Genomic DNA, 72089 nt, shown 5'->3' with positions numbered 1-72089 from the left:
CAAAATTAGTTGAAACTCGATTCGAACGATCCCGCGGGCGGCAAAATCTCCCGCCTCCTTCTAAAATTTCTGCCATCTTAGTCTTTAGCATGCGAAATTCCCCTTTTGTCCTTGGTGCACGGAGACCAACAATTACAATACCGCTGAGGGAGTCCTGGATTAGGGGGTGTTCGGGTAGCCGGACTATACCTTCGGCCGGACTCCTGGACTATGAAGATACAAGATTGAAGACTTCGTCCCGTGTCCGGATGGGACTTTCCTTGGCGTGGAAGGCAAGCTTGGCGACGCGATATTCAAGATCTCCTACCATTATAACCGACTCTGTGTAACCCTAACCCTATCCGGTGTCTATATAAACCGGAGGGTTGTAGTCCGTAGAGGATAAACTCCATACACAACAATCATACCATAGGCTAGGTTCTAGGGTTTAGCCTCCTTGATCTCGTGGTAGATCTACTCTTGTACTACCCATATCATCAATATTAATCAAGCAGGAGTAGGGTTTTACCTCCATTGAGAGGGCCCGAACCTGGGTAAAACAAAGTGTCCCCAGTCTCCTGTTACCATCCGGCCTGGACGCACAATTCGGGACCCCCTACTCGAGATCCGCCGGTTTTGACACCGACATTGGTGCTTTCATTGAGAGTTCCTCTGTGTCGCCGCCTTTAGGCCCGATGGCTCCCTCGATCATCAACAACGATGCAGTCCAGGGTGAGACTTTTCTCCCCGGACAGATCTTCGTCTTCGGCGGCTTCGCACTGCGGGCCAATTCGCTTGGCCACCTTGAGCAGATCGAAAGTTACGCCCCTGGCCGTCAGGTCAGGTTTGGAAGCTTAAACTATACGGCTGACATCCGCGGAGACTTGATCTTCGACAGATTCGAGCCACAGCCGAGCGCGCCACACTGTCTCGATGGGCATGGTATAGCTCTGCCACCGAACAGCGCCTTGGAGGCCGCACACGCATCGGTTCCGACCATTGATTCGGAGCCTACTGCACCTATCGAGGATCAGCGGTTGGACCGCTGCCTCAGGGGCTGTGATCTCAGAGGCGATTGAGCCGAACTCCGCGTGGCCCATGACTCCAAGGAGCCGGATTCTTCTTCGAGCTCCGAACCCCCCGCGCCCCTGCCGATCGAATCCGATTGGGCGCCGATCATGGAGTTCACCGCCGCGGACATCTTTCAGCACTCGCCCTTCGGCAACATCCTGAATTCTCTAAAGTCTCTCACTTTATCAGGAGAGCCCTGGCCGAACTACGGTCAGCAAGGTTGGGATACGGACGATGAAGAAATTCAAAGCCCACCCACCACCCACTTCGTAGCCACTGTCGACGACTTAACCGACACGCTGGACTTCCACTCCGAAGACATCGACGGCATGGACGACGATGCAGGAGACGAACAAGAACCAGCACCTGTAGGGCGCTGGAAGGCCACCTCGTCATATGACATATATATGGTGGATACTCCAAAGGATGGAGATGGCGATGGAACAGCGGGGGATGATGCCCCCAAGAAACAGCAAAAGCGCCGGCGTCAGCGGCGCCGCTCTAAATCCCGCCATAGCAAAAATGGTGATTCCGGTACGGGAGATAATACTACCCCGGGTAGCGCCGAAGAACACCCACCTCAGCAAAATTCGGCACAGGAAGATGGAGAAACCAGCCCTCATGAAAGAGTGGCAGGCCAAGAGGTCGAGGACGATAACTACACGCCTCCCTCCGAAGACGAGGCTAGCCTCGATGACGACGAATTCGTCATACCATCAGACCCTGCCGAACAAGAGCGTTTTAAACGCAGGCTTTTAGCCACGGCAAGCAGCCTCAAGAAAAAGCAGCAACAGCTTAGAGCTGCCCAAGAATTGCTAGCTGACAGATGGACTGAAGACCTTGCGGCCGAAGAGTATGAACTCGAACGCCCCTCCAAGAGTTACCCGAAGCGCAGGCCGCTACCCCAATTAGAGGAGGAAGCACCTACATCACCAGCGCATGACATGGCAAACCGGCCACCTCGCGGCCACGACAGAGAGGCCTCTCGGCCCTCCATCCAAGCCATGCCCCGACGCCGCTCAGCTAAGGCACGGGAAAATGCGCCCGACCTGCGAGACATACTGGAGGATAAGGCCAGACAAACAAGATCGATCTACAGATCACGCAGGCGCCCCACGGCATGTGACAATGATCTTCACTCCGGATACAACAAATCCGCCCGGGCCGAACACAACAGACATAGCTCTTCCGAGCTACGTCGTGATATAGCCCAGTACAGAGGCGCCGCACATCCGCTATGCTTCACGAATGAAGTAATGGATCATAAAATCCCAGTGGGTTTCAAACCCGTAAACATCGAATCATACGATGGCACAACAGACCCGGCGGTATGGATCGAGGATTATCTCCTTCACATCCACATGGCACGCGGCGATGATCTACACGCCATTAAGTACCTCCCGCTCAAACTTAAAGGACCAGCCCGGCATTGGCTTAACAGCTTGCTAGCACACTCAATTGGTTCTTGGGAGGACCTGGAAGCCGCATTCCTCGACAACTTCCAGGGCACTTACGTGCGACCGCCAGATGCCGGCGACTTAAGCCACATAATTCAGCAGCCAGAAGAATCGGCCAGACAATTCTGGACACGGTTCCTAACAAAGAAAAACCAGATAGTCGACTGTCCGGACGCAGAGGCCCTAGCAGCCTTCAAGCATAACATTTGCGACGAGTGGCTTGCCCAGCACCTGGGACAGGAAAAGCCGAAATCTATGGCAGCCCTCACGACACTCATGACCCGCTTTTGCGCGGGAGAAGACAGCTGGCTAGCTCGCAGTAACAACTTATCGAAGAACCCTGGTAATTCGGACACCAAGGACAAAAGTGGCAGGACACGTCGGAATAAGCAAAAACGCCGCGTCAACAGCGACAGCAATGAAGACACGGCAGTCAATGCCAGATTCAAAGGCTATAAATCCGGTCAGCGGAAAAATCCATACAAAAAGAATACCCAGGGCCCGTCCAGTTTGGACCGAATACTCGATCACTTATGCCAGATACATGGCACCCCCGAAAGGCCAGCCAATCACACTAACAGGGATTGTTGGGTGTTCAAGCAGGCAGGAAAGTTAAGGGCCGAAAACAGAGACAAGGGGCTGCATAGCAACGACGAGGAGCCCAAGCCGCCGAACAACAATGGACAGAAGGGTTTTCCCCCACAAGTGCGGACGGTGAACATGATATACGCAACCCACATTCCCAAGCGGGAGCGGAAGCGTGCACTACGGGACGTATACGCGATGGAGCCAGTCGCCCCAAAGTTCAACCCATGGTCCTCCTGCCCAATCACTTATGATCGAAGGGACCATCCCACTAGCATCCGTCATGGCGGCTTCGCCGCATTGGTTCTCGACCCAATCATCGACGGATTTCACCTCACAAGAGTCCTCATGGACGGCGGCAGTAGCCTGAACCTGCTTTATCAGGATACAGTGCGGAAAATGGGCATAGATCCCTCAAGGATTAAGCCTACAAGAACGACCTTTAAAGGCGTCATACCAGGTGTAGAAGCCAAGTGTACAGGCTCAGTAACACTTGACGTGGTCTTCGGATCCCCGGACAATTTCCGAAGCGAAGAGTTAATCTTCGATATAGTCCCGTTTCGCAGTGGCTATCACGCCCTGCTCGGACGAACCGCATTCGCAAAGTTCAATGTGGTGCCGCACTACGCATATCTTAAGCTCAATATGTCGGGCCCTCGAGGAGTAATTACGGTCAATGGAAACACCGAACGCTCCCTCCGTACGGAGGAGCATACGGCGGCTCTCGCAGCGGAGGTACAAAGTAGCCTTCTCAGGCAATTCTCCAGTCCGTCCATTAAAAAGCCAGACACTGCCAAGCGCGCCCGGAGTAACCTACAGCAGGACCACCTGGCACACTCTGAGCAAGCGTAGCAATGCGGCCCCAACCCCAGCCCTCGCGACATAGTGAAACCAGTACCGCGCGTACATAACTACGCCCTGGAAATACCATGGGCACAGGGGAAGGGGTACAATAACGACATGCCCAAAATACGGCTTAAAACGTACCAGGGGCTGCCGGATCCTTTTAATTTTTCTTACTTTCAGGACTCCATACTTCGGACGACCTGTTCGGCAATTCGACTGCCGCACAAACGATGCAAGATCCAGGGAGGCAGACAAGCCATGCCGCATTATGGAACTCCTAGGTGGTCTTTGTTACGAGCAGCATACCTGTTTTAAATACAATTCCGCGGCCTGCCCCTGGTCAAGACATACTGAATAGTCCAATATCTTTTGCTTACCGCACTATTTGTATTGTTCGGCTTTGATAAATAGCCTCTCTATAAACAATGCATAGCTTTTTTGTCTATTTTTTGCATTAATCTCTTTTACATATGTTCATTAATGACATGTTGCACCCGTACACTATGGTACGGCAAGTACGCCAGGGGCTTCAGTACCCTTTAATATGGCGTGAGAAGTCCGTACACTTTCACAAGTGCGGCACCCCGAACTTATAGCACTATATGCATCGGCTCCGAATCATGATTTGGGTCAATAGTTGGGTTTGCCCGGCTCCTATGTTTTGGTGCCGTACGTTCCGCTATATCGGCTAAGGTAGCACTAGGAGAACCACTGCGATTGTGCCCCGGTTGAGCTGGGTTAAGCACCTCAGTGGAGAAAGCTAAAACTGACTGTCATGATGAGGCGAGAGACCGGTCGCTGTTCGAGAGGTTTTTCGAGTCCCTAAAGACTTATGCCGCTTCGAGCGACGAGCTGGATGACCCCAGCCAAGGCGTGGATAGCACCCCGAATTCGGTCTTCCGAACTAGGAGCTTCGCCGAAATTTAAAATTATAAAGTTCTATGGCTAAGTGAGAGTGTTCAAGCATTATAGTCCGATTGCCTGGTTCGTCGTGCTGAGTGCCTCCCTCGAAGGACCCAACCATGGGAAAAAGAGCGCTCAGGTTTATCACCGAACACCCCAGCACTAGTGGCATGGGGGCAGAAGCCGACGACTGGCCATCTCTCAATTTTTGATAAACGGCCGCACAGAAAATAATATTTTAAATTCAATAAGCATTTGCTTAGCGCATATGAACAAGTTTTCAGCGCACAGGATAAAAACGAGCAAGTTCATTCAAAAATTACATCCTTGGTGCATTCATCCGCCACAAGGCGGGCACCTGCAAGAACATCCTTATAATAGTTCTCGAGCTTGCGATGCTCCTTCCTCGGCGGCGGCCCGTCCCTCACAAGCTTCTCACCGTCCAGCTTACCCCGGTGCACCTTCGCACGGGCAAGGGCCCTACCGGCACCTTCGATGCAGACGGAGCGCTTGATAACCTCGAGCCTTCGACAGGCCTCCACCAGCCGCCGCACCTGCCCGAAGTAGCTCCCAGGCAGGGCCTCTCCGAGCCACAGCCAAACTATGAAGCCCTTCATGGCTTGTTCGGCCGCCTTGTGGAGCTCGACCAGCTATTTCAGCTGGTCGCTCAAGGGCACAGGGTGTCCGACCTCAGCATACTGAGACCAGAACACCTTCTCCGTCGAGCTGCCCCCTTCAGCTCGGTAGAATGCGGAGGCATCGAATACGCTGCGGGGAAGATCTGCGAATGCCCCTGGAGAGCTCCGGATTCGGGTAAGTAACAAGTAGTTTACTTTTATATTTCTGCTTTGCATGAAGAATGCCTTACCCGCTGCTATCTTTTTCACCTCATCCAACTCTTGGAGGGCCTTTTGGGCTTCGGCCTTGGCAGACTTGGCAGTCTCAAGGGCCGCCGCGAGCTCGGACGCTTGGGTCTTTGACTCAAGCTCCAAACTCTCATGTTTTTTCATGAGAGCCTGAAGCTCTTGCTTGACCTCGCCGACCTGAGCCCCAAGTTTCTCTCGCTCGGTGCGCTCCGCGGCCGTTTTCTTTTCGGCCTCAGATAGCGCCTGCTGGAGGGTCGCCACCTCAGTCATGGCCCCTACAATAAGCAGTACAATCCTGTTATTTTTTGCAATCATGCCTCTCTATAGGCACCCTTTTCAGTAAGGTATTTTTTACCTTCTTTCTCCTCGAGCTGCCGCTTGGCAAGGCTGAGTTCTTGCTCGGTCCGCTCGAAGTCCTGCTTCAGGACACCCACCTCCGTAGTCAGTGAGGCGGTGGATAGCAGCGAAGCCTGCATACGCATATGGACTCTTTTTTTGTTAGACTCCTGCAAAATTTATTAGATCCTCTATTCGGCTTTTCTTTCCGAACGCCAAACAGAGCATCAGGGGCTACTGTCTATGCGGTAATATTTTTACATATTTTTTACTTACCTCGAAGCCTGTTAGGAGGCTAGCGCAAGCTTCACTCAGTCCGCTCTTGGCGGACTGAACCTTCTGGATCACCGTACTCATAATAGTACGGTGCTCCTCGTCGATGGAGGCGCCTTCAAGCACCTCCAACAGATTGTCCGGCACCTCCAGTTGGACGGAGGCTGCCGGCTCAAAGGGCTTGCTCCTCTTTGAAGGAGTTCGCCTGCCGCGGTCCGGAATCGTTGAAGATTCCGGCACGGTGTCCGGCTCAAAGCCGGACTTGGAGCCCTGGGGGGTCTTGTCCCCTTTACTCCTGGAGTCCGGGAGGTCGCCTTGCGGCTCCTCCAGGACCACTTCCTCCTGCCCCGGAGCTCGTTGTGACGCCACTTCAATGTCATCCGCAGTGCGGGGGGAGACAACGGGTGGAACTGAGTTCAGGTCCGATGAATCCAGGGAGCCGCTCGACGATTCGTTGAGTTCGGCCCGGGGCGGGCTGCATGATTATATTCGACATTAGGGAAAGTTGTGCAACAAAAGGAATATCATGAGTTACTCTGGTATCCGAACACTTACGATTTCGCCGGACGCCTGGCCCTGTCCGGCCACTCCTCTTCGTCCTCGTCGGCGTCGGGGGCGTAGTCCGGTGGAGGGGTCTTCCTCTTCTTGGACCCTTCGGCCTTCCCCTTTGGGGCGGCCTTCCTCTTCTTTCCTCCCTCCGCTGGGGGGGAGAGCTTTCTTCTTCCTCCTCCTCGTTTTCACGGGAGGAGGGCGTCTCGGACTCGTCGGATGACGAGTCCGACGGCACCATGTTACGGGTACTCTTTCGAGTCCCCGTGGTCTTATTCTTCTTGGCCTTCTTCTCCGGCACCACATAAGGCGCCGGAGCCAACAGCTTCACTAGTAGAGCTGGGGCTGGGTCTTCGGGCAGCGAGCCGGACAGTTAATCTGTTCGGCTATCGCCCGCCAAGCCTGTCAAAGGTAAGGGAGTTTAGATCCCGCATAGAGTCAAACTATGAAAAAAGCTAAACATCCTGTAAAAGGTGGAGATAGCTTACCTCGCTAGCGTGACGCTGCGAGCTGTATCCGCGGTCCTCGGAAGCGGATGTGGGAGCCTTGGCACCTTTAATTAGCACCTTCCAGACGTCTTCATACGTCGTGTCAAAGAGCCTGTTAAGGGTTCAGTGCTGTGCCGGGTCGAACTCCCACAGAGTAAAGTCCCGTTGTTGACACGGGAGGATTCGGCGAACGAGCATGACCTGGACTACATTTACAAGCCTGATTGGCTTGTTCACCAGGGATTGGATGCATGTCTTCAGTCCGGTCACCTCTTCCTCGTTGCCCCACGATAAGCTTGCCTCTTTCCAGGACGTGAGCCGCGTGGGGGGTCCGGATCGAAACTCAGGGGCTGCGATCCATTGTTGATTGCGTGGCTCGGTGATGTAAAACCACCCGGCTTGCCACCCCTTTAGGGTCTCTACAAAGGAGCCCTCGAACCACAGGACGTTGGCAATCTTGCCTGCCATGGCGCCTCCGCACTCCGCCTGGCTGCCGCGCACCACCTTGGGCTTGATGTTGAAGGTCTTGAGCCAGAGGCCGAAATGGCGGCGGACGCGGAGGAATGCCTCGCACACGACGATAAACGCCGAGATGTTGAGGATGAAGTTCGGGGCCAGATCATGAAAATCCAGGCCGTAGTAGAACATGAGCCCCCGGACAAATGGGTGAAGTGGAAAGCCCAGTCCGCGGAGGAAGTGGGGAAGGAATACTACCCTCTCATGGGGCCTTGGGGTGGGGACGAGCTGCCCCTCCTCGGGAAGCCGGTACGCGATGTCTTTGGACAAGTATCCGGCCTTCCTAAGCTTTTTGATGTCACCCTCCGTAACGGAGGAGACCTTCCACTTGCCTCCCGCTCCGGAAATCGCTGGAGAAGGTTGAGATGGGAAGTGCAGGCTTGGGCGCTGGAGCTCGAGTGCGCAGGAGATGGATAGGCAAAGGAGGAAGAAGGCGTAGGTAAAAAGGTGGACCCTTATCCCCTTATATGGGCGGATGCGGTTGTGCGTCCCCACCTGCCTAATAAAACTCGCCTGCCTCCCAAGCGCTGTGATAAATGGCGCGGTTAGGGTTACCCATGTCCGTATTGATGAGAATCCTGTAAAAAGGGTACACGATCTATGCTTCGACAAAGACGTACCAAGGGAACCGCCTCGCAAAACATGCTGAGGTGGGAAAGTAAAAACGATTCGAGTAAAGGACTTGGCCGTAGTGTGATAGCGCACTGCGGAATACGTCAGCGGATTTGATTTGTGTTAATATCATTCTCTCTATGGCAATATGTGGAAACTTATTTTACAGAGCCGGACACTAATCTTGGTGTTTACAAATCTTCTACGAAGGACTTGGAGGAGGAATCCGCCTTGCAATGCCGAAGACAATTTGCGCGTCGGACTGTCATTGAAGCCTGGTTCAGGGGCTACTGAGGGAGTCCTGGATTAGGGGGTGTCCGGGTAGCCGGATTATACCTTCGTCCGGACTCCTGGACTATGAAGATACAAGATTGAAGACTTCGTCCCGTGTCCGGATGGGACTTTCCTTGGCGTGGAAGACAAGCTTGGCGACGCGATATTCAAGATCTCCTACCATTGTAACCGACTCTGTGTAACCCTAACCCTATCCGGTGTCTATATAAACCGGAGGGTTGTAGTCCGTAGAGGATAAACTCCATACACAACAATCATACCATAGGCTAGGTTCTAGGGTTTAGCCTCCTTGATCTCGTGGTAGATCTACTCTTGTACTACCCATATTATCAATATTAATCAAGCAGGAGTAGGGTTTTACCTCCATTGAGAGGGCCCGAACCTAGGTAAAACAAAGTGTCCCCAGTCTCCTGTTACCATCCGGCCTAGACGCACAGTTCGGGACCCCCTACCCGAGATCCGCCGGTTTTGACACCGATAACCGCCCTCATCTACATAATAGGTCCGGGCTTCTTTGGTAACTTCCGGTTCCCCCCACTACACGGCACCCCCATTTCCTCTCCCCCTCCCAAAAAAACGACTAACTCCACAGCACCAGAGCATCTTACATCACATCGTCCGTACTTCATCGGCCTTTCTCCCCTCCCCTCTCGAAACCCTAGACTCCTCATCCACCGGCGTACCAGAGCCCATTCACTGCCAGCAGCGTCCACCTCGCCGGATCTACTTCTGCGGCCGCATCTACCCCTCCCACCTCCCCTAGAAACTAGTAGGCTGCTCATCCACCACTGTACCACAACCCATTCAGTACCGGCCTTGTCCATGGCGCCGGATCTGCTTCGCCGGTACTCTCGTCAACCGCACCGCATCTGCAACGGCTCATTCGTACTCCCCACCAGAGACGCTTCGTCCACACCCCCCGGAGCTACCCCACCGACGCCCCCATCGACGGCCTCTGATCCTCTTCGCCGACACCTTCATCAACCCTACCGGAGGCGCTTCGCCGACACCATCGTCAACCCCACCGGAGTAGCTTCGCCTATACCATTCTCAACCCTACCAGGGCCGCTTTGCCAACTCACAAGTCCACGGCTTCAGATCTGCTTCCTCCCACCCTCGCCCAACCTACCGAAGCCGCTTCTGACGCCCTGTCCACAGCCGCAGATCCGCATCGTCAACACCATCCTTAACCCAACCACCAGAGCAGCTTCATCTATGCCCTCGTCCACGGCCACAGATCTGCTCCGCCCACACCGTAGTCCACCTTACCGGAGCCGCTCCACAGACACCCTACTCGACGGTTCTAGATCTCCTTACCGGACCCCGATAGCCAGCGCAGCGTCATCACCCTTGACGTTTCTAACCTGATTCCCACCGTCTGACAAGATGCCAAGCACCCGCCACGGCCTAGGTACTTGTCACCTTTAAACCCGTCCAGCACCACCTGCCCGATGTACTTCAAATATACTAACAGGTAGTTGTTACCTGTTATGCAACTGGCAAAAACTACAAGGACAATGTTTCTTCTGGATCTAACAGCTTGGCCAACCGAGATCCTGGACTAAGGCATTGCTATGATCTTCTAAGTGCGTCTCTCTCTCTCTCTTGTATTGTTCTGTGTCTGCCAGCGTGCTTTGCTAGGATTTTCGACCAGTAATCCCTTTGTGCAGACAATGATTTCTACTACTGGCTGCTAATTAGATATGTAGATGTCATACATGATACTACCTCGTACCTCCGTTCCTAAATATAAGTCTTTCTAGATATTCCACTATAGGCTACATACGGAGCTAAATGAGTGAATCTACACTCGAAAATGCATCTATATACATCTGTATGTGGTCCATACTGGAATCTCTACAAAGACATATTTAGGAACAGAGGCAGTACATTACACAAAATCGTAGGTGGCATGTAGGAATTCTAGTGCGCTACATTAGGCTCCCTTAGAGTGCCTGCTAGTCCAGCACACAGAGTCATGGCTAGCTTATGCTATGCACATAATCATTAATTGGTGGTTTAAATATGCGCAAGGGATATGCAATGTATTATCATGTAGAGATGTCTGAAATTAGTTGTGTCAACTTGCAGATAGGGTTACACAATGAGAAAGTACAAGATGTATGTGGCAATTTCATGGAACATCACAAAAAAAGGAGAGGCAGCGGTGAGCCTATACAGTGTGCTATGGTACGTCACTCCTCCATTGAAATCGTCGTGACATGTTATTTGTATGTCAGTTCTATTGGCCAAGTTTCTTAGGAACAGTTATTATGAGTTATCCTAAGAAAATAAGCACCTGTGAATACAAGCTCCATGTAATAAGCCAACCAGTTCTTTTCATTGCATTTTCAGCTTATCTTTGGTATGATCAGTGAAAAGTCTAGATTGCATTATATTTTTTCATTTTGCTGCCCATATGGAAATTAATTTGACTTGCAAATATCACAAATTGAACCCAATGCAGTAATTAATATGATAGGAAAACAGACCATCACTATTTTCTCAAAATGCAAATACAAAGATACCATCTACTTGGCACAATCTACTTTGGTCAATGTTTTCCATAGAGATCTCATTGCCTAATTTAAACAAAGAATGCATGACTCACATTTAAATGAAGAACAATTATTTATTGAAATCCAATGGTCCAAGTGGCTGGTTATTATCATATAGCAGCACCACCTGAAACCATCATATAGTAGCAGCAGCAGCTCATAGCAACTCATCATACAGCAGCAGCAGCAGTGTGCAATTCATCATATACCAGCAGTAGCTCATAGCAATTCATCATATAGCAGCAGCAGGAGTAGCTCATAGCAATTCATCATATAGCAGGAGCAGCTCATAGCAATTCATCATATACCAGCAGTAGCTCGTAGCAATTCATCATATAGCAGCAATAGGAGCAGCTCATAGCAATTCATCATATAGCAGCAGCAGCAGCTCATAGTAATTCATCATATAGCAGCAGCAGGAGCAGCTCATAGCAATTCATCATATAGCATCAGCAGGAGCAGCTCATATCAATTCATCATACAGCAGCAGCAGGAGCAGCTTATAGCAACTCATCATATAGTAGCAGAAGCTCATAGCAATTCATCATATAGCAGCAGCAGGAGCAGCTCATAGCAATGCATCATATAGCAACAGCAGAAGCATCTCATAGCAATTCATCGTATAGTGGATCAGAATGAAAATTTGGCAAAAAATCATAGGAGATCCTCACCTTGTTGGATGAGCTCATCCTTCAACAGCACCTCAAGGCCACGGCCTGGGAGGTGGGGAGGGGGAATAAGGTGCCTTCTGTCGTAGTTTGGCATCAGCTGTAGTTGTGCAGCGCCTGCCGGAGTAGTGCGTTGGACGAACCACAATGGAGCAGCTACTGGAGACCATGAGAATGAGGGGCGGCGCCAGAGGGAGGAGCAGCCAGGGAGATTTGCCCCTACCCGCCGGCCATGTAGCCTAGCTGGACAGAGCATCGTCGAGGACCAGGCAAGATGGGGCCAGTGGCGACGGCTCGCTGAAGGAACCCTAGTGCAGCAGGCAGGGGATCGAGGTAGAGGGAAAGGAGATAAGAGATGAAAGTGGGCAGGGCAATGAACGCTTGCGTGTTTGTTTTTACTTGAGGGTGAGGTATGACGCGGGCGTCAGCAGTTCCATTTTGAGTGTAATATAGGCAAACAATAGAGTCATTTCACTATTCCCCTTCCCTTCAATTTTTAGTGAGGTTCTACCCGAAACACCCCCGTCCAAACCGAAATTAGTTAAGCCCAAGCCCATAACTCAAAAATGACTTCTTTACATCTTTTATGGCTTATTTTGGTAATAAGCCCTGAAAAGGCGGAATAGAACTGGCCCTTAACCTGCAATTCAATTGTGCGTGCAATGATGAATCACTCCTGCCTGCTATAGTGTACATTTAGGCATCATCATACATGGCATAACCTAATACATGTGCATTCCATTGTAGAATCTGGAATATGCAATGTTTATGTTAGTTCATACATTGCACATGATGTTTAAATGCCCCTTAAATCTGGTCAGTCAAGTGATGGTCTTTAAGCCTCCTTCTTTGCTTCTTTTCTTGATATGTAAGATTTGCTCACACATCTGTTCAATTGCTTGTTTGCATTAGTCAGCCATACTAGGACTATTTGCTTTGATTACTTGTTGTTCTTGACCTAACACTCTAACAGAGCTTGTCAACGATTTAAACACTAAGGGCTGCTGTAGTGGGGCCTTTTCTAACTCATAGGTGACATAAAGGTTTGGTTGTACACTAAAGTAGGCTCTCCAAGAGTACCTGGAGATCCTGTTCGAAGGTATGCCTAGTTTTTACATACTGCGGACATAGTAAATGCTCATTTCATTGTGTGCAAGTACAAGAGATGCGGCATGTTTCATTATGTGGTGTTGTTTTGTTATAATCTCATCCTTTTGTGTTCACAGACTGGAAAGTATGCATATTTATCTTCCAAGGAGACGAGTAACTAGTTTGTGTCACCTTGCAGAGGGGGTGCAATGAAGATAAGATTGAGGATTTCCAAGTACAAGATGTTAGGAATGAGCCTTGCAAGAGAAGTAGGAGTTGCGCTGAGCCTCTTCAACCTATTAAGGTAAGTCACTGTATCCAACTCAACAGTTCAATTCCTTGTTTGTTTCGGGCATAGTTAATTTGCTATTTTCAATTGCTTTATTTGTCCTCAGTCAATGAGATGCCCAAAGAATGATGCCTGATGTTGGGTACTTGTATAACTATTAGTTGACATAATTAAAGGCCTTACCATTTAATTACTCTGTCGAAGTGTGCCTCAAGCTTTGAAGTCTATTAACCAACTATTATTGCATGAGGCTCACAATCTAGTTTATACTAGGCTAATGATTGCATAGTTTTGCTTGCTGTAGTATGTTTGTATGAAACCCTCTACTGTTCATTATGCTCCCTAAGACTTTAATTGATCTACAGAATGGCCAACTTCTTGCTTACTTCTACACAACGTGCTTTCTAAATTTGTAACTTGTCTGTGTTTTGGATTGGGCCACAACATCATGCTCCTCTGGTGAGCTAAGAGAGATTTCTGTATGCAGGCTGCACAGACTACCTTTTTATAATTTTTAAAATATCACCTGCTTATGCTTCATGACGTGTAACATTATTGTTAGTCTTGTTTTGCCATGTACAAAATAGTCTGTCTTGCTCGCTTCACTGTTGTAACTATATTTTTGCCCTAGTCATGTGTACTTACAGAAACATTTCAGGATAAAGTGACATCAACACAAAGATCTGCGAGCAGTGTGGCATGGCTGTTACCGAATGATTATGGATTGGAATTGGAATGTGCTGATGTTCTCGAGCAGCAACTAGAGGTGGCAAGACAACGTGTACATGATTCTCAATGTACAATCAACAAGTTGAGACTGGACATGCAGGTATTAGATGCAGGAGTCAAAAAATGAAACAAGACACTGAGGTAACAGCGAAGGAATTGGAGATTTTGCAGACTGAAATTTGTGCTATCTAAATCCGGCCAATCCTATTTTCTGAAGAGATTATAGTTCAAATGGTAAGTTATGTTGATGCGTGTCCATGATGTAGGAGTTGTATTTGCCCAGTGTATGTAATTTGTTGTTTGTGTATGCTTTATTATCACTGGTGCCGAACCATAATGCCCAGTGGGTATAATCGGCTGTAATTTCTTTATTGTATAGTGTAGGATTATTCTACGTTCTATGCCTTAGTCTCTTTATTGTATAGTGTATGTTTTTTAGAGGTGATAGTATAGAGTAGGATGATTCTTTGAATATGCTATATCGTTCAAACGGGGGCCAACTCGCCCAAACATTGTAGTGACCATGGCCCTCCACAGGCCGTACGATCCATGGGCCATCTACGGGACGGACGATCCATGGCCTTCTATGGTCGTCAAATCCGTGGGCCTTCTATGGGCTGTCGGATCCATGGGCCTTCTATGGGTCGTCGGATCAATGGGCCTTCTATGGGTCGTCGGATCAATGGGCCTTCTACGGGTCGTCTCATCTATGGGCCTTGTACGGGCCGTATAAGGGGCCGTAAACAGGCTAGAGTGGAAATCGTACATTTTATGGGCTGATCATAATGGGCCATTAATAGGCCGTATTTGATGATGCTATGAAAATGGCCCAACAGATTAACGGGCCACAAATGGGCCGACTATATCCACGGGCTGAATTTGTCCCACAAGCACAAAAGGCCAGTAACAGGCCGTAAGTAACCGAATGCTGGAAATGAGCCCAAGAATAAATGGGCCCTGAGAAGGCCGAAAGGTAACACGGGCTGGAAATGACCCAATGGAATAATGGGCCGCTAATAGGTATAAAGCGATACACTGTTAATTACGGGCCGGTTTCACCACGGGTCGTTAATGGGCCAAGAGTTACAAAGGGACTCATATGGGACGAAATACATCATGGGCCGAAAGTTACAACGGGCTGGAATCATATTGGACGGCCCAGATGACACTACTGGGCCTAATTCCGGTAGGCCGTAACGGGCCGTGAGTTAGCGGGCTGTAAATGGGCTATATGCGAACATGCCGCTAACAATATTTCCGTGGGCTGGCCCGCCACCTTTTGACCAAGTCAAACGGGCCGGCCTTTTCACAGGAATGGGCCTCTGTTGGGCCATGCCACGTGTCGACGTATCATAGGCGCCTTGGGTCCAATGAGTGGATGACATCTGTCCCAACGGTGAGCCGACATGTGTTTCCTCCAGCCAATGATGATTTTACACGTGGAAAATCCCCATTGGTCGGGGCTGTTAACGGGTTATTGGATCCAAAACCGGACCCAATAGCTTAACGGTGTTCCCTTACGGTGGATGCCACGTGTCGGTCACCCTTGACGAAAGCACTTCTATGACACGTGATGTTAGGACCCCGATTCCAAGTCACATCGATCTAGCCGGTAAAACCTCATATCACATTGCAGCCTCACGCACGGTATCCCACGGGTATCGCCTTACCATGGCCCGGGACCGTTTGCGCCTTTTGGCTCACGTATATGATAGTGTCGCTAGCATCCATATGACAGAGAACCCGGGCCGACATGGCTAGTCGTGAACCCAAAGCGGCACAGACCTATGGAGACAGGCATACATGAATCCCATCGAACATGTCGGTCATCAGCGAGTGAATCCGGGCTGTAGCACTGGGCTAACAGGACTCCGGGGAACCCGGGCTGTAGCAGGCTAGGCAGGACTCCGGATGTCATCGCGTGACATTTCCCCGAAGGGACAGACATAGGAACGAAGTGAAACACATGCCGGCCAGTCAAGTGTCCAGAGCAGTAGTGCTGGGCTAGCAGGACTCCGGTGAACCGGGCTGTAGCAGACTACTATCGCTCAGGAAGCACTAGACTACATTTCCCCATATGAGAGGCTGCCAAGGATAAACAACTATATTGTCGGATCCCACTCATACCGAGCATTCCAATCATACACACAATATGCCCGATATGAGTACATACAACATGGCATCACAACAAAACTCTACAACTCAAGTACTTTATTTAAAGGCTCCAGAGAGCCATACATAACATGTTCATACTGGTATGGGTCACATGACCTGACACTCAAGTCATACAAGCATACAAGCACATGCGGAAGCAAATAGTCTGAGTACAGACACTAGAAAGAAAGAAGGCTTCTCGAAGCATGTCTATCTACATAGGGCCCTCCATGGCCAGGACCACCACCTGGGTGGCTAGTCACTCGTCGACATCAAGGTCTACGTAGAACCCATCGGAGGGGGCGATGTTGTCGTCTGAAAACAGTAATTAAGCAAACATGAGTACAAAGGTACTCAGCAAGTCTTACATCAGAACCTACTATACATGCTCATTCTCAAGAAGGTGGTGGAGTTATTGTAGCAAGCCATTTGTGACTCTTGGCTAAGCTATCCTACGAGACTCCACTAGTAAAATAGTTTTCGCACACGAGTCCACTACTCACCAACACAATACTCCACCGGGGATCCTCCCTCGTCATCCTACGAGAGGGCCATCCTCGGTACTCACACTTATCTTGAGTCTTTTAGTAGTATCCATTAACTTGTCTATGAATTGTATAGGGAACCAAGTAGTCCTTTACCGCAAACACGGCTATTCGAATAGTTTTATACCCTGCAGGGGTGTACTTCATCACACATGTTTCCACCACTTAGCGTCTGCACACGACATGTGCTCGGCAGACTTCAAGCGAAAACCGACGTGGGTGTAGACCATGACCTGACTAACCGCACAAGTCTCTAGTCCAGGTTTATCGCCTATTCAGGTTCCATCAACAAGGAAATCCGGCCGAGGTGTCCTCAACGGCCCCAAACGATGTGTACAGGGTCCCGGGACGCCAAACGGGCACCCGGCATACCCGGCCATAGTGTATCTACCGCATCATAGCCCACCCCTAGGGTCAGCGCTACGCACGGCCGCCAACACATAACCTACAAACATCAGAAACTAGTTGCAACTCCTGGACAGAGGGCGAGAGGGGTTAGTAAGTCGAGCGGGGTCATATTTCAGGGCCCAATGTGTGGTAGTAGCTGAATCTTAAATCACGCATACAGATCTCAGTTCTTACGGGCGGCCTCAATGAAACAACTCACCATGTACTCCTACATGGCCTCTCATTGATACCTTTACCAAAACATGTTCAACACATCCCTCACATTACCGACATAATCATTTCACTCTAGCCCATCACCCAGATGAACCAGACCTGACACAACTCTAAGCATAGCAGGCATAGCAAGGTAGGAATCACATACATGGCTCAATAAACTCCTACACATGCTAGTGGGTTTCATCTAGTTACTGTGGCAATGACAGGTCATGCAGAGGATAAGGGTTCAACTACCGTAGCACACAGCAGTTTGAATCGCGTTGTCTTAATGCAGTAAACAAGAGCAGAAGCGAGAACATGGGTTTGTATCGGAATGATCAATGGGTTGCTTGCCTGATGTAGTGGTAGTAGGGTACTGCCCTTCAGACGGATACTCGGGGTTATCCTCAGAGGCAGAACCTACCACAAAAGACACACCGTACATAATCAACACATGACAATATGCAACAATATGATGCATGCTATGACATGGCAAAATGAATGTGTCTTGGCCTAATGCAAGCTAAAACAGAAAGGAATGAACCCATTTGAATCAAAGATTCAAATGATAGTTCATTTAACATAGCCTTATTAGTGCATTATCTTATTTTGCTTAAACAACAAGGTTATCTTGTTTTGTCATGAGACCATTACAGATGGATAGATTGAATTTTTCTGATCATTTTTCATATATAAATTGTTCGATTTGGAGCTATGGTTGATTTTCTATGATTTTTAGAAGTTTTGGCTATTTTCTGGAATTTCCTATTAAAGAATAAATCCAGAAAATGAATAATTGCGTCAGCACTGCGTCACTGTGACGTCAGCAGTCAACTGGGACGGTCCAGGTCAAACCTGACCAGTGGGTCCCATATGTCATTGACTCAGCTAATTAATATAGTTAATTAACCTTAAATTAAGCCTAACTAAAATGTCAGTGGGGTCGGGGCCCACATGTCAGCGGCTAACCTAACTAAATTAGTGTTAGTTTAACTCCTAATCTAGGTTTGACCAGGGGGCGGGGCCCGCATGGTCAAATGGGTCAAACCCACCGGTGACATGACGCCGGCGAGGCCCGAGACGGCGGCGCGGCTCAGAAACGCAGCACAGGCGACAAAACGAGCGGCGGTTTGGCTTGGCGTGAAGCTGGTGCTTGTCCGCATCCAACGGAGCAAGCGAGAAAGGCTGCGGTGGAGTGAGCTCGCCGGAGTCGAGCTCGTGGCGGCGGCCGGGGCTCGGGCAACGACGGGTTCGGCGCTACGGTGCAAGGCAGGAGGAGCTGGTGGGCGCTACGGGCTCCTGGAGCCGTGCTGAGCGCAGAGATGTGCTTGGCTTTGAGCCACTGTGGCTCTAGCCACGACAGCGACGAGGCACGGCGGCGGCAAGCTTCGGCCGCGGTGGTTAGTAAGGCTAGAGGAGGAAATAGACGGCGGGGAGAAAGGGGTTTGGTAGAGGAGCTCACGGCGGTTGCGGAACGCGTCTCAGCGGGCTCGGGGGAGGTCGGACGACGTCGGGGTGTTGCCGGCGATCTCGGTTGCTCGAGGTAGAAGACGACCGCGGTGATGACGTTTGGGGGCGTCCGGTGCGGTGTGGCTCGGCGGAGAGGACGAGGGCGACGAGGCGGGGCTTTTGGACGGGTCAGTGAGGCGAGGGGAGCACGGTGGTCATGGTGGCGACGAACGGCGGCGACGGCTTTGCCCTGCTTCAGGAGAGAGAGCGAGAGAGGCGAGGCAGGGGGAGAGTGGAGCGGTCGAGGGGTCTAGGGGGTCTGCGTGGCACTCGTAGACGGCGTCCGGGCGTCGGCAGAAGCAGGAGGTGGCCGGCGTGTGGCTGCGGGCGCCGGCCACGCACCTCTCGTCCTCTTGGCGAGAGGAGGAGGATGACTAGCAGTGGCCAGTGGGCTGGGCCGAGCTGGGCCAGGCCAGGGCGACAGGTAAGTTCCTTTCTCTCTCCTTTTTCTGTTTTTTTATTTATTCTATTATTTCTGTAACTTTAGGGCTTTATTAAAAATGCCAGGGCATTTCCAAAAATCATAAAATTAATCATGGCTACTGCTTAGATTATATCCAACAGCAAACATTTTAGTTTATGATTATTTGAGCATTTAAAATATTTTATAGCATTTAAATGACCAAATGCAAATACTATAAGAATTAATCCAATGACCTTAAGATGTCCTAGAAAAATGTGCACCATTTTGGTCAAAGGTTTTAACCCAAAACAAAAAGGGTGGGCTTTTTAGAAGGGCATTTTAGGTTCATTAAAAACGTTTTTAGTAAACCCTAGTTGTTCCAGGGGGGCTGGGGGTTCTGTCATCCCCATTTCAGTTTTCCGGGAATTTAAACATGATGCAAAATTTCAACCAATCCTAATGCATGACTAACACAGGGATGTGACAACTCACCCCCACTCAAAAGAATCTCGTCCCGAGATTTAGGATCCTCCGGGAAGAAGGTGGGGTACTCGAGTCGAAGACGATCCTCCCTTTCCCAAGTGGCTTCTTTCTCGGAATGGTGTGACCATTGAACCTTGAGAAACTTGATATTATGGCGTCGAGTGGTACGCTCGGCTTGATCAAGGATACGAACGGGATATTCCCGATATGAGAGGTTATCTTGTAGATCAAGCGTTTCATGGTCCACTCCACGGATAGGATCCGCGAAGCAACGCCTAAGTTGAGAAACGTGGAAGACATCATGAACTCTAGAAAGATGCGGAGGTAGTTCCAATTGGTAGGCAACTTCTCCTCGTTTGGCAACAATGCGAAAGGGTCCAATGTAACGAGGAGCCAATTTGCCTTTGATACCGAAACGATGGGTTCCCTTTAACGGAGTAACCCGAAGGTAAGCTTTCTCGCCGACTTCATAAGTCATGAGCTTATGTTTACGATCATATTGGCTCTTTTGACGAGATTGGGCTGTTTTCAATTTCTCACGAATAACGCGAACCTGCTCCTCTGCTTCCTGAATCATATCCGGGCCAAAGAGTTGTCTTTCCCCGGTTTCTGACCAGTTAAGAGGCGTTCGACATTTTCGTCCATAGAGAACTTTGAAAGGAGCTTTGCCCAAGCTAGCTTGATAACTATTGTTATAAGCAAAATCCGCGAATGGAAGGCATTTCTCCCAACCCATTCCGAACGAGATGACAGAAGCTCGGAGCATATCTTCCAGAATTTGATTGACTCACTCTACTTGACCACTTGATTCAGGTTGGAAGGCGGTGCTAAAAGAGAGACGAGTTCCCATAGCATTTGGAAACTTCCCCAAAATCGAGAGGTGAAGAGACTCCCACGGTCTGAGTTAAGTTCCAATGGAACATCATGAAGAGACACTATTCGGGAGATGTATAAGTCAGCTAGCTGGCTAGCGGTGATACTCTCACGAATAGGTAGAAAGTGGGCTACTTTGGAAAGACGGTCGATCACGACGAAGATGGAATTATTCCCTCTCTTGGTCCTGCGAAACCCAGTAATGAAATCCATACTGATTTTATCCCATTTCCACTCAGGAATAGCCAAAGGTTGAAGGGTGCCAGCAGGCCGTTGGTGCTCTGCTTCAACACGACGACGGACGTCGCAACTAGCAATGTATTGAGCAATTTCTCTCTTCATCCTAGTCCACCAAAACCTCTGGCGTAGGTCTTGATACATTTTAGTACTACCGGGATGAATGGTGAGAGGGGATTCATGAGCTTCCTTAAGAATCAACTGGCGTAGATGTTATTTCTTGGGAACCACCAAGCGGTTCTCGAAGAAGACAACACCTCGCTCATCCATGGAAAAACATTTAGCAACTCCGCTAACAATGTTTTCCTTAATCCGGAATATGCCCTTATCACACTTCTGGGCAGCTATGATTTGATCCATAAGGTTAGGCTTCGCCACCAGGGTGGATAGAAATCCTCGAGGAACAATGTGAAGATTAAGCTTACGAAATTCCTCATAGAGAAGTGGTTGACTTTGTTGTAACATCAGGTTGTTACAATAGGACTTACAACTTAGTGCATCAGCCATGACATTGGCTTTGCCCGGGGTGTAAGTTATTCCTAAGTCGTAATCCGAGATCAACTCGACCCAACGTCTTTGCTTGAGATTCAAATCCGGTTGGGTGAATATATATTTCAAACTTTGGTGATCGGTGAAGATCTCACAACGATTACCGAGGAGGTAATGTCACCAAGTTTTGAGTGCATGGACTACAGCTGCAAGCTCTAGATCATGTGTGGGATAGTTTTCCTCATGTGGGTGTAATTGCCGTGAAGCATAGGCAATTACCTGACGATCTTGCATGAGTATGCAACCTAGTCCTTGTCATGAGGCGTCGCAATAGATAATAAAGTCCTTGGAGAAATCTGGTGGTACCAGTATGGGAGCAGATGTCAGGCGTCTTTTCAGTTCCTGAAAGCTGAACTCGCATTGTGGAGTCCACTCAAACTTTTTATCTTTCTTGAGGAGTTCAGTTAGAGGTTTAGCAACCTTGGAGAAATTCTCGACGAAGCGGCGGCAATAGCTCGCTAAGCCAAGGAAGCTCCGAACTTGCTTGACCGTCTCAGGTGGAGTCCAATCAAGGACGGCTTGAACTCGCTCGGGATTGACGGCAATACCCTTACCAGAGATTACATGGCCTAGATAGGTCACTTCTGGCAACCAAAATTCACACTTGGAGAATTTGGCATAAAGGCGATGCTCTCGAAGTTTCGTCAATACCAGCCTTAGATGTTCGGCATGTTCCTCTTCATTCTTGGAGTAGATGAGTATGTCATCGAGGTATACTACGACGAATTTATCCAAATACTCCATGAAGACCGAGTTCATTAACCGAGAGAAGGTGGCTGGGGCATTGGTTAGACCGAAGGACATAATGGTGTACTCGTATTGGCCATAACGAGTAACAAAGGCCGTTTTGGGAATGTCCCTGTTTCGGATTTTGATTTGATGGTAGCCCAACCTCAAATCCATCTTGGAAAAGACTGAGGATCCAGCGAGCTGATCGTACAGATCGTTGATCCTGGGAAGCGGATACTTGTTCTTGATGGTGACCAAGTTGACAGGTCGGTAGTCTACAACCATTTGATCCGTTCCATCCTTCTTCTTGACGAAGAGGACGTGGCAAGCCCAAGGAGAGGAACTAGGACGGATGAAACCCTTTTTCAAGGACTCATCGAGTTGGTTCTTAAGCTCGGCTAGTTCTAAGGGTGCCATCTTATAAGGTCTTCTAGAAATTGGAATGGTTCCTGGAACAAGGTCTATCACAAACTCGACGTCCCTGTCGGGTGGAACACCTGGCATTTCTTCTGGAAAGACATCCGGAAAGTCTCGGACTACCGAAACATCCTCAAGGTCTGGAAGGGGGTTGGCATTTAGGGAGTAAAGCTGGCGCTTGGCCACTCGAGTTAAGACATTGATTGTCTTGCCCGATTGGTGAGTAAGTTGAATGGTTCTAGTGGCACAATCAATCTTAGCATAATGAGCTGACATCCAGTCCATACCCAAGATGATGTTTATGTCCGAGGACTTGAGAGCTATTAAGGATGCAAGGAAGACAAGTCTATCGACAAGAATTTCGTTCCCATGGCTTACTCTAGAAGTTTGCCATCTAGAGCCAGGGGTTTGAATTTCCATGGTAGCGGGCATGTCACGGAATGTCGTGTTATGCAATCGAGCATAGTTCTCGGATATGAACGAATGAGATGCTCCAGTATCGAAAAGAATAGATGCCGGATGGCAATTAACAAGGAGCGTACCAAGGACGACGTTAGGATCCTCATGAGCCTCCTCGGCTGAAACATGGTTGACATGGCCACGTGCAGTGGTGACCGGCTTGGCGTAGATTGTCTTTCCCGCTGGCTTACCACGACCAACGGACTTTCCAGACTGATTGGGGTTGTTGTTCTAAGGACACTCTCGGCTATAATGACCCGGCTCTCCACACTTGAAACATGTCACAACATTGGGGCGTGGAGCAGCATTAGCAGCGGGGCCACCATAGGGCTTGGACGGTGCAAACTGCTAGTTGGGACGAGGCACCTTAAAGGATGGCCTCAGAATGAACCTGGGTGGCAGTGTTGTGCTTGGAATCCACACCCGGCGCTTCTGAGATCCAGACCCGGATGAAGAGCCAAAATCACGAGAGTGCTTGCGTGAAGCGTCATAGTCAGACTGGCATGTCTCAGCACTGATGGCTTTATTGACCAACTTCTGGAAGGACGTGCACTCGTGCAGACGAAGATCGCGGCGAAGCTCAGGGCTAAGTCCCTTACGGAACCTTGCCTGCTTCTTAGCGTCGGTAGATACTTCTTCAGGAGTATAACGTGCCAGATTCCCAAATTCACAACTATATGCATCCACAGTCAGTCTTCCTTGGGTGAAATTGCATAACTCTTCCCTCTTGCGATCTATGAGACCTTCTGGGATGTGATGCTCACGGAAAGCCTCACTGAATTCAGCCCAAGTAGTGATTTGGCTGACCGGGCGCATAGCTTCAAAATTTTCCCACCAAAGACTAGCAGGGCCTTCGAGATGATAGGCAGCATAAGTAACCTTATCAGCTTCGGCTACGTTGGCAGAACGTAGCTTGTGGGTGATACTGCGAAGCCAGTCATCTGCGTCGAGGGGCTCAACGGAATGGTTAAACTTTGGTGGGTACAACTTGATGAAGTCATTGATTGACACCAAGTCATTTCGCTGATGGCGTGCAGTGTTCTGCTCAATCCGCTCCAGCAAGCGGTTAGTCTCACGCTTGTTTCTTTCCGCCTCCAGCATCACTTCGGCCAGAGAAGGCGGGTGAGGCAGATTTTCACCCCTAACTGCACTGGCTTCCCCCTGCTCCGGGGCAGCAGGGTTGCTGCAGGTGTTGACCATCCTAGGAGAAAACAAGACAACGGTTTAGATAAGGATGGCACAAACTTAGCAAGGAAGTGCAGAATGTAATGGATAACACAGAATGCAGAGATGTTCGTCTGTATGTCATGGTAATATAGAACTGGCATATATATACCAACGGTCATACACACCATACATAGTTTAGTACAAGCCCAGGTTACAGTACAACTATGATGAAAGAAGTTACATCTCATCGGAGGCATTCCAAGCTCCTATACATTATTTGTCTACACCTCCGGAATTGATTACACACAAAGTCATATTCCACAAGTCACGCAGGACAGTGGAGATACAACTATTACAATACTAGTGATACTACTACTAACTCAGACAGCTCCGTAGTAGTCCTCATAGAAGTCACCTTCATAGCCTGGAAGTTCAACGTGATCATCCGGGAACAGACGGTCCTGAAGAGCTTGTGGACCAAAGGGGCTAGGATGAGGTCTTGGACCAACAAACGGTGGCCTGTGGGGACCACGGGTGGGGTAATGCCTCCCACATCACGCCAATCCACCATGTATGGCAAAGCAGATCTCATAGGATACAGATCCCTTGTATCCATACATCCAGCTTTCACCGTAGGTGCAAACCGAGTCAAAGTGGCCCAATGATCAGCACGGGTGTTGAAAAGCTCCAGTCTCAAGGCCCGATTCTCTCGGTCCTTATCCTCGAGCATCTCGGCAGTGGTACGCGTTAGTGAGTCCTCCTGAGTGGAGTCAGCATAGATAGCCTGGAGATACCCTTGCGCTCCCGGGAGTGAAGCTGGCATATAACGGAAGTCGGTGTTCCGAAGCAGGCCAGTCCGGACTCGCATGATGGTCATCATGGAATAGGCAGCATCCTACACAGCCATCTCAACAGTAACCCCGAGTCCATAGGAACAGTGGAGGGGCTCGGTAGATCCAGGATAAGAAGGAAATATCCTGACGGTGTAGAAATATTGGCTTTGATTAAAATCTCGGAATTGCTCTTCGACAGTGTATTCGGGATACCAACGGTAACCCGTCTCGATCATTACCCAGACTAACATAGCAGTATGACCGGGCACATCGAGGCACCGGGTCAGACGAACCACTTGGTTTTGAGCATGAGTGGCCATCTGAAAGCACAACCACAATGCAAAGACATTAGAATTTCTAGGGAAAATTGGACAGCATAACAGCTGTAAATGCTCAGAAAAAGATTTGAGACATCCACAATAGTTGCAATGCCACTCAACAACATCATATCAAGGTTCTGATTCAACTGGCAACATACTAAAAGTAGTAGAAACTGTACTAAGTCTTGTAACAACAATCCTATAAGCTACTACGGATTAGTAACACGTGAACCTGATAGAAGAAGAGAGCCTAGTCCTTAACCCACGTTGAATGAGAAGAGAATGACTCAGATCAGAGGGCATAAGGTAAAGGAGTAAAAGAGCCTTACGTTCCCTCCCACAATCAATTCCCCTACATATAACTAAAGCATTTCTAGACTCGACATCGACCAGTTTGGCTCAATGAACCTACAGGCAGTCCGGCTCTAATACCAACGCTGTCAGGACCCCGATTCCAAGTCACATTGATCTAGCCGGTAACACCTCATATCACATTGCGGCCTCACGCACGGTATCCCACGGGTGTCGCCTTACCATGGCCTGGGACTGTTTGCGCCTTTTGGCTCACGTATATGATAGTGTTGCTAGCATCCATATGACAGAGAACCCGGGCCGACATGGCTAGTCGTGAACCCAAAGCGGCACAGACCTATGGAGACAGGCATACATGAATCACATCGAACATGTCGGTCATCAGCGAGTGAATCCGGGCTGTAGCACTGGGCTAACAGGACTCGGGGGAACCTGGGCTGTAGCAGGCTAGGCAGGACTCCGGATGTCACCACGTGACATTTCCTCGAAGGGACAGACATAGGAACAAAGTGAAACACATGCCGGCCAGTCAAGTGTCTAGAGCAGTAGTGCTGGGCTAGCAGGACTCCAGTGAACCGGGCTGTAGCGGACTACTATCGCTCAGGAAGCACTAGACTACATTTCCCCATATGAGAGGCTGCCAAGGATAAACAACTAGATTGTCGGATCCCACTCATACTGAGCATTTCAATCATACACAAATATGCCCGATATGAGTACATACAACATGGCATCACAACAAAACTCTACAACTCAAGTACTTTATTTAAAGGCTCCAGAGAGCCATACATAACATGTTCATACAGGTAGGGGTCACATGACCCGACACTCAAGTCATACAAGCATACAAGCACATGCGGAAGCAAATAGTCTGAGTACAGACACTAGAAAGAAAGAAGGCTTATCGAAGCCTGTCTATCTACATAGGGCCCTCCATGGCCAGGACCACCACCTGAGTGGCTAGTCACTCGTCGACATCAAGGTCTACGTAGAACCCATCGGAGGGGGCGGTTTTGTCGTCTGAAAACAGTAATTAAGCAAACATGAGTACAAAGGTACTCAGCAAGTCTTACATCAGAACCTACTATACATGCTCATTCTCAAGAAGGTGGTGGAGTTATTGCAGCAAGCCAGCTTTGACTCTTGGCTAAGCTATCCTACGAGACTCCACTAGTAAAATAGTTTTCGCACACGAGTCCACTACTCACCAACACAATACTCCACCGGGGATCCTCCCTCGTCATCCTACGAGAGGGCCATCCTCGGTACTCACACTTATCTTGAGTCTTTTAGTAGTATCCATTAACTTGTCTATGAACTGTATAGGGAACCAAGTAGTCCTTTACTGCGGACACAATTATTCGAATAGTTTTATACCCTGCAGGGGTGTACTTCATCACACGTGTTTCCACCACTTAGCGTCTACACATGACATGTGCTCGGCAGACTTCAAGCGAAAACCGACGTGGGTGTAGACCATGACCTGACTAACCGCACAAGTCTCTAGTCCAGGTTTATCACCTATTCAGGTTCCATCAATAAGGAAATCCGGCCGAGGTGTCCTCAACGGCCCCAAACGATGTGTACAGGGTCCCGGGACGCCAAACGGGCGCCCGGCATACCCGGCCATAGTGTATCTACCGCATCATAGCCCACCCCTAGGGTCAGCGCTACGCACGGCCGCCAACACATAACCTACAAACATCAGAAACTAGTTGCAACTCCTGGACAGAGGGCGAGAGGGGTTAGTAAGTCGAGTGGGGTCATATTTCAGGGCCCAATGTGTGGTAGTAGCTGAATCTTAAATCACGCATACAGATCTCAGTTCTTACGGACGGCCTCAATGAAACAACTCACCATGTACTCCTACATGGCCTCTCATCGATACCTTTACTAAAACATGTTCAACACATCCCTCACATTACCGACATAATCATTTCACTCTAGCCCATCACTCAGATGAACCAGACCTGACACAACTCTAAGCATAGCAGGCATAGCAAGGTAGGAATCACATACATGGCTCAATCAACTCCTACACATGCTAGTGGGTTTCATCTAGTTACTGTGGCAATGACAGGTCATGCAGAGGATAAGGGTTCAACTACTGTAGCACACAGCAGTTTGAATCGCGTTGTCTTAATGCAGTAAACAAGAGCAGAAGCAAGAACATGGGTTTGTATCAGAATGATCAATGGGTTGCTTGCCTGATGTAGTGTTAGTAGGGTACTGCCCTTCAGACGGATACTCGGGGTTATCCTCGGAGGCAGAACCTACCACGAAAGACACACCGAACATAATCAACACATGACAATATGCAACAATATGATGCATGCTATGACATGGCAAAATGAATGTGTCTTGGCCTAATGCAAGCTAAAACAGAAAGGAATGAACCCATTTGAATCAAAGATTCAAATGATAGTTCATTTAACATAGCCTTATTAGTGCATTATCTTATTTTGCTTAAACAACAAGGTTATCTTGTTTTGTCATGAGACCATTACAGATGGATAGATTGAATTTTTCTGATCATTTTTCATATATAAATTGTTCGATTTGGAGCTATGGTTGATTTTCTATGATTTTTAGAAGTTTTGGCTATTTTCTGGAATTTCCTATTAAAGAATAAATCCAGAAAATGAATAATTGCGTCAGCACTGCGTCACTGTGATGTCAGCAGTCAACTGGGACGGTCCAGGTCAAACCTGACCAGTGGGTCCCATATGTCATTGACTCAGCTAATTAATATGGTTAATTAACCTTAAATTAAGCCTAACTAAAATGTCAGTGGGGTCGGGGCCCACATGTCAGCGGCTAACCTAACTAAATTAGTGTTAGTTTAACTCCTAATCTGGGTTTGACCAGGGGGCGGGGCCCGCATGGTCAAATGGGTCAAACCCACCGACGACGTGACGCCGGTGAGGCCCGAGACAGCAGCGCGGCTCGGAAACACAGCACAGGCGACGAAACGAGTGGCGGTTTGGCTTGGCGTGAAGTTGGCGCTCGTCCGCATCCAACGGAGCAAGCGAGAAAGGCTGCGGTGGAGTGAGCTCGCCGGAGTCGAGCTCGTGGCGGCGGACGGGGCTCGGGCAATGACGGGTTCGGCGCTACGGTGCAAGGCAGGAGGAGCTGGTGGGCGCTACGGGCTCCTAGAGCCGTGCTGAGCACAGAGATGTGCTTGGCTTTGAGCCACTGTGGCTCTAGCCACGACGATGACGAGGCAAGGTAGCGGCGAGCTTCGGCCGTGGTGGTTAGTAAGGCTAGAGGAGGAAATAGACGACGGGGAGCGAGGGGTTCGGTAGAGGAGCTCACGGCGGTTGCAGAACGCATCTCAGCGGGCTCAGGGGAGGTCGGACGATGTCGGGGCGTTGCCGGCGATCTCGGTTGCTCGAAGTAGAAGACGACCGCGGTGATGACGTTTGGGGGCGTCCGGTGCGGCGTGGCTCGGCGGAGAGGACGAGGGCGACGAGGCGGGGCTTTTGGACGGGTCAGTGAGGCGAGGGGAGCACGCTGGCGACGAACGGCAGCGACGGCTCCGCCCTGCTTTGGGAGAGAGAGCGAGAGAGGCGAGGCAGGGGAGAGTGGAGCGGTCGAGGGGTCCAGGGGGTCTGTGTGGCACTCGTAGACGGCGTCCGGGCGTCGGCAGAAGCAGGAGGTGGCCGGTGTGTGGCTGCGGGCGCCGGCCACGCGCCTCTCGTCCTCCTGGCGAGAGGAGGGGGATGACTGGCAGTGGCCAGTGGGCTGGGCCGAGCTGGGCCAGGCTAGGGCGACAGGTAAGTTCCTTTCTCTCTCCTTTTTCTGTTTTTTTATTTATTATATTATTTCTGTAACTTCAGGGCTTTATTAAAAATGCCAGGGCATTTCCAAAAATCATAAAATTAATCATGGCTACTGCTTAGATTATATCCAACAGCAAACATTTTAGTTTATGATTATTTGAGCATTTAAAATATTTTATAGCATTTAAATTCCCAAATGCAAATACTATAAGAATTAATCCAATGACCTTAAGATGTCCTAGAAAAATGTGCACCATTTTTGACAAAGGTTTTAACCCAAAACAAAAAGGGTGGGCTTTTTAGAAGGGCATTTCAGGTTCATTGAAAAAGTTCTTAGTAAACCCTAGTTGTTCCAGGGGGGCTGGGGGTTCTGTCATCCCCATTTCAGTTTTCTGGGAATTTAAACATGATGCAAAAGTTCAACCAATCCTAATGCATGACTAACACAGGGATGTGACACGTGATTTATTGTCATGGAAGTGGACACTTCCGTGATGATAATTTTGGTAATGTCATGGAACACTTCTATGACAGCACAAGTATGACTATCATGATTCTATCATAAAATCGTCATGGATGTACATGCATGACAAAAAACGCGACCTATTGTGACAAACACGTATCATCATGGAAGTGTATTTTTTTGTAGTGCAAACATGATTTTTTTATATAAAAAGGATAAGAACAAGAGGCTCACCAAGGTGGTGCCGGTGACGGGACAGTGTGGGCGATCGACGGTGGTTAGGAGGGGGGCGGGAAGGCACTAAGTAAACCACACCTACATATGCAAACTAAGAAGTTAATTTGAGCTCAAATTGCATATAAATCAAATAAACTACCACATATAATTACTCCCAAACTAAAACCCACAAATCACTATCCTTATAGATCATTGCAAGAGCTAATCTAGCAATGAGAGATGAAAGGACAAAGTTGCTAACCTTTGTGAACACTTGGATGGATGGGGTGCCTTCCAATCTTGACAAATTTGGGTAAAAATGGAGGTGAGCTCAAGAAAGAGGGGAAGAAAATAGAGAGGAAAGGGGAAAACAGAGAGATTTGGCTCGGGCTGGACGAAGCACTATATATAGCGACCTATTTAGTCCCGGTTGGTTATACAAACCGAGACTAAAGGTGCACCTCTAGTCCCGGTTTGTGACACGAACCAGGACTAAATGTGCTCATGGGGGCCCAAGCCTGACACAAGCCTGCCACCACCCCTTTAGTCCTGGTTTGTGACACGAACCGGGACTAGATGCACGCCATGAACCGGGACTAATGATGCACGCCGCCTAGCCGTTGGAACCGGGACTAATGGTCACATTAGTACCGGGCCGTTATCAAACCGGGACTAATGGCACTAGTAGAATAACGGCCTAATGTGAAGCATGTTAGTACCGGTTTGTAACAAAACTGGCACTAATGTTGCCATTAGTGCCGGTTCAAATGGCTAGGCGGGCGGAGCTAATTAGTACCGGTTCGTGACGAACCTCTAGTACCGGTTCATGCCACGAACCGGTACTAAAGAGGCTGTGGCACGCCTTGGTCCGGTTGGGGCCCCACCAGCACCTTTAGTACCAATTCATACCACAAACCGGTACTAGAGGTTTTTAGTTGCAGCGGTTTTTTAGTCCCACCTCGCTCCGCTAACAGGGTTTTTACCACCTTAAATATGTTACTTCTCAAACTATCACGACCACTTGGTCTTCGCTGAAATCTATGTGTAAAATTTGTGGCCACAATATGAGTTTTCTCCGGTTTCTAAGCCGGTGAGGACTCATATTGTCAATTCAGATTGTACACAGAAAGATCATTGATGATCAATGTATTTTTGATGTATTTCTCTATAAATAAATATAAGAGCATTTAGATCACTATGTTAGTAATCTAAATGCTCTTATATTTCTTTATAGAGGGGGTATATTTTTACATTTTTACGAACCGATACAAAAAAGTAGAGATGGTTACGGCAAAAACTAGATGCACTTCGTGTACAAACTGGACACTCTCTTTCGAAGTATCAGGGTTTCGGACGAAAACTCATCTGTTACAAAGGCACTTCATTATTTTAAACTTATTACAATTCCAGACTTTTTTGCGTTTATTATGCACCATTCAAAGCCACGTCGTTAACTTTCAACCCTTTCTGACATAACTTGATATTTTTGATGCATTTATTGGTTTGTTTTGAGCTAAATGACCCTGAAATTGAAAAAGCGCTACAAATGAACTCTGAAAAGGTTGAAACTTGGCATGGTATCATCATTTCACCCACATGGCATGTGCAAAAAAGTAGAGATGGTTACGGCAAAAACTGGATGCACTTCGTGTACAAACTGGACACTCTCTTTCGAAGTATCAGGGTTTCAGACGAAAACGCATATGTTACACCGGCTATTCAAAATTTTAATAACTTATTACAAATCCAGACTTTTTGTGCGTTCATTATGCACCATTCAAAGCCATGTCGTTAACTTTCAACACTTTCTGACATAACTTGATATTTTTGATGCATTTACTTATTTGTTTTGAGCTAAATGACCCTGAAATTGAAAAGCAGTACAAATGAACTCTGAAAAGGTTGAAACTTGGCATGATATCATCATTTCACCCACATGGCATGTGCAAAAAAGTAGAGATGATTACGGCAAAAACTGGATGCACTTCGTGTACAAACTGGACACTCTCTTTCGAAGTATCAGGGTTTCGGACGAAAACTCATCTGTTACAAAGGCACTTCATTATTTTAAACTTACAACTCCGGACTTTTTGTGCATTCATTATGCACCATTCAAAGCCACGTCGTCAACTTTCAACCCTTTTTAACATAAATAAAGCAGAAAAGAAAAAACTATATAAAAAACTACTCAGAAATAAATAGAAGAAAATAAATAAAGTAGAAAAAACTATATAAAAAACTACTCGGAAATAAATAAAAGAAAATAAATAAAGCAGAAAATAAAAAACTATATAAAAAAACTACTCAGAAATAAATAGAAGAAAATAAATAAAGCACAAAAGAAAAAATTATATAAAAAAACTACTCAGAAATAAATAGAAGAAAATAAATAAAGCACAAAAGAAAAAAAACTATATAAAAAACTACTCGGAAATAAATAGAAGAAAATAAATAAAGTAGAAAAGAAAAAACTATATAAAAAATTGTTGGGGCGCTGTCCAGTGGGCCTGCTAGGCCTCGGACATGGAAATTTAGGCCCACAGGGGCCAGCAGGCTCACATGGCAGCGCCCCATAGTTAGGCCGAGAAGCCTGCTTTACAGAGGATCTCGAAGGAGCAGCCGCGGCTGGGTTTATAAACTAGTGCGGCTGCCCTTCGTCCGGTGAGGTGGGACTAAACTTTCTGCACCATGGGGTGGGAGCGCACCCACTTTAGTACCGGTTCGTGGCTCCAACCGGTACTAAAGGGGGGGCTTTAGTACCGGTTTTTGCCATGACCCGACACTAAAGGAGGTCGCTTCCTGCCGCTTGACCTGGCCAAATTTGATCTTTAGTATCGGTTGGTGGCATCAACCGGTACTAATGGCCTCTCCTATATATACAGCACTTACAAAAAATTTAGTTGGTTTCAATTCATCTGCTTCTTCGCCCCCGTCGCGCGCGCCCCGCCGCCGCCCCCGTCGTGCCCCAGCCTGTCCCCGTCGCCGCCCCAACCCGCCCCCGTCGTCGCGCGCCCCGCCGCGCTGTCGTCGCCGCCCTCCGCCGTCGTCGCCGGCCGCCCCATCGCGCGCCGCGCCCCAGCCCGGCCGTCCCCGTCGTCGACGTCGCCGCCCCCGCCCCCATTGTCGCGCCCCAGCCCATCCCTGTCGTCGCCCCGCTGTAAGAGATCGACCGCGCATCAGTGGCCTCACACACACACATGATTTTTTCTGTGTTTTGTTAATGATTTTTTTGTTTTTTTGTTTTTTATATATACTTTTAGTTTATATAAATGTTAGATTGATGTCAAATGTTAGATGAATTAGATAAAAATATATGTTAGATATTAATGTCAAATGTTAGATGAATATTAGAATTAGCTAGATATTAATAGTTTTTAATACTTTTATAGTTATAGATGAATTAGATATATTAATGTCAAATGTTTGATATATTAAATTTACTATATATAGAACTAGCTACTTTATTTTTTGTAAGAAAATTAATTAAACTAGTTTATTTTTAGTAAGTGCTTAGTTGAATTAGTTGAATTAGTTGAATTGAACTAGTTGAATTAATAGAACTAGCTAGTTGAATTAATATAGAACTAGCTAGCTAGTATGTGTTTATCAATTAATGTTTCAACTATGAACATAGGAAATGTCGTCTGATGGTGAAAACAATTTGAGACCTTCGAAGTGGATACAGTAAGTCACAACGACAAGTCTTTTTTCGTAATTAAGCGTGACTTATGCTTCATTTGTTTCAACTTATAATTTTAAATTTTCAGTATTCTACTAGTGTATCCCTTACCATGCAAGAATTTTTATTTTGGATAAGATAGGTTTCAGTCCTAACAAAACTATGAAGGTAAAAAGAGTTTACTTGAAGACCGAGCATGGTTATACCTCAACGTCAAATTATACAATGCAGACACCTACACCTATTTTGAATGCAAAACTTGGCAAGCACTATGCAAGGCTTATGCATTTGAGCCTGATATGTTTATCACCTTTGATATTCGTCCCGAAGATGATATTGAAGGTAATAGAGACATTTGAGTCGATGTGCAGACGCATCCAGTAATACCATTATGTGAGTTTCTCAACCATATTTATGTCTTCGATATTGTTTATTCAAAAATAGTTGACAGCTAATTTCTATTGACAGCTTATTTCCATTCAAGCAAACATGTCCAGCGCTTGGTAGACAGTACCGTCCACTATCTCGGGGCTGAACTAAACTGCAAGGAGATAAGTCATTATGTTTCATGGCTTGAGGATCTTGATGATGTCAAGAGAAATTATTTTTCTGGATTTGAAAATCTTAGTACTCAAAATGTGCGACCAATAGTGATCGTATTGAACTACGGTCACATCTATTTAGGAAAGATGGTAAGATTTTTACTATTTGTCCTCAGTGCATCTTTTGCATACATTATTTTTCAAGCTAAACTTCATTGCTAAGTAATGTTACTATACGCGATGTTCTTCAATAAGGACTCTCGATGACAGTTGTGCCTCAGTGGATCGAGACTAAAGGTCGCATGTCAATGGTTAGCTTACGGCCAAGATATCCTACATTGCACATGAGTGCATTCAGGATTTCGACAACGGAGGAATGCTAAATAGTGAAAGACTGGAGCAAAATTGTGAAGGATCGCGGAGAAGTACTAGGGGGCAGCAAACAGAAGCGCAACCCACAATTAGGAGACAGATTCATCTGCATGCTCCAATATGATGAATCAGGAGAGCTATACATGTTCTATGTTATTTTACCTGAGAGAGAGCAGCAGGAGTGATTAGCATGCTCTTAGTACTTGTCCTCTCATGTATGTGTTCTTCGTCGATCCTGAACTTAATCTCATGACCATGTTGAACTCGATGATATCATTGCTTCTGGTATAAGTGAATGTTTCTTCTTTAAGCTAGTGTTGGTGGTGATTAGATAGCGGTAACGACTATGATGATTAAATAGTGGTAATGACGACTATATATGATGATTTTTAGCTAGCTAGTATACTGTTGTTGGTGATGATATGATGCAAGAGTTTTTATATTAATATGATTATGAGTTATTATTTCATTTATGAAAGAAATCACAGATTAGTTCCAACTGGATGCATGGAGCTAGCTAAGTGATCAAGTATATGCCATATCCATATCAAGTAATATGAATATGGCATATATATATATATATATACTTGATCATTTAGCTAACTAGCTCTGCATCCAGTTGAAACTAATCTGCAGTACTTTCACCTAATGATTTAACAACTCATTATAATGTAAAAACAATCTCTGAATTAAATTGAAAACACAAAATTAAAGGAAAAAAGGGAAAATAAAACCAAAATCACCCCAAACATTTAATACCGGTTGGTGGTACCAACCGGTACTAAAGGTCTCGCCGCACCCGGCCCTGGCATGTGCCACGTGGTGGCACTTTAGTGACGGTTCGTGCCGAACCGGTACTAAAGGGGGGGGGGACCTTTAGTCCCCACCCTTTAGTGCCGGTTATAGAACCGACACTAAAGGCCCTTACGAACCGATGCTAAATCCCGGTTTTGCACTAGTGTGAGGCTCACGTAAAGTCGTTTTTCTACTAGTGCTAGTAGTGTGCCATGATTGCTAAAAAAATGCGGATTTGCTAAAGCATATCGAAATGTGCCATAAGTGTTGCAAATCTAAATTCCCCATAAGTATTGCACATCTAAGTCCTATATTATTGATTTTACACGGAGATTCATGCAAGTATATTCTTTTTATTTATTTTATTTTTATGATTGATTGTGTCACTTAGATGTGTAATAACTAGAGCACATCTAGATCCGCCATAGACACACGTTTAGGAATCTATTCTTCCTTTCTTTCGCAAGTATAGGACCATTCATGGCGGCATGTGAGGGAGGATGCCATATGTCCCATGTGTGGTAATGATGATGAAACATTATTTCATACTATGATTCAGTGTGATCATATTGTTATGTTTTGGAATGCGGCGGCGAATTTCTTTAATTTGAAGCTTCCATGATTGCACCCTGTAACATGGAAGAGGGATTTGTTAGACCCATAATTTATTAAGAAGGATCATGTTGGTATTGCTATTTCAGTTATGTGGGTGGTTTGGAGTAATAGAAACAAGTATAATCATGGTGAGGTCTAGTTCCAACCACACAAATCCATGGAGATCATTTATGAATTAATAAGGGCGCTGGACATCCCTTCTTCAGTAGAGGTGACAAATGTTGGCTCTAAGGCCTTGTACAATGCAAGACACTTAGGAGTGGTGTTTAGAGAAGTAAATTGGTATTTCTTTAAGCACCGGTGCTTAATTGTGAAGGGTAGACGCTTAATTAGGTGTTTCTCCTGTACAAATAGGCACTGATGCTTCAGAAAAAACGAATTTAATTTTCTAAGCACATAACATTGTACAAGACCTAAATCGGCATGGAATGCGCCTGAACCAAGATGGGTCAAGCTCAATACAGATGGTGCTATAAATATGGCTAGTAGAGCGGCTGGTGCAGGTATTGTTGGGTGGGACTCCACGTGGTCTTTTCTTGTTGCCAAAAGCTCAAAATATATGGCCATTGATGATTCTTTTACGACAGAGCTATTTATTTGACATGATGCTATCAGACTTGCTATAGAGAACTCATTTTCTCATGTAATTATTGAGTCTGACTGTCAAAACCTTTACAACATGTGGATGCAAGGAGATGGCATGTCCATAGAAGGTCATGTCTTTAGAGAGATGCGGTCTTATCTCTCGAGTTTTCAAGGATTCAAACTTGACTACACACGCGGGGAGGCTAAGAGCATCTCCACTCGTTGGCGCCCTCAGGAGGTCTTTTTTCGCTGCTTGGGGTCGCGCCGGCGGAATTTTAGGCTTTGGGAGGCAAAATTTTCCAGTCGTCACCCCACTGACAACGCATTTCGAGGATGTGTGGCGGCACCCCGCAGCTCGACACCGTCGCCCCACCATCCGCCGCGCACCACCAACCCTCCGTCCAGCTCCCTCCTCCACGCGAGCTACACCACGGTGCCAGGCGTCTGCTGTCCTCGCCGTGCGCGTCGCCGTTCATGTCCCTCGTCTAGCAGATCGAGAGGTCGGGAGGCGCGGCCTCGGGGAGGGGAGATGGCAAGAGGGAGGCCGCCACGAGAGGCGACGGGCGGGCAGGAGCGGGAGGTGGTGGCGGCGATGGAGGGCCATGGTGACGAGCGCCCTCCAGAGCAGGAGGCCAGCTAGGCTGTCCGCGAGCTGCAGTTCCCATGGCGCCAGGAGCTCGAATCCCTGCCTCACGCACTCCTCCTCGTCATCCTTCGTCGCCTGGAGTCGCCGGGAGCCCGCGCCAAGTTCGCCGTCACCGCTCCTCTGCTTCCGCTGCATCGAGCAGCAGCAGTTCGGGCAGAGGACGCCACCTCTGCCCCGACCCTGCCTGGACTCTCCTCCTGCCGGCCTTCAATGTCGTTCGTGCCTCCTCCGCCTCGAATCTCGTCGTCTCCGCCGCCCGTCCATGCCCAGCGCCCCGCCGCTTCAAGTCCCAGCGCCGCCTTCCCATGCCTCGTCAGGCTCACCGTGTCCACGCCGTCCTGGTCGCACCCGCGGCGAGCACGTCGACGGTGGCTGGTTGTCGCTCCCGCTTCGCCCGTCTCCACGGTGTGCTATGTTCGGTGGAAAAAGAGGAGAGAGGAGAGAGAGAAAGAGGGGTGAGTGGCTGACAGTGGGCCGAAAAGGAAAAAGAATAGCTCCGGTGCCTCCCAGCTGCCTCCTAGGTTCCTGGGTCTCGCCTGCGATCGCCGGCTGTGTTTTTGACTAAATCCGGCGCAAAACGAGATCTTAGAAGTCCGACTGGCTCATTTTTTTTAGCGCCGCGGTGAAAAAAATGGTCCTGGGGGCTCGGCGGGGGGACGGCTGAAGATCCCCTTTCTTTAGCTGTTAATCAGTGTACTTCTGATGTAATCTCTGAGTTTCTAATTGAGCCTATTTAATCAGATATGATCCGCTTGAATGAATAAAATGCCAGTAGGGCGGTTCTAAAAAAAATAGATTCCTAAACGTGGGTGGTCAAATGGACAGTGGGTCGTCTAATGTCAGAAAGTAGGACGTCAGATCTCTTACGGTAACACACCACATGCGTACAATTTGGTTCGTCCATCCTGGACCCCGACACGGCGCCAGGGTCACTGTTTGCGGCGCTCTTGTTTCCTTGCCGTAAGCCAATTTTTCTTGAAAGATTCTGTCTACCCCTAGTACTTACATTCAAATATGATTGAAAAAATTCCTCGCGAAAACAATAGAGTATTACTTATATATGTACGTAGAAAAGTTCACGTGCATGCAGCAAGAACCTGGAGTGTGCTGCTTCCTCTAGATCTCCACGTATACTCCTGGTACATAGATGTGTACGTATTATATTATACTTTGAGCAGCCACGGTTTCCGGTTTAAAGTGCCTGCAGAGATTCTACAATGACAGTGGGTTGCCATGATCCCTTTCGATGCAAGACAGTCCTGGAATTCCTTTCGTGCCATTGGGGCTAGCTATAGCATTTCCCTTTTCAAAGACTGAACGAAGCAATTAATTAAGCTTTGGGAACCGGGAACCCTAAATAAAGCCTTAAACTATGGCCACGTACGGACATTGACTCAGGCTCCTGCCTCCGACAGCGTCACGATCTCCGGCCTGACCGCCCAAAGATTACGAGGTCGGGGGAGAAGAGAAAAAGCTGGAGCTAGCTAGCTAGCTGCATCGGTTTCCGCTACCAGCTAGTTTATTGGTTATTTTTGTATTTCGTTTCAAACTTTGATTTTAATATTAACCAACAAAATATTAATGCATGTATCATTGAAAACTATGTTTAAATATGAATTTAATTAAAAAAATATGACATGCATTAATATTTTGTTAGTTAAATCTATGGTCAAAATCTAGCACAAAATACGACGGAAACTAATAAATCAAGACGAAGGTAATAGCTAGTTAGGGACTTTTTTTCAAAGGAAACTTCTGATCTATCCGTCAAATACAAAGAATTTTAGAAGTAAAAATTACATCCAGGTTTATGGACCACCTAGTGACGACTACAAGCACTGGAGCGAGTCGAAGGTGTGCTGCTGTTATCGCCCCTCCCACATCAGAGTCGGGCAAAGATTATTCTAGTAGATAGTCAAAAAGTTATTATGCGGAATAGTAACAACCGTCGATGAAGAGAAGCCCGGATCAAAGGATCCAAATTTTTTTTCTGTGAAAAAAGACGGAGGACCCCCGGCCTCTATATCATAATAATGCTTGCGGCCATTTTATTAACACGAAATAAAATGTAGTCTGCAAAGATCAGAGGATCCAACCTATAAACACATATAGGTAGACGAAAAGATCGGATCTTAGTGATACACCCAAGACAAAGACCGATCAGATCCCACAAGATCCGCCGAAGACACACCTTCACGCGCTACCACGACGCTAGAAACATCATCGGGACAGGGACGGGAGGATCATATTTCATCTTCAAGAAGCCACCTCCGCCTCATCTATCTTAGCATGATACAAATCCTAACAAAGCTTTTAAAAACACCTAAAAATAAAACCCTCCCGCTCGCAAGGACAAGGATCGACCACACCTTCATGATTCAAGAACATAGGAGACAAGGCAGGCCGGCGGCGCCGCCCGGTGAGCAGGAGGAAACCCTAGCTGAGAGGTCGCACGAGGCAGGCGGAGCAGCTAGCTAGGGAGTTGATCACGAGTTTGCCTATGACCGCAGTGCAGGCACATGAAATCAGCTGGCACACATGCGTACGTACGTACAGGCCAGCCAAGCCCTGTTCCTCTGCCTCTGCCTCGCTAGCTGAAGCTGCTGCGTCTGGGACTGGGACTGGGACTGTGGCTGATGTATGCCTGGTCCGTGCACTGAGCCGCGCGCAGAGTTCCGAGCAAAAAGTGGCCCCGCCTAGACTGGCTTTGTTTATTTTAATTAACGTGTTGGCCCATTGATCAGTTTGCCGTGCCGTCTCTGTCTTTGTTGCAGAGACGATTTTTGTGCTCCCGTGCGCCTACATATGCTTTCGTGATTCTACTCCCGTCATAGTACATGGTTATTAATTCCATGCACACATTGTATTTATAAACTTTCAAATAAAATGATGCTATCACATAATCGGGGACAGAGAAAACGCAATGTTTTGGCACAATAATTGGCTCCACGAAACAGTGTATGTGGCCATTGCGCCCAGGCCCCCGAGATCCTCTTAGGCTGCTGCCAATGCATGGATGCTTAAATGAGATGCTAAGCACATTAAATAGCTTAGCAACTATACTCCCCAATGCATAGGTGATTAGCTTATAGTTGCTAAGCTTGCTTCATTTAATGATTTAGCAACTAAAGCTCTTCATGTATTGGTGGGCTTCCTTCTTTTAGATGTTTTGCCTAGGTTCACGCACTTAGCATTGATTCTTCCTGGGATCACCACATCCATCTCTCTCCTCTTAAATAATTTGCCACATCAGATTTTTTGCCTACATGGAAGGCTTAGCACCTGTACAAGGTGGAGCATTGGGAGGGGCCTTAGGCATCATCACCTCAAGAAAAACATGACAGTAGCAACGGACCTAACAACAGGTGGATGTGGATTGCCTCACTACCAAAGAGGAGGAATTAGCAACACTCAAGAAATAGAGGACATCACTTTTTACAACAAAAACTGAAAACATCATTTTTTTACGGGTTTGACCATTTTTAAGGAATCTGGTAAAAATGCTCTTAAGGCACGCAGGTCCTCACGTATGCTTTTATTTTTGGCTTATGATTTTTAAATTTTTATATCTTTTGAACGAACAGTCCAAAATAAGTTTTATTTTCATATTCATGTTTCTTGTGACGAGACTTTTAAATGAGATCCATTCTGAATATGTTTTGATTTTTTTTGAAAATAAATGTTAAGTTTCAACTCTTAAAACTTAGTACGAGCGGCCAACAAAATCATGATTTTTAGGCCTACAATTGGCAAAGAAAATTGTCTTAAAAAATTTATCTATGAAACTTGATAAGAGCGAGTGAGAAAATCATGAGTTTCAGATGAAAATTGGTAGTTTCAACGACTGAAACTTAAAACTTATTATATCCTCATGCGGTATTCAACTACTTCATGAATGACGAGACAATCGAGCAGCCGAGCATGGCCTGGCAGGTGCGTACCCCTGCTAATTTCTGATGAATAACAGATTCATCATCAGTTGTTGTGGCTAGTCTAGCTAGGCATTTTAGTTGTCTCAAAAGAAACCGACATCCTGGACCGAACATGGCGCTTATCGAGAAGTACAATGAACGTGAACTCTCCATGAATCCAGAACTCCCCATGATACCTTGAGGCCAGTCTCGGCAGCGATGCTGATGCTGTTCCCTGGGGCTTGCACACCACTTCAGATCCACACATGCATTAAGCAGCAGGCAATCAAACGACGCCCCAAATGACAGGCTTATCCGGGACTGATGGAACCCGATTAGCACTGACGTGACGCCCTCGCTATCTATCTACCTAGATGGTGGATTAGATAGCGAGTTGGATCAACCGACCGGACATCGGCTGAGCGTCAGGGCTCATGCTGCTATATCGTCTCCGGGCCAGGTGCAGCTCCCTTCCTGCGCCGCTTTCGGCGACTGGGCGCCGGCAGTCGCGGTCCTCCCCCACGTAACGTAAGCGGCTGTTGCCACGGCCCCGGCGGTCGCGGGATGGAGAAGAGAACGGGGCCGGGCCGGCGAGCGAGCCGAGCGGCGACTTGGTGGGTGGGCTTGACAGGGATGGGACGCGCAACGCCATGAATCCGCTCGTGTGCCGTGTCGCTAGGCCTCGGCGCTACTATAGTATGCTCCGGTGGCCGCTGTGGGCATGGGTTTCTACGAATAGTGCAAGATACATTGATGCATGCAGCATCGTTGTTGCGTGTACTGCTAGTTCGGTAGGGTATGGCGACCCTCGCCGTGGCTGCGGCTAACCAGGTTTTTGCTACGCAGGAAGAAAGAAGAGACTTTTGTGTCTTTCTTCTTCTTGTAAAAACAGGCGATCGTTCGTCTCATGAGTCATGTCCTCGATGGACGCCGCCCTGTTCCACGGCGGCAAGCACCACGCCACGCCTGGTTCGCAGCCGCAGCGCATGCGCTTTCCAACAGACGATCGTACAACGCATAGTCTACCTGATGGATGCACATACATGATGACTTTGAGTGTTTCCCCCGTCACTTAATCAACTTGTCCTACAGACTACAGTGAAGAATGATTTGGAGGCTGCCGCTGGGAGAATTCGGAGGCAGGCTGCATGGAGGGAGGGGCAAATTAGCCAACGGTTTAAAAAATCTGGGACACACGGAGGGGATTTAACTGATCAGATCGAGAAGATGATTGACTTGGTTGCTGCTAACTGATTATACCTACAAGATGATCGACTGGGTCACGTGGTTTTAACAAAAATGGACAAGACTGCCCTTTCAATTGAAGAGGTATAGTTTACATTCGTAGCATTCCAACCTAAGAGTACTTGTAGGAAACCATAAATATGTGAACCGGTTTTTTATTCCAGCGTAGGCAACTAGTGACTATTTCGCCTAACACTCTCGACCCTCCTCCCCATCCGTTTACCAATGAAGTAATGAGCAGTATATAATTGCACACAAGATCTACCAGTCGAAATATTGGTCAGACACAACACAACTGCTTCAACATAAGACACAGGATGCGCCGAATCTCTTCTCGGCTCGGCATTGTCAAAATTGCATCTCTCACATTGAGCAAAGGTCCTATTGCTGAAGCTTCAGGACTGGAAAGGCGATAACGTCCCTTATGCTGGCAGAGTTTGTCAAAAGCATTACTAACCGGTCGATACCAAGGCCCTAAAAGTTGAAAGATTCCACACAAATTAGTACGTAGTTCACATGCATATAGTAATGATGATGAATAAATAGCTCAGTGAAAACTTGCTGACAGCCTATCGAAGGTAAAACACGAAGAAGAAGAAAACTGCACTTGCAGATAATTTAAGGATTATACCATTCCGGAAGCAGGTGGCATTCCATATTCCAGAGAAGTCAAGAAGTCTTCATCCAAGGAAACTTCATAGGAATACTCATCATCCCCCTTACTCTCGTCCGATTTCACATTCTTATCCATCGCAGCACGTTTAGCATTGTGCTGCTTTATTTGATTTTCAAAACGACTCCTCTGCAGCAGAAAATAAAGTGATTGTTACAGTCTAGCATACTTTGCCAAAGGATCTTTCATCAAGCCAATGTACAGTAAGATTTAGCTAAATCAAACATGTCTTATCATTCAGGGGTCAGGGACAGAACTGTAATTTCACCACCCTCCACATTTTCAGGTAAGGTGGGAGCTTTGGGAGGATGACTTAGAGCCCTGTTTGGGTACATGATGGTGCCTTTTGCAAGTTAACCAGCAATGTTGATTTGGCCTATGCCATCAAATTTGATAAACCTTCCTAGTAAGGCCAAAAATGATAATCATACTAGCATCATACTTACATGCCAACACATCAATTTCTCACTGCAAATCAAGTATTTCCAGAAGGACGGCTCTTTAGTTTCACTCAAGGTCATTAGAACTGAAATTTTCTAATACCGAGCTCCCTTTTACATTATTACTCGTAGTTCCCATAGCACAGTGAATATTTCTGAAATCTGTCTAGTGAAAATGGTACAAATAAATTACTGTGTTTACACATATAATCAGCTAATCACCACGGACCAAAACTTGACATATTTCTAGCATAATTTGTCATGCGCGCTAAGCGTTGTTTATGCTAATGTGAAGTGCAGCTTTACATGGAAAATGTGATAATGGCACTCTGACATGCATTAAGAAAGCAAACAAATTCGCACCTGATCAATTGGGTCTGTGAGCTCAGAAAATGCATTTCCAATTTCACGGCCACATACAAAAAGTTCAAATCGTTCAGTAAGACCAGCATACCTACGATAAGAGAGAAGAGCTGTTATGATCATTTCAGTTGCTAGCAACCGAAACCTGAATCCTGTCCAAATCATCAAATTACACAATATGAACAGTTCATATAGAAAGGTCATTTGTGTCCAGCATAGTGTATTGCAGTTGTAACTTGAAGGGATATGCTCGAACAAAACTGTACGCAGTCCCTCTGTGTCAGTGTTGATCTCCAGTTTGATAGTTCTTTATGCAGAGACTACTGGCACTCTCAATTCCTGATTGGCACAAACCAGAGCATTCCTAACCGGCTGAATCAGAGCATTCCTAACTGGATGGATCAGTGAAAAGTGGTATGTGGTGATACCTTAAGGAAATGGCCCTTATTTGCCACTATCCTATTAAATTGTTCTCTGTTGCCTCTGATATTTTCCAAATATTATTGTTACTTTGAAATTAAGTTGTGGTTCTTTTGGAAACTCAGTTGATCTGTAACATTGTAGCAATGATTTTGGACAAAGCTGTACTTCGACTATACTTGATTCGTAATGGTATTTGTCCCTGTCGGTCATTTGCATTACAAAAGGAGAACTTTCAGTGGATAATATTAAGTCGATAATAAAACAGGGAGACATATTACACTATATCACTAATAAAGCAAATGAGTACTTGTAGCAATAATTTTGGAACACATAGCTTTTCCAAATTAACAGAATTACCTCCGATGTGGTTTCGCTAATGGTGATATCTCAACTGGGTAGTCAAGAACAAATGTTGGTTGAACAAGAGTTGATTCAACAACAGTCTCAAAGACCTGGCATATGATATAGAATTGTATAATCAACTCTCAGCTCAATCAAACAACTTTAAAGTTTAAACACTAATGAAATTATCACATCATATACTATGCATTGAAAATTCTGCAGTTTCGAAGGGATATGTGTTCTACTCAAATTGCAACTGAACATGCACTTACAGTTACTGCATGTTCCTGTTGAAGTATATGTGGATTTTCAAATCCCTTAACCTGTATTAGTTAAGTTCTTATGCATAAACTAACAGAAGTATATTTTATTAGTTGTAAACTTCCTAGGATGACATTTTTATTCAATTATCTGTAGAAAGTACATCCTTAAAAGAAAGATTGGTTCAAGAATATAGGAAACAAAGACATACAGCTAACAGAAAGTTCAGTACTACCTCTACCAAAATCTAATTTGAACTGCAAAAACGTCTTATATTTTGATAAGGAGGGAGTAGTTCACTTCACTTGAGAGTAATTTGGTTTGCACAATTATAGCAGATTTCAAAAACGGTGTTTGTATTGGTGTGCTGCTGGCTTGCAGTAAGGAATATACACCAATGAAAATCGAATCTATAAGCATCTTGCTTGTTGCAAAATATAGCATACAGCTTTGTTCGGTTCCAACTAGAGTGTAAAGAAGCTGGGCCAGAGCCTCACACCGGTGAACATGGCAACAGTCAATGACAGAATGATAGTGCATTCCTGCAAACTCTGCACTCCCAAACTAATATCTAACTTTCTTTTTGTAGGCTTACAATCTGATCCGACTCTGAATGCTTGTTCTGAACCAAACCCTGGAGTTGAGGTTTGACTAAAAGGGTTCTCAAAATGCCGTCTAAAATGAACTTGAACCCAGATTAAGAAGCCAAAACAGAAATTCTTCACAAAGTTCTAATGCATCAGCATAGTAAATTTTGAAACAGTTGTAGGAAACAGAATTTGAGAAATACCTCGTTGAGAACATGTCCAACAGATGAACAAGCTTGCAATGAAGTATTCTCACTGCTCTCTGTTTTGAACCCCAGCAGCCCTTTTGCAGCATTCTTAGCAGATTCAACATCTCCAAAGCTATTGAAGTCTACTCCTGTTGCTTCTTCGACAAGACGATGCATGGTTTCCCTTCTCCATGGTCTTTCCAGAGAGATTTCAGTTCCCTGCTTGATAGTAAATACGGCAGTTCATGGAGTGAAAGGAATACAGAGATAAGTACATATGTGTGGTTTAAGTATTTGCGTTGAGTGTGCATGTGTCCAGTGCTAATCTGCATAGGGTAATCCAGGTCAGGCAAAGTAGAGCATCATTGATGGCAAGAATAACTGCCAATGAGTTCCACTCAGATAGAAACGACAACAAAAAACGAGGTTTAGTAAAGCAGTGATATGAGCAACAAATGATGACATGATTTTGATGTGATACTTGTCTTGACAATCCAAATTCACTCACATAATGCAGCACAACATATGCTCATACTTTAGATAGACTTGAAACACATTACCTGGTAATCAATCTTAAGCTTTCCAGTCGTAGCCATAGCACATCGAGTTACGATTTCTTCGGCCAAATTCATCATGCTTTCATAGTCTGAATATGCTTCATACATCTAGCTTCCAAATATAAGGGAGCAAGTGAGACCTTATTTAAAGTAGCACATTCTGGAAGCAAAAAGGGAGGAAGAGAAAAGGGCGTGGAAAATGGAAAGGTAGAGATAGAGCAATTAAGCTACAAGATAGCTCGCGCTCCCCAAAAAAGGAGAGCTAAACAACAGAACGGGAAAAAAATATGAGAGAAAAGGATCATTTACTTCAATGGTGGTAAATTCAGGATTATGACGAGTAGAGATGCCTTCATTTCGGAATATTCTCCCAATCTCATAAACTTTCTCGAGCCCTCCAACCTGCATTTGCCAATAGTACTCATAAACTGGTAAGTAAATAGAAGTTTGGCGCTGGGGCATGGCCTTTTGAAATTGTAAGAACACATGTTAGTTCCCCCCATAGGGAATGTTCCAACAGGGGAGAATATCTGGTGCTCCGGGAGCACCTATGCTCACGTGCTCCGTGCGACCTCAGCCGTTGGATCTCGATCCAGCGGACATCTCGGGAGCCCCTGGACCTGCACGTCATTTAGTGACTTCTTGAGGGGCTTCTTGCAAAAAATTTGGAGCACCTCACATGTCCGCTGTATCAAAGATCCAACGGCCGAGCTCGCAAGGGAGCACCTGATTTTAGGTGCATACATTTTTTTTAACTCCTTCAAAGACTTAGAAACAGATGAATGAAAATGTAAACACCAGTTGCATGGTGCAAAGTGCCAAACTAGAAATGTACTCCAAAAGTAATGCTCCAAGACAATTGTAGCTTAACATATAAATTTTTCTTCAACTTACATCTCGTGACTATTCCACGAACATATTGAGACAAATTCAATTTAACCAAGTCAAGAAATATGCACATAAACAATCTAGAAAAGAAACTTACAAGCTTGTTGGTAAACAATTACAGTATATTACTAATTTAACACGTTAAACTAGATCAGGTTGATCTAACAAGCATATAGAGGCAGCTTGCAGTAGTAAATTTACTCATTAAAATGGAAGGAATTGTATCGCAGGAAAGGACACTACTATAGACTAGTTTAAGGAAAAGCCAAACTTCCAAAAGGTAGAGGGGAAAAACGGCATTGTGATCTCACCAGCATTCTTTTCAAATGCAGCTCCGTTGCAATCCTCAAGTAAAGATCCCTTTGGAGGGAGTTATGGTGAGTTATAAAAGGTCTTGCTTCAGCGCCACCTGCTTCTCCCTATATTTTCCCGTTTCAAGAAAAAAAAAGGTCAGAGAAGACTCTAAAAGTGAACATAGGCAAAAAAAAAGTTACAAAAGAACAAGATCATTTCTTAGTGCTATTATACTAGATTGTGCCCCCATTTGGCTTAGCTATATGCTGATATCATTAATGCGTTATTAAAACCACAGCCGGAGGAGCCGGTAGGGCGAGGTCAGGTGTCCGCCCTACCTTGATTTGGCACAGAAATTTTTATATTAGTATACGCTGCATTGATGCGTACGCATACATCCAGACTCCAGTCGCATACATCCCTGGATGGCAGAGAAGAAAAGAAAGAAAAGGGAGGGCGTGAGGTACAGCCCAGCACAGCCCGGAAAACAAAGGCCCAATCACGGAAGCATCTACCGACCCACACACGGGAAGCGAACGTCCTCTACACACACGCACCAGGCGCTCCAAACCTCCAACACGCCGCCGGCACTTCCCTGATTGGCTGCTCCCATGGCGCCGGCGGCTACCGTTCCGGACTCCCCACAACTCCCCTGATCTCGAGCCCGCCATCTTTCGTGAGTGCAGCGAGGGAACGTCCCGGCCGCCGTTTACCGACGCGTGGCCACGGCGTTCCCTGCCTGGCTGCCCTAGTGCATGCAGTCCTAGTGTAGTGTATGTATCTTCTATACCTAAATAGCTAGCCCCCACTAACTATTTCTCTCAACATGCAAGCATGCCACATCATCTCACAACATGCATGAGAAAAGGCCCACCCCCACTACCATATGTCTCTCAACATGCAAGCATGCAACTTCATCATGAAACATGCATGGAAAAAGACCCATCTCAATATGCAAAAATACATGAGAATTTTCATTCTATTATGCTATCTATTTAATAAACATTTTACAACTATATAGTAATGAAACATAATAAATTATATGTATTTTCATTTTAGCTTTTTATAGTATTACTTCAAATATTCATGCTTCATACAACAAATCACATTGAAATATGTTGCAAATATTCCCGCAACAACGTGCGGAGTATCATCTAGTTTCTATGTCCTATAGAACTTAATTGAAACATCTTTATATCAAATTCATTTCATGTTAGTTTGTTAAGCATTGAACTTAAATTATTAAAAAAAATTAAGCTTTATTTTGTATGTGGTATTTTTTAGGAATGTTATTAAGTATTTCTCGAGTAGTTATAAGTACACCCTCCAATCCATATTAAAGCAGCAACAATTAATATGGATTGAAGAGAGTAGCAAAGTTATTTCATGTCGTTGACTTTTTTTGGGCCAGGCTTTGCTTCATTCCCTCCTTTGATGATACCAGCAGACATTTTGTGCGGCGAATCCAGGAGTCTAAGGTCAAGGAGGCTTTAAAAAGGATGAAAGGAGGCAAGGTGATGGACCCTGATTGTATCCCCATTGAGGTGTGGAAAGGCCTCGGGGACATGGCGATAGTATGGCTAACCAAGCTTTTCAACCTCATTTCTCGGGCAAACAAGATGCCAGAAGAATGGAGACGGAGTATATTAGTACCAATCTTCAAGAACAAGGGGAGTGTTCAGAGTTGTACTAATGACTGTGGAATTTAATGAGCCATACAATGAAGCTATGGGAGAGAGTACCGCTTAAGAAGAATGACAAGCGTGACCAAAAATCAGTTTGGTTTCATGCCTAGGAGGTCGAAGCCATTTTATTGGTACGACAACTTATGGAGAGATACAGGGAGCAAAAGAAGGACCTGCATATGGTGTTCATTGACTTGGAGAAGTCCTATGATAAGATACCACGGAATGTCATGTGGTGAACCTTGGAGAAACACAAAGTCCCAGCAAAGTACATTAGTCTCATCAAGGACATGTACGATAATGTTGTGACAAGTGTTCGAACAAGTGATGTCGACACTGATGACTTCCCGATTAAGATGGGACTGCATCAAGGGTCAGCTTTGAGCCCTTATCTTTTTGCTTTGGTGATGGATGAGATCACAAGGGATATACAATGAGATATCCCATGGTGGATGCTCTTTGCGGATGATGTGGTGCTAGTTGACGATAGTCGGACGGGGTCAATAGGAAGTTAGAGTTATGGAGACAAACCTTGGAATCGAAAGATTTCAGGCTTAGTAGAACTAAAACCGAGTACATGAGGTGCGGTTTCAGTACTACTAGTTGCGAGGAGGAGGTTAGTCTTGATGGGAAGGTGGTGCCTCAGAAGGACACCTTTCGATATTTGGGGTCAATGCTGCAGAAGGATGGGAGTATTGATGAAGATGTGAACCATCGAATGCCGGATGGATGAAGTGGCGCCAAGCTTCTGGCATTCTCTGTGACGAGAGGGTCACAAAAGCTAGAAGGCAAGTTCTATAGGACGGCGGTTCGACCCGCAATGTTGTATGGCGCTGAGTGTTGGCCGACTAAAAGGCGACATGTTCAACAGTTAGGTGTGGCGGAGATGCGCATGTTGAGATGGACGTGTGGCCACACGAGGAAGGATCGAGTCCGGAATGATGATATACGAGATAGAGTTGGGGTAGCACCACTTGAAGAGAAGCTTGTCCAACATTGTCTGAGATGGTTTGGGCATATTCATCGCAGGCCTCCAGAAGCTCCAGTGCATAGCGGACGGCTAAAGCATGCGGATAATGTCAAGAGAGGTCAGGGTAGACTGAATTTGACATGGGAGGAGTCCGTAAAGAGAGATCTGAAGGATTGGAGTATCGCCGAAGAACTAGCCATGGACAGGGGTGCATGGAAGCTTGCTATCCATGTGCCAGAACCATGAGTTGGTCGCGAGATCTTATGGGTTTCACCTCTAGCCTACCCCAACTTGTTTGGGACTTTTGTTGTTGTTGTTGTTGTTGTTGTTGTTGTTGTTGCTTTGCTTCATTCCTTACTCCGCCACACGCACCACGTTAGCAACCGTTCAACCCTAGCGCTAGTATCCATTGCAGGTGCAGTGGTTTCTTGGGCCGGGCTTTGCTTCACTCCTAACTCCGCCACGCACACCATGTTAGTGACCGGCCAACCATAGCGCTAGTATCCATTGCAGGTGGCAATGGTCGGGCGAACAACGGGAGCAGCGAAGGCTAGATAGGGCTCAGTCGTGGACGTAGACGTGTTTGCATAGGACGAAGGTGAGCAACAACGGCGTGGTTGTGTTCCTGGCGGCTACTGTCGGGTGGCATGATGTCACGGTGGTTGTTGGTGCAAGGTTCGCCCCACCTCAAAAAAAATCGTTCTCCGCCACTGATTAAAACAACATATTGGACATTACATAAACTATATGTTTTGTGGGCTTTTGACTTTACACCGTTTCTACTGCCTCTGGGTCACAATGTAGGTCGTTCTTTATCAGTCTCCAAGGTGACACTTCGACCATCAATCATAAATATGTTGCTTCGAATAAACTAAATACGCATTATGAAATTAAATTTCTGATACCAATTACTGGAAAGCAACAATAATCTAGATAGGATCAAGCAGAGGTTATCCTGACAAGCTGATCGGGATCCAATATCCAGATGCTTGAAGCTAGTTGTCCTTGTACAGACAAGTGTATATGCACTTCCAGTCCAACAAACCCAACACAACTAGTAAGACCTTGCCTGCTGCCAGCTTCACTCGCTCAAAAGTGGGATGGCTCTCTTATCATGTGTTATACTGCTTTTATTGTCAATCTAAGATCAAAAAGGTGTCAGAGAAGAATTCTCTCATTCCCAATCCGTGTTACATGTTTTTGTCATGTACAACAGTAAGTTGTAAGTATGCATGCCTGAGATGAAGTTAGAGGGGTGTTACGCGTCTTCTTGCTCAAATGTAGGCCTGAGCATGGGCACTGCAGCCCAACGGGCCCAGCCCAAAAGCCCGCCGCAGGGCCTGGATCCACGTTTTCCGTGAAGCAGGGCTCTTAAGCCCAAAATACTTAAAATGTAGTCTTTTATTAAACACACTGTGACGATACTGTTTATCCAAAAATGATTAAACCAATACTAAATTTTAATTGAAAATGCTACTGTTTACATGTTACATGCTAGGCTCAGGCTTGTCGTTTTGAGTTTGGGCGCAAAGCCTGGCCCAACCCGGAGTATTATCCCAAAGCCTGTAGCTCTAGGATCTGTACAGTAATTTTTGCTTCTTTTTCTTTTTCACTTGCTGGCTTTGTAAGAATACCACCATCTTTGGTGTTTTCTTCTAATAAAATGACAAACACTAACAAGCCTGTTAGAGAAAAAATATGTTGAGTAGAACAAATTTTAAGTATTGAGCACGGAGAAGTTTCGTCTTATCTGTATGTACTGTAAAATAGATATAAAACAAAATTAGCCCTTTTAGAAAAGAATTTGTTTGAAATAGAATTATTAGAAGCGTAACATATTAACATGCAAGGTTGGCAAAATAGTTTTGTGCAACAGCATGACTACCACCAAGTAAACTAAACTATGAGTTATACATATGGTAATCCTAGACACAAGGTTAACAAGATAAAAGATTAAAGATTCAACATCTAGATTCAAGTTTAAGAAAACAGACTAGATATGCAGTTGAACTGTAAAAAAACAAACCAGGGACTTCATCAGCTCTGTTTGTTTAAACCGACAAAGAATACTTGGCTAGTTGGTTACACAGGCTACACCTACTTTCTATATAAGAATAAGCAGCAACTTAAATTTAACATATATGACCTCATCAATGCCCTCTTATCAAGCTAGAAATCAGAAATTACATCACTGATTAATCCTGCAGAGTGATAATTTAAAGAATATACAGAAACCAAACCTGTAGAACTGGCGTTTCAACTTCAATGAACCCAAATGATTCCATTGTCTTGCGGATTTCAGAAACAACCTATGAGAAATGAAAATAGCTAAGATAACAATAGAAGGTAACTTTCACAAATGATGCATGCCACTGCCAGTCCGTCATATTCATCAAACTGGGTACTTTTGGATGAACTGAGGATGTGATCTCATCTTACTATCCAACATAGTACAAATGACAGGACTCTGTTTGGTGTTCCACAATCTACCTCTGTTTCCCCAAGGAAAATATGTTTCTATGTACAACAGTATTCAGTACCTTTGCTCTTGTTCGAAACACATCAGCAACCTCAGGATTTGCAATCATGTCAATGTACCTGACATATGAATTTTGGAATATATGAATAATAGTTGTCATAGCTCATAGATACTGAAACAAAAATTGTAAAGACATAACAAGGTAAGTAAATCACATTTAATCAAATAAAAGTGACATGAATCTAGAAGGCTAGGATCCAGTTTTCAGTTTAAACAGCATGCATTATTGCAGCAGGGGGCAGACAAATGTAAGTAATAGATTAGCAAAAAGGACCATTGAACCATTTATGCCATTGTAATAGGATGTGATCGATAGTGAGTATCTGTAAATTGTAATATACTAAAAATGACTGATATAATTCATGTATATCATTGGAGAACATTTGTCACATTAATGTTTCACCAGATACTAGTGTGCTAAGTGCTAACAGAAGCATGAATGTGAATGTCATGAATTCCCCAAATAGAAATACATATGAAGCAAAACAAAAGATGCCTAACATCTGTCAAACCAAAGAAAATACATTAAGACCCAGCCCCATTGATAGCTGCCAAATGGTTTGTATGAAGATGCCACATAGCACAGTATTAAATGTGTATTCAGGAACAAAAGGACAATATATTAAGCAAAAGAAAAGCTAACCTTTGGCGATACCGCTTGTCCACATCTGTCAAGCCATGATACTTATCTGGTAGCGGGAGTAAGGATTTTGTAAGGATTTCGAAAAAGCTGACATAAACAGATAGTTCCCCTGCAGTGAAATCCATCATGTCAAATACAAGTGCAGGTTAATATAAGAACTATAGTGAATATTGAGCTATCGAAATGCATGCTAGATTACTAGCACATCAAAAAACTATATGAAATTGTAATGTGTATATAAAGTGGCATGAACTGAACTCGTTTACCCCAGGTAATAATATTGAGCTGCCATAATATATATAAACTTTAAGAACTGCGCATCCTTCAGTTGGCTAGAGGCACGAGTGCGCGTGCTCAGTCCACTCAGGTTCGAGGCTTGGCCTCCACGGGGTGTGCTCATGGTAGTTTCTTCTAGTTAAAAATGCAACAGGTGATAGTGCCTGTTAGTCGACTTTTTTTATGTACATAAACTTTAGACATTCACAAGGATTTTGTGCTGCTCGAATGTTATAACCAGACCTACCAACACATGTCCTTGGTAACTTTGCAGCATTCTGCTATGTACCTCATTTTTGCCTTTCTGAACATCCCTCAGCCAATTTTGTTGTATTTTCCGGAATAGCGAAGTGGGTTGGTTATTTGGTTTGCTTAGTTTAAATTTAAATAGAGAAAAATCAGATGGTTATCTGAATAAAAACAAGTCACCTTTATTTGCATAAAGATGACTTTTAAACAGGAAAAAAAAGGCACTTAATAGTGAAACAACCTAACATGCTAAGTTGAGATTTCAACTTTTTTCTGATGGAAAAATTTAAGAACTATGTGACGAGGTGACTCTACAATTTTAGTTGCCGTGTGTGGAGTTATTTGCAAATTGACTGATCTGGAGGTAGCAAAATGCACCAGATTGCTTGGGCGGCAAGGGAGGGATTTGGGGGGCCTTTCTTCTCTGAGATCGTGTTTCTAGCTTGCTGCCACATTTGGCTTCAGCGTAATGGCAAGGTTTTTATTTCTGCAAGCCCTCTTTTACAGAATGGCGCTGCAACTTTGTTCATAGTATCTCTCTGCTAGCTCATAGGGTTAAGATCAAGCATAGAGATAGGTTGATACACTGGACCTCTTCCTACCACCCTAGGTTGGCTTCTTTGCATATTCTGACCCTTTAACTCTTGCAGATATTTTCTCTTAATATATTGGAATTGTGGGATTTTTCCTCACAGTACGCGATAAAAAAAAAACAGATAGATACATAAAAATCAATCTTATGCTGCAAACTGAAGTCAAATGATGAACAGTGAACTCATCAGTGCTGCCACTAAGAAGTTTAATGCATTGGTCATAGACCGAGTTTACTGAGATTTGTTCATATGTGAGGCTTACAGTTCACTTTGACACCTACAGAGAACAGGGGGAAAAAACTTTGCCATATAACAGTTGAGTGCAATGTTAGGTTTGGAAAAATGCATGGAGCCTATTCCTGGACGTGAATTTTCTGTGCAAGTTTAGGCTTGGTAATGTGCAACTCGGTCGACTGAGAATTAACTCATTCTCAGTCAACTGACAAATAGAAAATCCCAAATATAATAGACAGTATTCACACATCAGTATAAGGATTATTAATACTAAACCTTTTTCTGTCTTCTTTATGGACCCACTTGCACCTAAGATATCGCCAACATCAATAAATGCCTTCAGTTGCTCAAACTGCTCCTCCGTAAGGCTGTCTTTCTCACAGTAAAGCTAACAATTGCCAAAAGGGAAGTTTTAAAATGTATATCACACAAAATCTCTTCAACAATTAAATGAATAATTGCCAAAGTTTTAGTAGCTACTCCCTCTGTAAAGATTTATAAGAGCGTTTAGAACACTAGAATGGTGATCTAAACGCTCTTATATTTCTTTACGGAGGGAGTACTAGCCACAAGAAATACAAATAGCAAACTGCAGAACATGATCTAGCAGACTTCATCTGCATTGGGAAGAAGCCAAACTCCAATGGAAACAATAGTCACAACATACAATGTCACCTGATGGCCTTTTACTAATGGATCCCATACTGAGCCAACAAGAATATTAAAGATTGCTCAACAAATCCACACAGTACATGATTAAGAGTGTTTAGTGCAATCTTAGGCTTACCTACCAGGCAAGCTGACATTGACAAGTTAAGATCATACAAACAGAATTTGAATTGGATGGTGAAACAACTTTGCATCCATCATAAGCTGCATCAGAATGTGCTCATATTTTAATAAGAATCAGATGTGTAATCAATACAAATTTCTCACATCAAATACTGATTCATTTTTGTTTGAATCCAGGCATTCACATGCCTGATGCCTCACACATCTAGATAATATGCAAAAATGGAGCACAAAAACATTGACATATATTAAGAAGAGTAAATAATACGTGACACTAAGTTCAGAGCTTCTTGAGACAACTACTATTTGAAAGTAAACAAATCATTGTATTTGACCTCCACTTGGTTTGTTGCCAAACTATTGTACAGCTCACATTTCAGCGGCTCAGAAGCTGAATTTCCAGAGTTTTGACCAAACTTTGCTAACTCATAGGGCAACCAATTTTAATATTTGCAATGACATGTTTAGCCAGTTTCAACTACAAGCTCAGGCGGAAAACATATTGCTATTGGGAAATTATAAAGCAACAATCCTTGTCTGATTCACACAAGTAATTTGACTCGCAATAGATGGCAAATCATTTGAATAACGAACCTGAATAGTTCCGGAGTCGTCTCTTATGGTCATGAAAACAAGCTTTCCAAATGCTCTTCGGGCAACGATCCTACCAGCAATGGAAACCGACGCCTCGGTGCAGACTTCACCATTCTCGAGATGGGTGTACCTCTCCTGAAGCTCCTTGGTCGTGTGAGTCCTGTCCCACTTGTACGCGTACGGTTCGTAACCCTTCCCTCTTAGCTCCTCGACCTAGCAAGCCAAACAAGCTACTGATCTCGAGCAGATTCACGGCAGTATCGGCCACAGATTGTGGGGAGTAGAATGGCGCGCCCAACAGCGTTCAAGCAGAGGCGTGGCAAGTTGCGGCTGACGAAGAGCTGACCTTTTTTAAGCGAATGGCGCGGATAGAGTCGCGGTCGGAGGTGGAGGATGAGGAGGCGCTGCGGCGGCGCCGGTCCTGGGGCGGCTTCGTGGTGGCGGCAGCGGCCGGGGAGCAGCAGCGGATGTGGAAACGGTGGGCCCTACCGGCCGAGGCGGCGGCGGCGGCGGCGGCGCGGGAGGCCGCGAAGCCGAGGAGATTGGAGGAAGCCCTCCATACCCGCAGCGCCTCCATTAGCGCGTATCCGAGCAGGTGGATGCGTTCGTTATCTTCGAATTTTGAGGTGTTTTGTTGGTTTTCCAAGAAGGCTATACGGCTCTGATTTCTCTAGCACCTCGTTTCCAGATTTTTTTTATTGGATTATAAATCTAAGTTTAGAATTTGAGTTTTTCCTTAAAGATTTTAATTCAAATATTTATGTTTTGATGTCGCGCAGAAATGCAAGTTACTCATTCTGTACAAATTCAAACTTCATGTTCACACTTAAAAATCCAGAATCAATTGAGATTTGTCCAACATTTTCTATGTACCAGGAAGCTGTTTTGAGCTTAACGGCAAACCACGTTGTATAAGTATGTCGTGGGTGGACTTTCATAAAACTTCGATATTTCAAATTCAATCTCACACTATACTTTTCATGTGATTATTTGAAACTTTATGGGTATTGTCCATGTGTTGAGGGAAATGTTGATTATTGGCGGGTCAAATCATGGAACTAAGTCCCACATACTTATACAAATGACTTTTCACAAAAGAAATGATATTTTCACTTTGAACCAAGTCCTCACATTAGAAAAAAATTAACAAAAAGATTCAAAACTTTATGGGCGTTGCTCGCGCGTCGAGGAGCGACATTTGGCTTACGAGCTGGTTAATTCGTGCAGGTGAGTCACATACTTGTACTGTTGTACACATGCTCTTTCACAAAACTTTGATATTTAAACTTTCAACAATTGTTTTATAAAATTAACTCAAACTTCCGTTGATGACTTAATGCATGGAGGCATAAATTTTGTGTAGTTTGGTGAGTCTATATATGTTCTTGTAAGTCTCATGAATTTATGGAACCCATGAATACATTTGATTCTTTCCTGATAGTAAAGAATTGATTTGGTCATATTCTAACTCGCTAGAATTGAGTTTGGAATTTATGACTCCTATTTTTATGACGATGAAATTCTCATGTGTAAGGGCATATTTATCCCTAAGGTGTTTTGGTGATTGATGACAATGCGTTTGCGAACTAATCGTGTGCCTTGAGTTTCCCAGACGTTTCATCGCTAGGCACAAGACGGTTTGGTGCCCCTCGAAGACTGTTGAAGACGACGTCTTTTCTACGTTTCTTTTTGATGGATTTGAGTCGTAGAAAAGCCGTACTATTAAGAGGGGATCCGCGTCGAAAAGGTTTGGGTGGAATCTTCACGTACACGTTTCTTTCTAGTCCCCTCCTTTCCCCTGCACCTTGGAGCGTCCTCCGTTGTTATCTCTTCACTTTTGTTCTGGCTGCTGTGGTGGCTTGCGGTAGTACTGCTCCCAGGTGAGCGGTAGTACCGTTGGCACCAGCGGTAGTACCGTGCTGTGGCGCGGTAGTACCGCAGGTGCCCACGATAGTACCGCTCCTCTGGAGTCGCACTACCGTGGCCCCCAGGCCAAGTACCGTTCCCTTGCGGTAGTAGGGGCGGATGTAATTTTTTACATCCGCACTACCACGGCGGCAACCCTTCCACGGTAGTACCGTGCTCAGCTGCCAGGCGGTAGTACCGCCCCTCTGCGGTAGTACTGTGTCGAGTTTTTGCTTCTTCCGTTTTTCCGCGGAAGTAGGCACGGATGTATCCTTTTTCCGCGCTCTTCCCAGCTAAGGGGTTCTTGCCTTGCGGTAGTACCGCAAGGGGTAGCGGTAGTACCGCGCCCACGGCAGTACCGTTCTCAGCACTTGTGCTACAGGTCTGCCCTAGCTGCCGCTAGTGTTGCGGTAGTACCGCGAGCCTGCACGGTAGTACCGCGTGGCCTTGCGGTAGTACCGCTAGTCAGCAAGCGGAAGTACCGCGTGGACCTGCGGTAGTACCGATGTCCTGGAGCGGTAGTACCGTCGGTTGCGGGCTGGGTGGTGGACAACGGTTGGATTGTTGCCCCCACTATAAAAGGGGGTCCCCTTCTTCCCCGTTGACTCATCTCTTCCAACCCTAAGCTCCATTGTTGCTCTAAGCTCCATTTTCGCCCGATCTCACTCCCTAGCCAATCAAACTTATTGATTTGCTCGGGAGTGGTTGAGAAGGCCCCGATCTACACTTCCACCAAGAGATATTTGATTCCCCCCCCATTAATCCCTTGCGGATCTTATTACTCTTGGGTGTTTGAGCATCCTAGATGGTTGAGGTCACCGCGGAGCCATAGTCCATTGTGGTGAAGCTTCGTGGTGTCGTTGGGAGCCTCCAATTGAGTTGTGGAGATTGCCCCAACCTTGTTTGTAAAGGTTCGGTCGCCGCCTCCAAGGGCACCAATAGTGGAATCACGGTATCTGCATTGTGTGAGGGCGTGAGGAGAATACGGTGGCCCTAGTGGCTTCTTGGGGAGCATTGTGCCTCCACACTTCTTCAACGGAGACGTACTTCCCCTCAAAGGAAAGGCACATCCTCGTCTCCACCGGCTCCACTCTTAGTTATCTCGTGCCTTTACTTGTGCAAGCTAATTTGTGTTATATCTCTTGCTTGCTTGTGTTCCTATCCTTGTTGCATCATATAGGTTGCTCACCTAGTTGCATATCTAGACAACCTACCTTGATGCAAAGTTTAAATTGTTAAAGAAAAGCTAAAAATTGTTAGTTGTCTATTCACCCCCCCCCCTCTAGTCAACCATATCGATCCTTTTAATTGGTATCAGAGCCTCGTCTCTTTATTAAGGACTTTACCGTCCGAAGAGTATGGTTGATACCGTAGACGGTGTGGAGGAACACTCCGGTGTGAATCTGATCTCGTCTACGGGCGATGGGGGAACCTCGGTCTCTCGTGAGGAGTTCAATGTGGCCTTGGAGACATTGAAAACCTCCATGACGACCGAGGTTGAAAGCATGTTTACTAAATTCCTTAAAGGGCTTAAACTATCCAACGCACCCTTGAAAGTGGGTGATCCCACCGACAAGGTGACGGATGCTATCTCCGACAAGGGGGAAGCTAGTAGTGAAAAGGCTCCTTCTTCTAGTGGTAAAATTGGCATCGACATCTTTGCTCATGTGGAATCACCATTTGTTTATGGTGGACCGGTTCCTTCCACTCATTTGAATCATGCCGGTCCTCCCCCTAAGATTGTGAAAAATGAGGACTTTGATTCTTGGGTTTACCGCTTTAAGCGTCATTTAAATCATGTGAACACTAATCTTTGGAGAATCATTGAAGAAGGTTTTCCATCCGCATGATCCAAGCAACTTCACTCCTCGAGAAGCCGCGAATAATCAATTCAATGAGAATGCTCTCTTCATCATTCAAGATGCAATTCCACCCGAAGATCTACCTCATCTTCGGCCCTTCGCCTTGGCCAAAGATGCATGGAGTTGTGTTGTCTCGCTCTACCGGGGAAGCGCAAGCATTCAATGCTCCAACTATGAAGTGGTGCAAGATGAAGCCGATGAGTTTGCAATAAAAGAAGATGAAGAACCTCGTGAGCTTTATCGGAGAGTAACCAAACTCGCGGTCTCACTCCGAGATCACGGGAGCAAGGACACGCATGACAATTGGATCAAGCGAAAATTTCCTCAAGGCAATGATGCCCTACCACAAGGCCATGTCCTCCGTCATTCGTCAAAGGCCGAACTTCCACACTTTCACCTCAAGCGAAGTGTTGGATGAGTTTGTGGCCATGAACATCTTGGACAAGACCACCGACAATGTGGTGCTTCGTTCTCAAAGGGCAAAGAAGCCCAACCTTGCATTGAAGGCCAAGGTCTGCGTGGAAGAAGAAGAAGAGGAAGAAGAGGAGAGCAACCCCGAAGATACAAAGTATGCATATCATGAACACATGGCACTTGCTTCAAGGCAATTTTGGAGCAAGAAAAACTCAAGGCCAAACTTTAACAAAAACAACTCAAGTGGCACGAAGAGCAAGCAACGTGTAAGGACTTGCTACAATTATGGCAATGTGAGTCATTTTGTTGCGAGTGCCCGTATGAGGAGAGGGAAGACAATGGTGGCAAGCTCATCCGAAAGGACAAGGCCAAGTCGTTCCCCAACAAGAGAAACTTCACCAAGAAGACTCCTCCCAAGGCATTGGTGGTACAAGAAGAATACAATGAGGATGATGACGATGATGAAGATGGTGAGTCGGTTGCCATGGCCTCAGTTGCCATTGCAACGAATTCACGGGTGTCTCTCTTCGACTCACCCAATGAGAGCATCACCGCCAAGTGCCTCATGGCTAAAGCCACCAACAAGGTACCCCCAAACATCAAAACTACCATCATTAATCATCCTTCTTCGACGAATAGCATTGATGAACATGAGGGAACTAATGTGGAGGCGAATGAGTTTGAGGCCTTTATGGGCAAACTTAAGGGTAAATCCAAGAAGCACTTTGTTGCTCTCTTGGAACAACTTGGTGAAGCCAATGACATGATCGAGGCTCACAAAGATACCATCACTAAGATGGAAGGGCATAGTCGTGACTATGTCGATGAGATTTCGGATCTTTCCAATGCTCTTGAGGAAGAGCGTGGTCTTCGTTTGGCTCTTGAGGAGTCACAAAACGTTGGTCATGCTAAGTTAAAGAAAGATTATGATCATGTTCTCATTGTTTCTCATGTGCTAAACTCCGAGAAGGTCGAATTTGAGGTTGATCTTGCTAGACTTAAAGAGGAGTTTGATCTACTTGACAAGGCTCACAAGGTCTTGAAGGGTGCTCATGCTAGCCTCAAAGAGTCTCATGATCAACTTCAAGTAAAGCTAACCAAGGAAAAAGCCACTTTTCCTCGTATGATGTTAATTGATAATGCAAATGCTACTAACCCGTGTTGTGAGCATGTGCATCTTGTTGAGGAGAACGCTAAGATAAAGATGCAACTTGAGAAAGGTCTTGCGTCTTGCATACAAGGCGAGAAGAACCTCAACGACCTCTTGACCAACCAAAAGGGAGTTGTGGCCAAGGAAGGGATTGGGTACGTGACCAAGTCCAAGATCAAAAAGAAGAATGACAAGGCCAAACGACCTCCTCCTCTCATGCAAACCTTTATGAAGGAGGGAGAGAGTGCTTCCAAGGAGAAGAAGAACAATGCGAAGGGTGGCGGTGTCAAAAAGGGCAATGCCACTCCTCCCATCAAAGCCGACGACTTTAATCCTTCTTATGTGTTATGTCGTGTACGCCCAGAATTTATCCTGCAACCATATGTCAAGCAATTTACGTTGGGCCCGCATAGTATCGTTTAAAACAATGGCATACGAGCAGTTTGCAACTAACTATGGCCTCCTACGACAACTTCGAGGATATGGAGATACAAGATTACAGGTAAACATGTTACTAAGGCTCAATAACTACTTTGGTGGGCTCAGTCCACTTTGTTGACATCTAGTCGGGCGCCTCTTGCGGATGTTGAGGCTTCTCCGTGTGCTTCAATGTCAGAGTTGGTCGGGGTAGGATGGGGAGCTACATGGCTGGGATAGCGATGGCGCCCCTCGCGAGGTGTCGTGGCCACAGTGTCATTGGATTAGGTCTCCAAGAGGCGACGGAGTTCCCCTGGAGAAGCGAATGCATTGCCCAAGTGGGCAAAGGGGACATACCTCGAGGGCTCGAATGGTCTCTCGAACAGCACTATCGGGGTGTCAGTGGCGGATGCAGCTTCACTTCTTACTGGGGTCACGAGAGCAAGTGTCCTGCAGGTCGCAATCAGATCATTTGTGACCTAATCGAAGAGTGCCTCTTGCACTCTCAAGTAGCGCACCAGATGCACTAGAGCATGATCCAACTCTTGGTCTCCGTTAGCGACTTGGTGCCAGGCTACCATAGCCATCGTGACTAGGAGAGTAGAAGAAAGGGTGGATGTTAACCCTTGGCGATCGATGCCGGAGTTGAACTATGGTCTCTAGGGATGCAAGCTGGATGGCTTAGGGCTCATTGGAAGTCATCCTTCCGGTGAACCGGCAGGGGCGTTCTGATGTGGTACCCCTCCCATAGATGTGCAAAGTTGCCCATAAGTGATGGATGGCGTCGCTCATGTGCTCCTGGTACACCACATATTCCAGGGGTTCTTCTATGCCAAATGCACGACGGTAAGATTGGCGAGGATGGATACAAAGTCTCCTAGCTCAGCTGCGGGGGTATCATTGAGACCGATGGGACCAGACATCTTCATGGTTTGGACATCAGGTTGAGAATGGAGGCTGTGGTGTGCTGAGTTGAGGCAAGGCTTCCTTTATAAGCCAGCGGAGTCTTCCATCATAGGCTTGTGGATGGGACAACTCAGGTGTCTGCCATAGGCACACGATGAAAGGATTGATATAGTTGACTAGAGGGGGGGTGAATAGGCAACTAACAATTTTTAGCTTTTCTCAACCAAATTAAACTTTGCATCAAAGTAGGTTGTCTAGATATGCGACTAGGTGAACAACCTATATGATGCCAATAACAAGCACACAAGCAAGCAAGGGATACAACACAATATAAGCTTGCACAAGTAAAGGTAAGAGATAACCAAGAGTGGAGCTGGTGGAGACGAGGATGTGTTACCGAAGTTCCTTCCCTTTGAGAGGAAGTACGTCTCCGTTGGAGCAGTGTGGAGGCACAATGCTCCCAATAAACCACTAGGGCCACGGTATTCTCCTCACGCCCTCACACAATGCGAGAAGCCGTGATTCCACTATTGGTGCTCTTGAAGGCGGCGACCGAACCTTTACAAACAAGGTTGGGGCTATCTCCACAACTTAATTGGAGGCTCCCAACGAAACCATGGAGCTTCACCACAATGGAATATGGCTCCGAGGTGACCTCAACCGTCTAGGGTGCTGAAACACCCAAGAGTAACAAGATCCGCAAGGGATTAGTGGGGGGAATCAAATTTCTCTTGGTGGAAGTGTAGATCGGGGCCTTCTCAACCAATCCCTAGAAAATCAACAAGTTTGATTGGCTAGGGAGAGAGATCGAGCAAGAATGAGCTTTTGAAAGGCAATGGAGATTGGGGGAAGAGGTGAACCCTAGGAAGAAGAAGACCCCCCCATTTATATAGGGGAACCAAAATCCAACCGTTTTCTGCCCAGCCCCGCAGCTAAGCAGTACTACCGCTCCTAGGAGCGGTACTACCGCTTAGGCGGTACTACTCTGCACAAGCCTAACAATACACAGAGTGTATCTATCGTAGTGCCGCCTGAGCGGTACTACCACTGACCCCAGCGGTACTACCGCCTTGGGTTTTAGACCTGGAGAGGCAGCGGTAGTAGAAGGTGCCAGGGGCGGCAGTACCGTGCCAAGCGGTACTACCATCCTAGTGCCGCTTGTTGAGGAACGTAGCATGCAACTTCAAAAAAAATCCTACGATCACGCAAGATCTATCTAGGAGATGCATAGCAACGAGAGGGGGAGAGTGTGTCCACGTACCCTCGTAGACCAAAAACGGAAGCGTTAGGTTAACGCGGTTGATGTAGTCAAACATCTTCACGATCCAACTGATCTTGAAAATTTGCAAAATACATAAAGAGGAACACCTTGTGTGCTATCAAACGTCAAATATGCATCTTTATAATCACCCAGTTACGGAGGAACACCTTGTGTGCTATCAAACGTCACAACGTAACTGGGTGATTACAAAGATGCTCTACAGGTGTCTCTGAAGATGTTTGTTGGGTTGGCATAGATCAAGATTAGGATTTGTCACTCCGTGTATCGGAGAGGTATCTCTGGGCCCTCTCGGTAATACACATCACTATAAGCCTTGCAAGCAATGTGACTAATGAGTTAGTTGCAAGATGATGTATTACGAAACGAGTAAAGAGACTTGCTGGTAACGAGATTGAACTAGGTATGATGATACCGACGATCGAATCTCGGGCAAGTAACATACCGATGACAAAGGGAATGACGTATGTTGTTATGCAGCTTGATCGATAAAGATCTTCGTAGAATATGTAGGAACCAATATGAGCATCTAGATTCCACTATTGGTTATTGACCGGAGATATGTCTCGGTCATGTCTACATAGTTCTCGAACCTGTAGGGTCCGCATGCTTAACGTTCGATGATGATTTGTATTATGAGTTATGTGTTTTGGTGACCGAATTTTGTTTGGAGTCCCAGATGAGATCATGGACATGACGAGGAATCTCGAAATGGTCGAGAGGTAAAGATTCATATATTAGAAGGTTATATATGGACACCCGAAGGGTTCCGAAGAGGTTCGGGGATTTTTCGGAGTACCGGGAGGTTACCGGAACCCCCCGGGAAAGTTAATGGGCCTCATGGGCCATGGAGGAGAGAGGGAGGCAGGCCATAAGAGGTGGCGCGCGCCTTGTTGTACATGGGTGATCCAACTGATCCTGTAGCTAGAATAGATCCATGCAGAACATTGTAGACATAGAAAATTTGCAAAATACATACGGCTCTGAATGTGACAGACCCATTGACTAAACTTCTCTCACAAACAAAACATGATCACACCTTAGTACACTTTTGGGGTGTTGATCACATAGCGATGTGAACTAGATTATTGACTCTAGTAAAACCCTTTGGGTATTAGAAACATGGCGATTATAAAGATGCTCTACAGGTGTCAGAGGAATATGTAAAAGTCATGAAGAAAGCAATACCAATAAAACTAAACGATCATAATGCTAAGATAACAGATGGGTCTTGTCCATAACATCATTCTCTAATGATGTGATGTCGTTTATCAAATGAAAACACATGTCCATGGTCAGGAAACTTAACCATCTTTGATTAACGAGCTAGTCAAGTAGAGGCATACTAGGGACACTTTGTTTTGTCTATGTATTCACACATGTACTAACTTTCCATTTAATACAATTCTAGCATGAATAATAAACATTTATCATGATATAAGGAAATATAAATAACAACTTTATTATTGCCTCTAGGGCATATTTCCTTCAGTCTCCCACTTGCACTAGAGTCAATAATCTAGTTCACATCGTCATGTGATTTAACACCAATAGTTCACATCTTTATGTGATTAGTTCACATCGCCATGTGTCTAATACCCAAAGGGTTTTACTAGATTCAATAACCTAGTTCACATCGCTATGTGATTAACACCCCAAAAGAGTACTAAGGTGTGATCATGTTTTGTTTGTGAGAGAAGTTTAGTCAATGGGCCTGTCACATTCAGAGTTGTATGTATTTTGCAAATTTTCTATGTCTACAATGCTCTGCATGGATCTATTCTAGCTAATTGCTCCCACTTTCAATATGTATCCAGATTGAGACTCAGAGTCATCCGGATCGATGTAAAAGCTTGCATCGACGTAACTCTTTACGACGAACTCTTTATTACCTCCATAACCGAGAAATATTTCCTTAGTCCTCTTAGGTAACTAAGGATAACTTTGACCACTATCCAGTGATCCACTCCTGGATCACTATCGTCCCCCTTGCAAAACTCATGGCAAGGTACACAATAGGTTTGGTACACAACATAGCATAATTTATAGAACCTATGGCTGAGGCATAGGGAATGACTTTCATTCTCTTTCTATTTTCCGCCGTGGTCATGTTTTGAGTCTTACTCAACTTTACACCTTGTAATACAGGCAAGAACTCTTTCTTTGACTGTTCCATTTTGAACTACTTCAAAATCTTGTCAAGGTATGTACTCATTGAAAAAATCTTATCAAGCGTCTTGATCTATCTCTATAGATCTTGATGCCCAATATGTAAGCAGCTTCACCGAGGTCTTTCTTTGAAAAACTCCTTTCAAACACTCCTTTATGCTTTTCAGAAAATTCTACATCATTTCCGATCAACAATATGTCATTCACATATACTTATCAGAAAGGTTGTAGTGCTCCCACTCACTTTCTTGTAAATACAAGCTTCACCACAAGTCCGTATAAAACTATATGCTTTGATCAACTCATCAAAGCGTATATTCCAACTCCGAGATGCTTGCACCAGTCCATAGATGAATCGCTGGAGGTTGCACATTTTGTTAGCACGTTTAGGTTTGACAAAACCTTCTGGTTGTATCTTATACAACTCTTATTTAATAAATCCATTAAGGAATGCAGTTTTGACATCCATTTGCCAGATTTCATAAAATGTGGCAATTGCTAACATGATTCGGACAGACTTTAAGCATCGATACAAGTGAAATAATCTCCTCGTAGTCAACACCTTGAACTTGTCAAAAACCTTTTTCAACAAGTCGAGATTTGTAGATAGTAACACTACTATCAGTGTTTGTCTTCCTCTTGAAGATCCATTTATTCTCAATGGCTTGCCGATCATCGGGCAAGTCCACCAAAGTCCACACTTTGTTCTTATATATGGATCATATCTCAGATTTCATGGCCTCAAGCCACTTATCGGAATCTGGGCTCATCATCGCTTCCTCATGGTTTGTAGGTTCATCATGGTCTAGTAACATGACTTCCAGAACAGGGTTACCGTACCACTCTGGTGCGGAACATACTCTGGTTGATCTATGAGGTTCGGTAGTAACTTGATCTGAAGTTCCATGATCATCATCATTAACTTCCTCACTCATTGGTGTAGGCATCACTGGAACTGATTTCCGTGATGAACTACTTTCTAATTTGGGAGAAGGTACAATTACCTCATCAAGTTCTACTTTCCTCCCACCCACTTCTTTCGAGAGAAACTTCTCTAGAAAGGATCCGTTCTTAGCAATGAATATTTTGCCTTCGGTCCTGTGATAGAAGGTGTACCCAACAGTTTCCTTTGGGTATCCTATGAAAATGCATTGCTCTGATTTGGGTTCGAGCTTATCAGGTTGAAGCTTTTTCACATAAGCACCGCAGCCCCAAACTTTTAAGAAACGACAGCTTAGGTTTCTTGCCAAACCATAGTTCATACGGTGTCGTCTCTACGGATTTAGATGGTGCCCTATTTAACGTGAATGCAGCTGCCTCTAATGCATAACCCCAAAATGATAGTGGTAAATCGGTAAGAGACATCATAGATCGCACCATATCAAATAAAGTACGGTTACGACATTCGGACACACCATTACACTGTGGTGTACCAGGTGGCGTGAGTTGCAAAACTATTCCACATTGTTTCAAATGAAGACCAAACTCGTAACTCAAATATTTGCCTCTGCGATCAGATCGTAGAAACTTTATTTTCTTGTTACGATGATTTTCCACTTCACTATGAAATTCTTTGAACTTTTCAAACGTTTCAGACTTATGTTTATTTAAGTAGATATACCCATATCTCCTCAAATCATCTGTGAAGGTTAGAAAATAACAATACCCGCTGCGAGCCTCAACACTTATCGGACCGCATACATCAGTATGTATTATTTCCAGTAAGTTAGTGGCTCGCTCCATTGTTCCGGAGAACGGAGTCTTAGTCATCTTGCCCATGAGGCATGGTTCGCAAGTATCAAATGATTCATAATCAAGTGATTCCAAAAGTCCATCTGCATGGAGTTTCTTTATGCGCTTTACACCAATGTGACCTAAACGGCAGTACCACAAACATGTTGCACTATCATTATTAACTTTGCATCTTTTGGCATCAATATTATGAATTGTGTATCACTGCGATCGAGATTCAGTAAACCATTTACATTGGATGTAAGACCATAGAAGGTATTAGTCATGTAAGCAGAACAACAATTATTCTCTAACTTAAATGAATAACTGTATCGCAATAAACATAATCCAATCATATTCATGCTCAACGCAAACACCAAATAACATTTATTTAGGTCCAATACTAATCCCGAAGGCGTAGAGAGTATGCGATGGTGATCTTATCAACCTTGGAATCACTTCCAACACACATCGTCACTTTGCCCTCAACTAGTCTCTGTTCATTTTGTAACTCCTGTTTTGAGTTACTAATCTTAGCAACTAAACCGACATCAAATGCCCAGGGTTACTATGAACACTAGTAAAGTACACATCAATAACATGTATATCATATATACCTTTGTTCACTTTGCCATCCTTCTTATCCACCAAGTATTTGGGGCAGTTCCTGCTTCCAGTGACCATTTCCTTTGAAGTAGAAGCACTCAGTTTCAGGCTTGGGTCTAGTTTTGGGCTTCTTCATGGGAGTGGCAACTTGTTTGTCATTCTTCTTGAAGTTCCCTTTCTTTTCCTTTGCCCTTTTACTTGAAACTAGTGGTCTTGTCAACCATCAACACTTGATGCTCTTTCCTGATTTCTACCTTCGCCGATTTCAGCATCGCGAAGAGATCAGGAACTATTTTTGCTATCCCTTGCATATTATAGTTCATCACTAAGTTCTAGTAACTTGGTGATAGTGACTAGAGAAGTCTGTCAATCACTATCTTATCTGAAAGATTAACTCCCACTTGATTCAAGCGATTGTAGTACCCAGACATTCTGAGCACATGCTCACTAGCTGAGCTATTCTCCTCCATCTTGCAGGCAAAGTACTTGTCAGAGGTCTCATACCTCTTAACACAGGCATGAGTCTGAAATATCATTTTCAGCTCTTGGAACATCTCATATGTTCCATGGCATTCAAAAAAAATTCGAAGTCCCGGTTCTAAGCCGTAAAGCATGGTGCACTAAACTATCAAGTAGTCATCATACCGAGCTTGTCAAATGTTCATAACATCTGCATCTGCTCTTGCATTGGGTCTGTCACCTAGCGGTGCATCAAGAACATAATTCTTCTGTGCAGCAATGAGGATAATCCTCAGATCACGGACCAAGTCCGCATCATTGCTACTATCATATTTCAACTTATTTTTCTCTAGGAACATATCAAAAAATAAACGGGGAACTACATCGCGAGCTATTGATCTACAACATAATTTGCAAATACTATCAGGACTAAGTTCATGATAAATTAAAGTTCAATTAATCATATTACTTAAGAACTCCCACTTAGATAGACATCCCTCTATTCATCTAAATGATCACGTGATCCATACCAACTAAGCCATGTCTGATCATCACGTGAGATGGAGTAGTTTTCAATGGTGAACATCTCTATGTTGATCATATCTGCTTATATGATTCATGTTCAACCTTTCGGCCTAAGTGTTCCGAGGCTATATCTGCACATGCTAGGCTCGTCAAGTTTAACCTGAGTATTCTGCACGTGTAAAACTGGCTTGCACCTGTTGTATGTGAACATAGATCTTATCACACCCGATCTCACGTGGTGTCTCGGCACGACGAACTGCAGCAATGGTGCATACTCAGGGAAAACACTTGTACCTTGAAATTTAGTGAGGGATCATCTTATAATGCTACCGCCTTAAGCAAAATAAGATGCATAAAAGATAAACATCACATGCAACCATAATATGTGACATGATATGGACATCATCATCTTGTGCCTTTGATATCCATCTCCAAAGCACCGTCATGATCTCCATCGTCACCGGCTGGACACCTTGATCTCCATCGTAGTGTCGTTGTCGTCTCGCCAACTATTTCTTCTACGACTATCGCTACCGCTTAGTGATAAAGTAAAGCAATTACAAGGCGATTGCATTTCATACAATAAAGCGACAACCATAAGGCTCCAGCTAGTTGCCGATAACTTTTACAAAATATGATCATTTCATACAACAATTTATATCTCATCACGTCTTGACCATATCACATCACAACATGCCCTGCAAAAACAAGTTAGACGTCCTCTAATTTGTTGTTGCGAGTTTTACATGGCTGCTACGGGCTTCTAGCAAGAACCGTTCTTACCTACGCATCAAAACCACAACGATTTTTCGTCAAGTGTGCTGTTTTAACCTTCAACAAGGACCGGCCATAGTTAAATTCAATTCAACTAAAGTTGGAGAAACAGACCCCTGCCAGCCACCTGTGTGCAAAAGCACGTCGGTAGAACCAGTCTCATGAACGTGGTCATGTAATGTTGGTCCCGTTCGCTTCATCCAACAATACCATCGAATCAAAATAAGATGTTGGTGGTAAGCAGTATGACTACTATCACCCACAACTCATTATGTTCTACTCGTGCATATCATCTACGCATAGACCTGGCTCGGATGCCACTGTTGGGGAACGTAGCATGCAATTTCAAAAAAAATCCTACGATCACGCAAGATCTATCTAGGAGATGCATAGCAACGATAGGGGGAGAGTGTGTCCACGTACCCTCGTAGACCGAAAGCGGAAGCGTTAGGTTAATGCGGTTGATGTAGTCGAACATCTTCACGATCCAACTGATCTAAGTACCGAACGTACGACACCTCCATGTTCAGCACACGTTCAGCTCGATGACGTCCCTCGAACTCTTGATCCAGCAGAGGGTCGAGGGAGAGTTCCGTCAGCAAGACGGCGTGGTGACGGTGATGGTGATGCGATTCGCGCAGGGCTTTGCCTAAGCACTACGACTCTATGACTGGAGGAGTAAACTGTAGAGGGGGGCACCGCACATGGCTAAGAGAATAACCGTTGTGCCTTTGGGGTGCCCCCCTCCCCCGTATATAAAGGAGGGGAGGAGGAGGTGGCCGGCCCTAGGGGTGGCGCGCCATGGGGAGTCCTACTAGGACTCCACTCCTAGTAGGATTCGCCCCTTCCTTCCAACGGAGAGGGGAAAGGGGAAAGAGGGGACAGGTAGAAGGAAAGGGGGGCCGCGCCCCCACCCCTTGTCCAATTCGGATTGGACAGGGAGGAGGCGCGCGCTACCTCTTGTGGCATGCCTCCCTCTCTCCACTATGGCCCATGAGGCCCATTAACTTTCCCGGGGGTTTCGGTAACCTCCCGGTACTCCAAAAAATCCCCGAACCTCTTCAGAACCCTTCCGGTGTCCGTATATAACCTTCCAATATATGAATCTTTACCTCTCGACCATTTTGAGACTCCTCGGCATGTCTGTGATCTCATCCGAGACTCCAAACAAACTTCAGTCACCAAAACACATAACTCATAATACAAATTGTCATCGAACGTTAAGCGTGCAGACCCTATGGGTTCGAGAACTATGTAGACATGACCGAGACATATCTCCGGTCAATAACCAATAGCGGAACCTGGATGCTCATATTGGTGCCTACATATTCTATGAAGATATTTATTGGTCAAACCGCATAACAACATACATCATTCTCTTTGTCATCGGTATGTTACTTGCCCGAGATTCGATCGTCGGTATCATCATACCTAGTTCAATCTCGTTACCAACAAGTCTCTTTACTTGTTCCGTAATACATCGTCCCGCAACTAACTCATTAGTCACATTGCTTGCAAGGCTTATAGTGATGTGTATTACCGAGAGGGCCCAGAGATACCTCTCCGATACACGGAGTGACAAATCCTAATCTTGATCTATTCCAACCCAACAAACATCTTTGGAGACACCTGTAGAGCATCTTTATAATCACCCAGTCACGCTCTGACGTTGATAGCACATATGGTGTTCCTCCGGCATTCGGGAGTTGCATAATTGCATAGTCAGAGGAATATGTATAAGTCATGAAG

At 45.7% G+C, this 72089-nt stretch overlaps 1 protein-coding gene across 1 annotated transcript; it reads right to left on the bottom strand.

The window, feature by feature from the left end:
* Positions 1–42595: 42595 nt before the first annotated feature.
* LOC119317157 (lysine--tRNA ligase, chloroplastic/mitochondrial-like) lies at positions 42596–56750 on the bottom strand. The gene is made up of 14 exons (XM_037591566.1): positions 56490–56750; positions 56144–56356; positions 55034–55145; positions 53406–53514; positions 52764–52821; positions 52464–52532; positions 47586–47693; positions 46696–46788; positions 46390–46494; positions 45845–46048; positions 44809–44903; positions 44029–44119; positions 43184–43354; positions 42596–43026 (listed from the first exon to the last, which is right to left on the bottom strand). The coding sequence occupies exons 1-14, from the start codon at positions 56718–56720 to the stop codon at positions 42934–42936; spliced, it is 1752 nt and encodes a 583-aa protein (XP_037447463.1). The 5' UTR covers positions 56721–56750; the 3' UTR covers positions 42596–42933.
* Between the last annotated feature and the right edge of the window lie 15339 nt (positions 56751–72089).

The sequence above is a fragment of the Triticum dicoccoides genome, chromosome 6A (genome assembly GCF_002162155.2).
Source record: "Triticum dicoccoides isolate Atlit2015 ecotype Zavitan chromosome 6A, WEW_v2.0, whole genome shotgun sequence".
In the NCBI taxonomy this organism is placed as follows: Eukaryota; Viridiplantae; Streptophyta; class Magnoliopsida; order Poales; family Poaceae; genus Triticum; species Triticum dicoccoides.
The sequence above is the reverse complement of the archived record's forward strand: the minus strand, read 5'-3'. Positions and strand labels throughout refer to the sequence as shown.

Bases quoted from the DNA above. Each gene is read 5' to 3' on its own strand.
- LOC119317157 (XM_037591566.1), bottom strand. From the start codon at position 56,720: ATGGAGGCGCTGCGGGTATGGAGGGCTTCCTCCAATCTCCTCGGCTTC. The intron at 53,515-55,033 runs GTTTAGTATTAA...ATTTCACTGCAG, and splicing joins CATAAAGAAGACAGAAAAAG to GGGAACTATCTGTTTATGTC. The intron at 44,904-45,844 runs GTATTTCTCAAA...ATCATATGCCAG, and splicing joins TTGGACATGTTCTCAACGAG to GTCTTTGAGACTGTTGTTGA.